A 72,089-nucleotide genomic window follows, 5' to 3' on the forward strand; every position below is an offset into this window, starting at 1 on the left:
AAATAACTAGGGTTGGTTCCTAAACTGATTCTGAAGTTCTAGTAAGTTACTTAGGTTCTTTAAGTGTCATAAAAATACTTCTTTAACATCTAAATTTTGATTTATGGCATGAATCAAGTTTGAACCCTAAAATACTATACTACTAAAATCTTAGCAATTTCTTGAAATTTATGGTTACCTAATACTCCAAAAGATTAAAAATATACTACCTTGTTGATTGAATCCTGAAATTGAGCTCTTTTATCTAGAAATCATCCTCCGCCATTACTTGGATGATAAAACCCACAACTTCCTCTTGCAAACAGAGAACTCGTGGCTTGAATGGTTAAATCCATGTTGCTTGAGGGATTAAAAACAAAAAATAAACTTGAAAGTGGTAAGAAATAGTTCAATGGACTCACCTTGTCTTAAGAAGCTTGAGGAGGAAGAAGAATAAGAAAATGGAAAAATGAGAGGAAGAAGAATAAGAAAATGGAAAAATGAGAGGAAGAAAATTAAATGAGATAATATAAAAGCTCTCATCCTTAAAAATGGAGTAAATACACTGTTGTTCCCTCCTTATCTTCCTACCATGCAAAATCCCCTCTTTATGGCTAATTGGGCCCAAGACCAACCCAATTAAGCCCAACGAATTGAATTACAAATTCTACGGGATCCACTTGTCTATCTGATAAACTCGAAATTGCTAGCCTAGAATTTGGGGTGTTACAACTCTCCTCTTCTAAAAATAAATTTCATACTCGAAATTTACTTCGTTCGAACAACCTATCCTTAAGTCAACACAGAGAAATCTGGAAGCGCTTAAACTTGTAAAAACTGATTCTCAAGGAAGAAGTCCTCGCAATCTAACTTACTGCTCGAAACCCATAAAATTGGTCTAAAATTTTCTGATGGTGTTTCTAACACCAATCTCTAAGCGAAAACCTTCAAGAAGCACAAAGCTAAGGAAATCACATCCTGGCTATCTAGTACTGCACGTTCAGAGAGTTCCACAAGGATGAAGCTACTTCAAAAATCACTGTTATCGTTTAATTCTTAATTGACTAACTTTACTCAATCGAGTTAGTTCACTGCATAACCCGATAACCTCTTTTACCTACTGGACATAGGTAACTCGCCATGCTATACCTTGAGATCTTATGGCACTTGCCAACACTACCTCGATATCGACTACTGAAGACATACTGATAATTCTCGACCAACGTCAATCTGTATGCTTCTACTATACAACTTTGATTTAGTATTCATCCACAGTACTTGTCTATTTCTAATAACATTGTGACTTACATACACTCTACTCTCTTGATCGAGAATTTATGGCACTCATAACTGGAAATTGACCATTGGCTAAGTGAAACTAGCAACATATGACTCTCTCCAAGAGAGCACGCCGCACAAAGCAAAGATCTCTTGTAACCGCAATCTAACTAAGGATTCGGAGACTCTGTGGTTAACACTCACTATCACTTACCACAACTGAGTTATTCGACAATAGCTAACGCTAGTAAAACGTAGCTTAACGCACTTGATCTCCATAAGTATGAAGCACTAAAATTATTGATACTACACAACACTGACTACTGATATGTGTTGTATAACTCGTACTCATACACCAATAGGACTACACATATGGCTCATTCACTTACTGTTCAAGCTAAAAGACATTCTAGTAACTTTTTGAGGTTTTATTGCACGTCAAGACTCACAACCCACTATAAAAATTATAGTATATTTAGAATCTAGGAGCTAAAACTGTTGCATCGGAATATAAACAGGCTAACTTACTCCTCACTAGTACTAGGGGCGTCTGTGCCCAGTTAGCAACCAAAGTGCCTTGGCACTTGTTGAGATGTATTCTAAGTTTTCTGAAAACAGGGTGATCGCTGCACTGGAAAAAGTAACCTGACTACTCTTAACACTTGAATGGAGATCACTACCACCCATAATAAACATAGGATTACTAATTCTCTATGGGTAGATCATACGAACCCTCTACTAGCGATATGAAAATGCTTCTTATAGTCTCAATCTCACAGGACCATAATCAATGATACTTCCCCAACGAATATGCAAGGGTGAGATTCTGTGGGTAAACATTTTCTTAGAGTTGATCTGTAACTCAACAAAGGGAAACCATATATTCTCCTAACTTTGAATCATGAAATTCTAGGGTCAAGCAAAACTTGTGATAAAAATTCCCTATAGGTCAACTATCGGGTCTGATCTAAGCCCTTAACAACTTCCTAGGGTAACCTCTTAGTCCCATAAGGAGCACCTACTAACCACTTAGATCCGCACCTTTGGATTCCTTATCTGACATATCATCAGCAACATTGACGTCTTGACTCTGCCTCTCTATGATCTGTTAAGCTGAACGTACTTAGTCGGATCAAGAACTGGTTGATTCGCTCCTCTGTTCCTCTTTCTGGACATAAAATTGACACCTCCCGAAGAAGGTTCTAAACCATGCTGAGTTACAGGGATTGCTCCCCTCGGTCGATTTGAAACACTTCCACTAGAACTAAGCAAATCCTTTACCACAAGCATTAAGGATTCACATCCATAACACTTCCTTATGGTTTATAGTACTATTTTTAATGTTTTTTACCACAATGCTTGCACTCTAGATAACCCAAAACTCTACTGAAGCTTCTAAATCTAGCCACTGATAGTGGAGCTGACAATCTCCTATGAGACCCTACAACACATCTTTGACTTAGCTTGAATAACTGAATTGACATCACTATTCTTTGTTCACTCGGACCTCATGTCATATTTGCCACTGATTGAGATAGACCTATTAATACACAAGTCATTTTACTCGGGTTCCTAACTCACCCAACAAACTCATCCTCATGCTCTGCACTAAAACACTCTAAGTGGATCTTTCGCTAAATGTACACTGATATCAAAATTAATCTTCAAAGTAACCTCTTGTACCACAAGACTAATTCACAAATAACTCTAAAGCATAATGACTCACTTAAGGAAGGCCTTTTTCTCTTATTCGAACACTAGACGATCTCCCTGAACTAGCTGAGAGAACTGAAATATCAAATCATCCATAGGGTCCTAATTAATATACTTGCTCTGAACTCACCCGGGAACTGATTCCACGCGGGCACATCTGGTTGTAGGCCTATCCTTATAGTCTTAGCATTACCCTTGAGAAAAACGATGACACACTCAAACTTACCCTCTGAGGTAAGGTGACGTAAAATTTCATTGGTCTCTCTCAACCACTGATCGGCTGAAATGGGATCATTATCGTCTGAACCAAAAAAAATCGACTATCTGGTACCTACTTAGCCTCTATACTGGGGATTCTAATGGCACTAACATGTCCTGGTGGTTTACTGAAATGTCTGCGCTTTAGGAATATCGTTCACTGCCTCTGAGAGTGAAAGTTAACCCTCTGAAAAAGGTTGCCCTTGCGATGCATGTTCATGACGGAAACTCCAATAACCTCTGCCCTAGGTAAAAATCCTTTATTGACTTTATCGATGTGAAAGGCTTACCTCTCTATCTAATTCTCTAAATTACACTAGAAATTATGTCATCCCAACTCTACCACATAGGTTAAGAAATGAATCATCATCAAGATTCCAGACTTATATAAGTACTTTCAGTACCTAGGGGCATGTATTCACTGACACTTTTTTAATATTAACCAATGGGTCATAGAACCGACTCAACTTGAAGCTTTGATACCACTAAATATAACATCCTAGATCCGAATGGGCCTAAAGTGCCACATTGGGTCACTGAGGCAGCCCCTAATTTTTAAAACATGTTTATTTTCTTTTCAAACATATTGAATGGTGTCATAAATAAAACATACATACAATTACAAAATCAATTTACAAAATTGGAGCTTTGCGACACATAATTTAAAACCAAATTAATATAACTATGAGTTTAATAAACTGAATACATAAATATTGTACTATGAATACATATGCCCACTAAAATATGGTACAATACTTTGAAGGAGATGTTGGAAGTCCTGCAGTGACGGTGCTCCACAAACTACTTATGCTACTAACATGCCAATGAAAAAACATCCAAAGGTTGAACTTACAAAGCCAAGCAGTATAATCGCTAATCTAGAGCAGCATAAGAATTTCATAAATGCAAGCATGCTAAAGACATGAAATTAAGCAGTAGGTACATGCTTCCCTAAATCCCCTGCTAAGGGTTTAGCCATGAGTACACTGCTAAAACGGTCTCTAATCCTAGTGTCTATATCTGTTACATATTATCTAAATATGATATTAGTTATACTGTGCATTATCTGAATTACATACTACTCTATTGTGCATTATCTGAATGTAATATTGATTATGTTGTTTATTATCTGAATGCAACACTGACTCTGTTGTAACTCATACACTAGCTAAGGTAGGCATCATGGTGCGACTAAAGGGATGCATCAGAGATCACACACCCTCTATTCTACCAGATATTAATATATGATACACAACAACAAACATAAAGTTATGGCAAACATCATGGTACAGTTGAGGGGTTGTATCTCGAAGTTCACACACCCCTCTAGTCTGTGATATACCCTTAGGTACTTGAGGTGAGATCCAAAACTGTATAAACATATACAGCTGGCCCATTGGGTATATGAGACGAGATCTGAGGTGCATCGGAAACGTAAACTCCGTCAACCTACATCGTCGAGTCTCGGGGCATCTTTGCCCAGTTGGAAAAAGAAGTGCCTCAACAGTGACTGGTATATACATGTACATACTGACAAACAAGAAATCACCCTACTACTAAAGTAACTCAGGTGTCCTGGTTGTTTCTCGAGTGTCACATAAAGGCTAGTTTTATGACATCCTAGCTGTTATTATTACTATTTCTATTTTCTAGTTGTTCTGAGATATTATTGATAATCTGTACTGGTCTGGTTGCTCACTACTTAAGGGTATTTTAGACATTCTTCGACTCTAAAGAAATCTCTACGCAGACTTCACGATGATTACTAAGGTTATTGTTTATTGGATGTGGTTCTGGTTGGCTCGATATCTTACTCGGGTGCATTTTCGGGTAGCGATACTCTATTCGCTATTACTACGCTTTCCCCTAAATTTGCCCTTAAATTAGAGAAATAATTGTACGTCCATCATTCTGGATTGTTCTTGCGGTATATCACTCTACTGTTTCATAATTTGATTACTTGATCATACCTCTCATAGATATACCATATACACTAATTCTCCATTTATAATTTTTTTTACGCGTTCACTAAAGATATTTGGACGTGTTACGCCAGCTATGGTTACTCTGGTAGTAACCCACCCCTGGCCACTTTGGTCATTTACGTCCCTTACGAACTAAGCTTTATCCTTACGAACCATCCCAAGCTCTTATGGACCTTAATCGGGTCGAATCTGATCATCTTAGGTGGGTAATATCGATACTCTAGCTGTAGTATCAATATCCTAGGGTCAAGTATCAATACCCCTATGGGTATCGGTACCAAAAATACATTATGCTATGAAATTGGGGCCTTAGTATTGACACTGCTACCCTGAGTATCGATACTGCAGGGACAGTATCGATACTCACCCTGGGAATATCGATATTCCCCTTTGAAATTGTTAATTTTAGCCCTAATTTAACCAGTATCGATACTGTTCACATAATATATATACTTAAACCCTGAAATTGATATTTTAGGTTCAAGAAAACACCAAATCATCATAAATAACTTAGGTTGGTTCCTAAACTGATTATGAAGTTATAGTAAGTTACTTAGGTTCTTTAAGTGCCATAAAAACATTTCCTTAACACCTAAATTATGATTTAAGGTATGAATCAAGTTTAAACCCTAAAATGCTTGACTACTCAAATCTTAGCAATTTTTTAAATTTATGGAAACTTAATACTCCAAAGGATTAGAAACACACTACCTTGTTGATTCAATCCCGAAATTGAACTCCTTTAGCTAGAAATCATCCTCCACCATGACTTGGATGATAAACCCCAAACTTCCTCTTGCAAACCAAAAACCTATGGCTTGAATGGTTAAATCCATGTTGCTTGAGGGATTACGAACAAAGATTAAACTTGATAGAGGTAAGAAATGGTTCAATGGACTCATATTGGCTTAAGGATCTTGTGAATGAGGAAGAAGAAAATGGAAAAAGATGAATAAATAAAACGAGAGAATATAAAAGTTATCATCCTCAAAAATAGGGTAAATACATTATTAGTCCCTCCCTATCTTCCAACTATGTAAAATCTCATCTTAATGGCTAATTGGGCCCAGGACTAACCTAATTAAGCCCAACTACTTGAATTACAAATTATACGGGATCCACTTGTCTCTCGAGTAAACTCGAAACTACTAGCCAAGAATTTGGGGTATTACAATTTTTGTATGCTGGTAAAGTTTCCAGTTACACAATCGTTCCCAGTATGTGTTTCTGCATCAATTTTAGCCATGGTCAAAACTCTTTATAAGATACCTCCCATTGGCCATACAATTGTTTTTAAGGATGGTAACTAGCATACCATGCTTTATGGCAGTTAACTGTGTAGTCATATTGAGATGCAATGGCAATAATACAATCGACAATTGTTATATGTGGATTTGCTTTGACCAGTATAATGAATGCATCACAAAGCACGTGCACATCCAAGTTAGGATGATCCTAACTGAGCATACTGATGATGCATGTAGTCCTATATGTATGTTCTTTCATAGTCGACGTAACTGAGCAACATATATTATAGTTTTTAATGGCAGTCATAGTGAGTTCTTTTTTTCGAATTCCATTTTGAATGGACACCATCTGGGTTTCTCTCCTGTGTTGGTATTGTTTATACAATGCATCCTTTTTTGGTGGCATCGTTTTCTTGTCTATGTTGAGATAGGCATCATAAATACCTTAAAGACTTCGCATATTATTTGGTGGCATCCTCTTTGAGAATGACATCTTCTTTTGGTGGCATCTAGATTTCCTCTTGAACTTCTCAAAAAATTTCTCATTTCATCAATTAGGGTCAAGCAAACACCTTTTAAGAAACTTCAGTGTCTTGGTATTTGATGAGCTTTTTCCTTTGCATTTTGTATCGACCATACCAAGAACACAAAGTTTAAACGAAGTTTTCCATTGGGTTTCTCCAACGTATTGGTATCCGTTTATTTTCAAAGACATCCTCTTCTGGTGGCAACATTTTCTTCTCCCGTGCTAAGATATGCACCTATAAGTGCATCAACAACTTCAAATAATTTTTGGAGTTGTTTACGCCACTACAAGTTATTTACAAAATATGTTTGTTAGTTTTCAATTTCTTTTCGTTTAGAACTATTTGGAATGTGATTTGTACCGCATTTTACAATTGATCATATATGTCTATATCAGTTTCAATTGAAAGATAAGTTGCAATACTACATCTCTAAGCTCATAAATTACAAAATGTTTCAATTAACTTCCTAAAAATACTTAACAAACATGCCTATCATGCCATTTTAGCTCGTTCTTCATGCATAAACCAAGATTTGGGACCATTTTGAATGCAATTTTTACCCCACTTATAATGTCTTGTATGTGTCGTATTATACTCAAGTAAAAGATAATTTTAAATATTATGCCACTAATTTTATAAATTATCAAAAAAATTCCAATTTTGTTCATAATAAACATGGTTTACGAAATAATTTTTTCTTTCCTATACATAAATTATCATAATATCTTAACAGACGCTATATTACATATTAATCCAAAAAAATAAAACAAAACCCTGAATTGGTAATTTGACCAAAAAATACCATATCAAACAAATATTACCTATCAAACACCCTTTTCTAACTATTTCCTGTCTAACACTTGAGAGAATGAGGCACGTTCGGTGAAACGCGCTTTAGGAGTAAGGCGTAGTTAGTAGGAAGCACCTTAGCTGAAAATAACTGACACCCGATAAAACAACCGATACCCCTGGAAGGCGAATCCCCAGGGGCACGCCTTACGAGGGTTTTTTGACAACACTGGAAGGCGTATCCTATGGGGTGAGCCTTCCCACTCTCGCCCTAATTCCCCACCAAATTCTCCCGCCTATTTCCCCAATCGACTACCTATATAAACTCATCCCCAAACTCACATAAATCACCCTAAATATCTCTCTTTCCTATTAATTTTCATTCTAGTAAGGTATAATTGTTTTTATAATTTATTTTTTATTCATAAAAAAATTATTATTTAAGTAATTAACTATTTTATTTTAGCATTTATTTTTTATCTGATTATTTAATTATAAACTTATTTAGTTAATATTTATTAATTACAATTAAAAAATAGAAGGTGCGTTGTTGTGATTGGATGTTGATCATATTTCAAGTCATTTTGCCAATATGATAATAATATGATACTATATCCTTTTTAAATTTATGAATATTATGAAATCGATTATATATATTTAAATTATTAGAATTTTGTTATTTGAATTTATTTTTATAATTTGAAATAGTAGTTTGAATTTTAATGGTTAGAATTTATTTGTTAGGAAAATGATCATATATTAAAAGTTTTTATTCGCAACAAGAAGATGGAAACACCGAGGCGTATATGGCCATATTTGTTTATGGCTGGATTAGGCTACTTAGCAAAAATTGAAGCAAGTTGTAAACTTGAACTCGCCCTGATTTCTGCACTAATTGAGATATGGCAGCAAAATGTAACACCCCCAACCCAGATACAAATATGAGGTGTCACATTGACTTTTCAATGCTTTTACTCTTTGAAAATCCATTTAAAATTTAAACTTTTACTTTTATTTTAGTGGTGAAACCCTCATACAAAAATTAATATCAAAAATTAATATTTCATGATGAAAATAAATACTTAAGATATTTACAAAAAAAACTTTAAATAGTATAGTTACAAACAAGATCAGAGCATTTTCGATTTAAACCTTTATAGTACATGCCAACAAAATGTTAACATAACAAAACCACCTACTATTCAAATCGTTCTGATATGATCTTCTTCAACGGTATGTTGTCCAATCCTAGCTTTACTCTTCGGACTTCTTTGAACCTACGTGTGAAAACACTCACACGCTAAGTCGTTGACTTAGTGAGGCATAAATGAGCATAATAAAACAATAAAACATCTACTTAAACATTTTGAAGAAGCATTTTATATGGAAATCATATACACGTCATAAACACACTTATAATTATACGTTGTTCCATTCATATCAATTTGTTTAAATAGCCCAACATATCACTGAAAAGTCAAGGTATGTGATACTTTGAGGTTGTGCACCGTAATTGTAGTCGAAACTGCCACGTAGAATTTGCACGAAGTGCTACGTAGAATATGCACCGAAGTGCCACATAGATTTGTCCCAAAGGACCGCGTAGAATTGTCCAGAAAGGCCGCGTAGAACCCTCGACTCTTGGTATGCCAACTATACCTCTAATCCTCATAATATATACTTTGGGCTTTAACCATATAATTATTTCACATTACATTCTTCATTATCATTCATTCACATAGAACGCATTCACATAGAAAATTTTCACATAGAACATTTTCCCGTATAAAATATTCACATACTAATAAAATAAAAAAAGTATTCAAAAAATACAAATTTATATAAAAACATCATAAATATATTGCATAAAATAAATAAATTTGTTTAAGATCGAAAACCTTCGAGGTTGGCTTATCGTAAGCTGTCCTCATATCTAATACAAAATAAATAATTTGCACTCACCTTTGTGTCACTTAAGTCCTAAGCAAATTCCTTTTCACTTTCGTTCAACCTCATTACTATGTTGATTCGTTCGGTACGTGCTTTCGATCAAAATTTACACATTAACATGACCAATATAAATACCCGAGCTCAATCATGTGATAACCAATCAAAATTTACATAAACGAAATCAAACACCTAATTCACAATTTCAGGCTGAGTAGTATCGGTACTCTACACCTAGTATCGATACTTACTTTCTATGGTATCGATATCTACCTTAGTTTCGATACCTATTTTGCATTCTAGAATTCCTTTTTAATTGTATTATGGGCACCTTACCATTGGTATCGATACCTCCACATCAGTATCGATACTACTTCATTTAGTATCGATGTTATTCACTTGAATCATATAATTTCCTTCAATTTAACATTGTTCTTCTAGTACATATACCCTTACCCAGAATTCACTTATTTATCGAAATTTACCCAAAATCGACCTAAATCTCATACTTTTAACCCCAATCAAACCCTTAGACGCAATAACACTTATTACAAATAATTTTACAACACTTAAATTACCTTTAACATCCAAACTTTTCACTAGAACACTTAAAACTAAAATCATACCCATTCTTCAAACATGTTTCCAAATCCTTTCTAATACTTCCAATAACTTATTCAAACCTTTGACAAGTCAATTATACCTTTAACATAAAAAAACAACTCAATTTTCATCAACTCCTGAAAAACCCATTTTACCAATTTCACCATTAACACATAAATCCCTTAGCTTATAATCATAATTAAGCTTTCTTAAGTTTATATACTACCCAATAACTAAAAACCAAACAAAAAATGAAAGAAGTAACCAACTTCAATCACTTACCTTAGCAAAGGGGAGGTTCACGGTAGAAAATGAAAGATAGAAGATGAACAAATGTTCTAGGTTTTTCTTTTTCCTATCCTTTCTTTTCCTCACATTCTTAAATAAAAAAATAATTTTAAATTCATTTCATGTCAAAAGACCACTTTGCCCTTAAATCCTTCAAACTTTGATAATAAGTCCTAAATAAAATTTTCCAAATCAATCATTGAACATTTCAATTTATGAAAATTAAACCGCTAAATTTTAAATCCTTACATTTAGTCGCTGGCCCGATGTTTGGGGTATTACAATTCTCCCCTTAAGAAAATTTATCCTCGAATTTTCACTGCACAAAGAGATGAGGAAATTGTTTTCTCATGTCCTCTTCACTCCCATGTCGCCTCTTCCACTTTGTGATTTCTCCAAAGAACTTTAACTAATGAAATCATCTGTTCCTTAATTGTTTGACTTCATGTGCTAAAATCTTCATGGATTCTTCCTCATAGGTCAGATCATATTAGACTTTTATATCTTTCGGTGCTATGATATGAGAATGATCTAATCGATATATTCTGAGCATCGAAACACGAAAAACATTGTGAATCTTCTCCATTTCTGGTGGCAATGCTAACTGATATGCTACTGGTCCAACTCTTTTTAAGATTTCATAGGGCCCAATGAATCGTGGACTTAATTTTCCTTTGTATCCAAAACAGAGAATCTTTTTCCAGGGTGATACTTTGAGAAACAATTTATCACCTACTTGGTATTCAATTTCCTTTCTCTTCAAGTTTGAGTAAGACTTCTGTCGATCAGTGGCTATCTTAATATTGTCTTGAATAATCTTCTTTTCCTTCGACTTCTTTGATTAGATCTGGCCCCACTATTTCTCGATCTTTCAATTCAAACCAATTTAATGGTGTTCTGCATTTCCTTCCATACAATGCTTTATACGGTGCCATTTTAATGCTCGATTGATAACTGTTGTTGTAAGCGAATTTTGCCAAAGGCAAATACTTTTCCCAAGATCCCTTGAATTCTATTACACTTGCCCTTAACATATCTTTAAAACTTAAATAGTCCGCTCGGACTGACCATCTGTCTAAGGGTGCTAAAGTTCAATTGGATACCCAAGGCTCCATCTAAGGACTTCCAAAAACTCGAAGTAAGCCTTGGATCTCTACTATTGAAAGCAAAACTATCTCCTTGGTGTATAAATCAACATACTTATCCATTGAATAATCAGTTCAAACATGAATGAAGTGTGTTGTCTTCGTCAACCTATCGATAATTACCCAAATTGAGTCCTTTTAATTCGGTGTCATGGTAACCCTGTTACAAAATCCATCGTAACTCTTTTCCATTTCCATTGAGGAATGGAGATCGGTTGCAAAAGTTCTGAAGGCACTTGATGTTCAGCTTTCACTTGTTGACAGGTTAGACACTTTGCAATAAACTCTGTAATAGCTCTTTTCATGTCTGGCCACCAATATTACCCTTTTAAATCTTGATACATCTTGTTCCTTCCTAGATGCATAGTCAAGGACTACAATGTGCTTCAAAAAGTATATCTTTCTTCAACTCTTCATCACTTGGAACACAAACTCGGTTTCTATAGTATAAACATCATTCATACTTTATTTTAAATTCCTTAATTTCACCTTTTTCCACATGTTCTATTCTTTCTAAACACTTATCATCTTTCTTTTGCAACTCCTTTATTCGCACTAACAATAAAGGCTTTTAGCTTTAATTCATCCATTAGAGCACCATTGTCCTTTAAAGAAATTGAGTATCTAACATGTGTAAAGCTGCAAAAGTCTTTCTGCTAAGTACATCACTACAACATTAGCATTCCCTGGTAATAGTCTATGATTGCATCATAGTCTTTAAGTAACTCGATCCATCTCATTTGTCTCAAGTTTAGCTCCTTTTGAGTCACAAATACTTTAAACTTTTGTGATTCGTGTAAATATAACATCGCTCACCATATAAATAGTGGAGTCATATATTCAGTGCAAACACCACCACTGCTAACTCAAGATCATGTGTCGAATAATTCCTCTCATATAGCTTAAGATGTCTCGAAGCATATGCTATCACCTTTCCATCTTTCATCAAAACACATCCCATACCATTATGGGAAAGCATCACCATAAATTGTATAACCCTTTCCCGATTCTGGTTGTACTAGCACTAGAGCCTCGTTAGAACCTTCTTTAAAGATTCAAAACTCTCTTGGCATTTATCTATCCAAATGAATGGTACCTCTTTCCTTAACATTTTTTTCAATGGGGAGGCAATCATTGAACAAAATCTTTTACAAACCTTCGATAATATCCAGTCAATCCTAAGAAACTTCATACTTCAGAAACATTTCTTGGAACTTCCCAATCAATAATAACCTTAATCTTCTAAGGATCCACTCGAATCTCGTCTATAGGTACCACATGTCCAAGGAATACCACTTCAGATAACCAAAATTCACGCTTAGATAACTTAGCATAAAGCTTCTCATCACGAAGTGTTTGAAGAATTACTTGAAGATGGGCGTCATGATATTCATTCATCTTTGAATAAACCAAAATATCATCAATGAAAATGACAATGAACTGGTCGAGGTACAGTTGAAATACCATGTTCATAATATCCATAAATGTTGCTGGTGCATTAGTTAATCCAAACAGCATTACTACGAACTCATAATGGGCATATCGGGTCCTAAAAGTTGTTTTTTGAATATCATCTTTGTATCTTTAGTTGGTGATAGCCCGAGCGCAAATAAATTTTGGAAAACATTGAAGCTCCCTTGAGTTGATCAAATAAATCATCGATTCTCTGGAGAGGATACTTATTCTTTATTTTCACCTTGTTGAGTTGTCGATAATCAATACATAGGCGTATTGAACCATCTTTCTTCTTCACAAATAGCACTGGTGCACCCCAAGGTGATACATTGGGTTTGATGAATCCTTTGTCCAATAGCTCTTGCAACTTAGCCTTTAACTCCTTCAATTCCTTCAGGGTCATTCTGTAAGGAGCCATCGAGATTGGTGTCGTTCCAGGCATTACCTCAATTTGAAATTCAACATCTCTATCTGGAGGTAATCCCAATAATTCATCTGGAAACACGTTTGGAAATTCTCAGACTATCAAAATGTGTTCTAATCTCATTTATAGGGCTCGAGTATCAATCACATTAGCGATAAAAGCTGGACATCCTTGTAACATTAGCTTCTTAGCTGACATTACTGATATCACATTAGATAACGAATTAATTATATCGCTGACCACAATTATCTCTGATCCATCAGAACTTCTCAAAACTACCCGCTTCAATCGACAATCGACAATAGCATGATAATGATACAACCAAAATATCCTCAAATTTAATTCCTTGAACCCTTATAGAACACCATCGACAAATTTGATTCGCCCGATCTATGCCCTAGCGGGTTAGTCACAATCACATCACTACTTATAGCTTCTAATTGGATTCTCAAATTTCTCACCAGTATACTTATGATTTAGGAATAAGTTAATCTCGGGTCAATCAAAACCAAAACATGTTTATCAACTAATTGGAAAGTGCCTGCAATGATCTCCGAAGCATCAGATCTTCACTAGTCTTAAAGTTGTATACCCGAGCAGTGGAACACATTTCAGGTTGAGTGGCCGATTCAGATTGATTTATTCCCCTGCCTCGTCCTTACCTCTTCAAGGTACAGTAGCAGATCTCTCTGACTGTGCGGGTTTTCCGATCAGTAATGGGCAATCCCAGATAAAATGTCCAGTGTCTCTATATCTGAAACATGCTCCAGAGACCACTCGACATACGCCACTATGATTTTTCCAGAATGCTGAAATTGACTTAGCCTTCCACCTCTGATTCAGTTGATTGAGTCTGCTTAGCTCTAATCGAGTTTGATCATCTACTTGAGGATGCAACTGACTCTGATCTAGATTGAGGTCAAAAACCCGAAGCTTGGCTTTTCTTCGATTGTGATGCACTCGATGAGGTACTCGCTCTCTTGGTCAACTGGGTCTTTTACTCCCCAAATCTTTCATTCTTAGCTCGCTTCAAGGCTTTAGCTCGATTCAAAACCTCTTGAAATGTAGAAAGATTCAGCGCTATCAAAAGCTTCAATCTGGGGTATAAACCCTCTACAAACCAATCACATCAATCTTTTTCAATCGGACCAATTCAACTACAAATCTAGTCAATTTATTAAACTCGCACTCATACTCATACACAGTGTGACTCCCTTTTACAAATTTATGAACTCTTGCTTCATTTATCTAATAAATTGATCACCAATATACTTGTTCTTGAACAATTCCAAAAAGAACGACCATGCTACTTGATCCTAGGCTCCTCATTGTCACATTAGTCTAATATATACGTGCTTAACCTCATAGTAATGAGAATACTCCATCTAGTTTCTCCATTTCAGAACAATTGAGACCATCAAGCATGATATTTACGTCATTAATCCAAAGATCCACAGAAACGGGACTTCCTCATCTTCTCCATTAAACTCAGGTGCTCCTAAACTTTTTATCTCCATAGTCACATTCATCCTAAGAGCATGGGGATCAGACAATTGGAAGCGCATCAGAATCACGTCCAACGTCCTGAAAAAATTCTTTGATCCTGCACAGGCACTGTCTGAGGCGTCTGTTCTTCACTTTGCCTAACTGGGGTAGGTGAATTGCTACTACCCTCATTTACTCCTTCTCCCACTTCACTTCGGGAGCCCTCGTAGTTCGACATCTATTAAGATATATTAGCAAGGACAATATACTCAATCCCCTATCAGATCATAGATTTTTTAAATTTTTATTGGCATGCACACTTTTCAAAACATAAATTACTTCATTTCGAACTTAAAATCCATTAAACCATATCTCTGATACAAAAAATGTAACACCTCCAACCCGTACCCGATTCGGATATGAATATGAGGTGTCACATTGACTTTTCAACGCTTTTACTCTTTAAAAATCAGTTTAAAATTTAAACTTTTACTTTTATTTTAGTGGTGAAACCCTCACACAAAAATTAATATCGAAAATTAATATTTCACGGTGAAAATAAATACTTAAGATATTTACAAAAACTTTAAATAGTATAGTTACAAAATAGATCAGAGCATCTACGATTTAAACCTTTATAGTACATGCCAACAAAATGTCAAAATAACAAAACCAATTGGTATGATCTGATCTTCTTCAATGGGTATGTTGTCCAATCTTAACTTTACTATTTGTACCTCTTTGAACCTACGTGTGAAAATACTCACACACTAAGTCGTTAACTTAGTGAGGCATAAATGAGCATAATAAAACAATAAAACATCTACTTAAACATTTTGAAGAAACATTGTATATAAAATCAATATACATTTCACAAACATACTTATAATGTTATACACGGTTTCATTCATATCAATTTGTTTAAATAGCCCAACGTAGATCACTGAGAGCTCAAGATATGTGAGTACTTTAGGTTGTGCACTGTAATTGCAGTCAAAATTACCGCGTAGAATTTGCATTGAAGTGCCACATAGAATTTGCACAGAAGTGCCACGAATATTTGTCCCGATGGACCATGTAGAATTATCTAGAAGGACCACATAGAATTGTCCCGAAGGACCGCGTAGAACCCTCGACTCTTGGCATGCCAACTATACCTCTAATTCTCACAACATATACTTTGGGCTTTAACCATATAATTATTTCACATTACTTTCTTCATTATCATTCATTCACATAGAATGCATTCACATAGAACATTTTCCCATATAACATATTCATATACTAATAAAATCAAAATAGTACTTCAGAAAATACAAATTTATATAAAACATTATAAAGATATTGCATAAAATAAATAAAATCATTTTCAATCGAAAACCTTCGAGGTTGGCTTATCGCAAGCCGTCTTCATATCTAATACAAAATAAATAAGTTTCACTCACATTTGTCTCACTTAAGTCCTAAGCAAATTCCGTTTCACTTTCGTTCAACCTCCTTACTATGTCGATTCGTTCGGTACGTGCTTTCGATCAAAATCTACACATTAACATGACCAATATAAATACCGGAGCTCAATCATGTGATAACTAATCGAAATTTACATAAACAAAATCAAACACGTAATTCACAATTTCAGGCTGAGTAGTATCGGTACTCTACACCCAGTACCGATACTTCCCTTCTATGGTATTGATACATGCCTTAGCATCGATATCTATTTTGCATTCTAGAATTCCTTTTTAATTGTAGTATCGGTTCCTTACCATTGGTATCGATACCTCCACATCGGTATTGATACTACTTCATTCATTATCGATATTGTTCATCTGAATCATACAATTTCCTTCAATTTAACTTTATAGTATCAGTACTGTTCTTCCAGTACTGATACCCTTACCCAGAATTCACTTATTTCACTTTGAAATTTACTCAAAATTCACCTAAATCTCATACTTTTAACCCCAATCAAACCCTTAGACTCAATAACAATTATTACAAACAATTTACATCACTTAAATTACCTTTAACATCCAAATTTTCACTAGAACACTTAAAACTAAAATCGTACCCATTCTTCAAACATGTTTTCAAATCCTTTCTAATACTTCAAATACCTTATTCAAACCTTTTACAAGTCAATTATACCTTTAATATCCAAAAACTACTCAAATTTCACCAACTATTTAAAAACCCATTTTACCAATTTCACCATTAACTCATCAATCACATAACTTTTAATCATCTTTAAGATTTCTTAAGTTTATATACTACCCAAGGACTCAAAACCAAACCAAAAATGAAAGAAGTAACCAACTCCAATCACTTACCTTAGCAAAGGAAGGTTCACAGTAGAAAATGAAAGATAGAAGATGAAAAAATGTTCTAGGCTTTTCTTTTTCCTATCCTTTCTTTTTCTCACATGCTTAAATAACATAAAATGAATTTTAAATTCATTTCATGTCAAAAGACCCACTTTGCCCTTCAATCCTTTAAACTTTGATAATAAGTCCCAAGTAAAATTTTTCATATCAATCTTTGAACATTTCAATTTATCAAAATTAAACCGCTAAATTTTTAAATCCTTATACTTTAGTCATTGTCCTGATTTTTGGGATATTACACTAGAGACATACAAGTTTCATCTATGTGGGGAATGTACCATTACACTAGAGGATGTTTCAATGTAATTGGGGCTCCTGGTCAATGAAACTGTTATAGTGTTTTATATTATTCAAAAAATATACCCATGTCACAGTGTTCCATCCTATCCAAATTGAAAGGCACGTTCCAGGGGAAGCATTTTCCATTATTATTCAGAGAATATCTGCTATGTCATAGTGTTTAATCCCATCCAACTGAGAGGCGTGTTCTAGGGGAAACATTTTCTATTATTATTCAGAGAGTGTTCCATCCTATCCAAATTGAAAGGCACGTTCCAGGGGAAGCATTTTCCATTATTATTCAGAGAATATCTGCTATGTCATAGTGTTTAATCCCATCCAAAATGAGAGGCGTGTTCTAGGGGAAACATTTTCTATTATTATTCAGAGAATCGCTGCCATGTCACAGTGTTCCATCGCATCCGAAATGAATGGCGTGTTTTAGGGGAAGCATTTTCTTTTATTATTCAGATAATCTCTGTCATGTAATAGTGTTCCATCTCATCCAAAATGAAAGGCGCGTTGCATGGGAAGCGTTTTCCATTATTATTCAGATAATCTCTACCATGTCATAGTGTTCTATCCCACCCAAAAAGAAAGGCACGTTCCAGGGTAAGTTTTTTCCATTATTATTCAGAGAATCTTTGCCATGTCATAGTGTTCCATCCCATCCGAAATGAAAGGCGCGTTGCAGGGGAAGCATTTTCCATTATTATTCAGAGAATCTCTGCCGTGTCATAATGTTCCATCCCATCTAAAATAAAAGATGCGTTCTAAGGGAAACATTTTCCGTTATTATTTAGAGAATATCTTTCATGTCATAGTGTTTCATCCCATCCGAAATGAAAGGTGCATGTTCTATTATTATTCAGAGAATCTCTGCCATTTCACATAATTGACATGAATTATTCCCTGACCTTCAATCTCTTAAACTCTTCAATCTTAAAACTTTGCATCTTTGAAATCTCAAACTAAGAAAATGGATCCTATTTCAGCTATTGTTTACTATGATGGAGAAATTGAGGAAAATGAATACGAGGTTGTTTTCCGATCAAATCATTATATCATTCTATCCTTCAGAAGAAACATCACTCTTCACGATTTAATCACAAAAATCTCAAGAAATGCTCATGTTAGAAACAATATAGGACTAACTACACTACAGTACAAATTTCCAACTCAATTTTTTCCATTAACATATACATCATTCAATCTCTCAACAATGACAATATTACTATGATGGTTGATCCTTCCAGATAAAATTCAAACTCTATTACAGAAATGTATGCCACTTTTGTTGATATACATCTAGTTCGGGGTATGTTCTTATCCTCCCACTATGGCTTGCATGAACCAGTTGATCAAGTTGAAAGTCTAACTCAAACAATCTGTAATGATTTTACGTTATTAATATTTAACCCACCTCCTGTTAGTATATCATCAAGTTCCAGGGGAAGACATTCATCTGCCACTTTTTTTTACCTCAATATGGAGATGTCTTCCAGTTCCAAGGGGAGACATTCATCTACAAGCACATTCGACCTCGATATGGCAATGTATTTCACACAACAATCAATTCATAACCCATATGGTGACATCCATTCAAGCTCTAGAGGAAGGCATTCATCTGTGAAATTATTCGAACTAAATATCATAGTCATAGAAGAACCCTCATCTCCTCTAGAAGAACCTCTTCGTGAGCAAGGAGCATATGATACTGAAACTGGATTATTCATTGAACTCGAGTCATCATAATTCAACATGGAATCTGATGATGATGTGGATGAAGTTCCTACAAATATGGTATAATACAAACCTCCAACATAAATGTATGAAGCTGACTATGATGCGATGTACGGGCCAGAATTTCCTGATATACCTCATCTTGGACACTATAGGGAGGTATTCATCAGTTAATGATGGTGTTTTATATCATGGAATGGATTTCATATCTAAAGAAGAAGTAATGATGGAAATTAAGAATTATAATATTCGTAATTTAGTTCAGCCTAGAGTCGACCGATCTACCACCGAAAAATATGTTTGTTATTGTGTCAAATGTGATAATGGCTGCAACTGGATGGTTCGTGTTTCAAAGAGGAAAAGACCTGCAGATAAGAACTAACAAAATACAGTGGTCCCCATACATGTTGTGCACGGGGGATCAACCATGACCATTCAAACTTGGACTCCAACGTGTTGCCAAGCCATCATGCCCTTAATCAGAGCAAGCTCTCACATACCTATTGTAGTGTTGATTTCTGCAATACATTCTCAATATGGGCACATCATCTCCTACAAAAAAGCATGGAAGGAAAAAAAAGAATGTCATTATAAAACTATACGGTGAATGGGATTCATCTTATAACGAACTACCTAGTTGGTTTTAACCTGGTTCAACGACTGAATCCTGGGACAATAGTTGAGTTCGAAACTCACCATGCCTACCATAATGATCAAGTTCTTCGAGATCGATGCCAATTCCACCGTGTTTTTTGGACTTACCCACAATGCATTAATGCAGTGAAATACTATAAACCCGTTGTCCAAATTAATGGTACATTCTTGTATAGAAAATACAAACAAGTTTTATTATTGACAATTATCGAATATGGTAATCGTAACATTCTTCCCATTGTCTTTGCCCTTGTTAAAGGAGAAGATACAAAGTCTTGGGCTTTTCCCTGAGAAATCTACGGTTACATGTTATCACGGGGAAAATATTTGTATCATTTCAGACCGAGGAGTTGGAATCAAAGCAACAATGGACTATTTGGGTCCAATGTAGAAACCCCTACACGTATAGCATCGTCTCTGTATCCGACATATTGCTGCAAACTATCATGACAAATATAAGAAGAATGATGAACGAAAATTAATTATACTCATTGATATGTTACATTTCCCCAATTTTATTTCTCACTCATTTTCATTTTTTACTAACTACTTCATTTTGCTTTGGTTACGAACTATAACCTCAAACGTTTGAGGCTATGCTTCAAGAATTACGAGGAAAAAATAAACATGGACACAATTACATCATTGAAATCAACAAATAAAAGTGGACAAATGCATACGATGGTGGATATCGATATGGACATATGACAACCAACTTGGTTGAGGAAATCAATTCAACCTTAAAGGGCCCCACCATTTACTAGTAACTAATTTGGTTAAAACGATGTATTTTTGGTTAGGTCAACTTTTTTCCTAGCTCAGGGGACAAGCTCTTACTTAGATACAAAACAATCATGTTTATCACCCACGATTAGTAGTAGATCTGCAGCAAAAGGTTGCAGCATCAAACAACATGTCTGTAATAAGCTTTTCTCGCACCCAAGAATTATTTCAGGTCATATAAATGTCACGACCTCTGTAAGGGATTGAATCGAACTCTTTTAGAGTTAATCTATAAGATATATGTTGTGATTGTGGGTTTTTTCAAGCTTTGAAGTATCCATGCTCCCATGTCATAACAACTTGCTCATTTTCTCGTTAAGACTATAAGTTATGTGGATCCCGTATACCAACTTTCACAAGTATCCAATGCATATAAATATGAGTTCTCCCTCATAGGTAATGACAAAGGCCCAAATGAATTTTAGACTTGGCTTCCAATTATATCAGATCCAAACTTGTTAAAGGAAACAGATCGTCCAAAATCCACTCGAATTCATTGCAATATGAATATTCAAGAGACATTAAGACAAAACTTAAGATGTGACAATTGCAAAAATCCCGTCCACAATAAGAGAAAATGTCCATCTCTTTTCATCATCACCAAACCGTTGACTGCCACTCATGTAATCATATTTTCTAATGTTTCAACTTATGTTATTTCATTTTCTTTTAGTTTCAATTAATGTGATTTCAACTTGTTTATTTTACAAGATGACCCTTTCGTCTATCTATATCATTTTCTAATTAAATGTTTAACGTTTATTTCTTACAATCTAACATACAATCAACTTTAATCCTACCCTACTTTAAAAACACAAACATTTTAACATACAATCAAGTTTAACCTTAAAATTCTTTAAAAATCCTAAACCATAAAAATATAACATCCTAAACCACTAGAAAAACCCCTAAAACCAATTTCAAAACCCTAAAATTAATTAACATAAAACCTTAAACATAAAATTATCGTGCATGAGAGTCGCATTCCGTACGATGCACCATTCAAGGAGGCACATTTCATGCGACACACCTTCCCTCCCCGACTAAGGCGTGTCCTCTGCCATATGCCTTCTTTTTTCTAATGAAAAAATATGTTAAATCAAGAAATATTTAAGAAATGATGTCTGATAGGTAGAATTTTTTTAATATGGTGATTGTTTTTCTGGTAAAATTGCCCCCTTAGTTGGTTAGAACCAAAGGGCAGTCAACGGAGGGGAAGGTCACGAGAAAATATTTACAAGTAAAGATTGAACAATGAAACTGCAGTTTCCCAGCCAGGCCTAAGTAGCTGCTGGCTAAGATTGGTGCGACGTTGTGACTAGCTTTCTTCATCTACCAAATCCGAGGTGGCTCCTCTTTTGTACTGAATCTGATCCCCTTCCAAACCAAACACTACTCCATTTATATATACATTTATAGAGACTCACCTTAGCTTTTCAAAGATTTTTTTTTAATATAAATAGCAATATCAGAGAAAGAAAGTGAAAGCTGGATAAAAGAGAGATCCTTCTACAAAAGCACCTTAAAAATACTGTGGAAAATCCAAAAATTCATCAGTTTCTCTTGTGCCCTGAAACTAACTCCACGCCGTCTTTGCAGGGCGGGAAAAGTCTATCAAAATATTTTCTTATATGTGTATAAATACTGATTGATGTATAATGTGTGTATAGAAATTATGTATGGGTGTCGTAGCTTAAAAAAATAGAGTAAAAATTCTCGTAATATAAATTACAAGCATCTCAAACAACCTCTTTTGGGTCCCTCGGTGTCTTTTATCTTACCTTTTTGTCCTTGTTCTTTTGTTTTTGCTCATTTCTTCTTCTTACTTTTATAGCTTTCATCACCATTTAATGATGTCTTCTCCTTTTTCTTCATCATCATCACCATCATCAACATCTTCGTCTTCTTCTGATGATGGCAATGGCACAAGACATGGTGGGCATGGTTTCGAAGGTCCTTCTTTGACTCGTAGACGTGGAAATAACGAAATCTGGCCTGGTCCTTTTATCGAAGATCTTGTCGTAAGAGTTGCCATTGATGCTTCTCGTTCCATTGGCCGCCTTGCTGCTGCTGCTGCACTTGCCAATTTGTTTCAGGTATGTTCTTCAGTCACTTCGTTTTCATATTTCATTTCATTTTTTATTGTTGTAGAGTTTTACATACACTATGATGCACTGCATTAACAAGATATGAAGTTGTGGGAAAGGACAAAATCATATTCAGGTCAAAAAATATCGTTTTGAACCCTGAAAATGTACTGCAATTCACCAGATTCTGTTACCCGGATTTTGATTTTTATTCTTGAGAAATTCTAGCCAATGAATGTAGTGCGGAGTAAATGCTTATATATAGTGTGTCCAAGCCTTTGGATGGGTCCAGTTCTTTCAATTTATGTCCCTTTCGAATGCTGTAGTTTCATCTTAGGCAATGGTTGCTAGTTTATTCCCTTTTTATCTCTTTCGAAAAGTCTATTTTTGGATCTTTTCATATATTTTGAGCTAAAGGGCACTTTTGTTTTCGAATTTCCTTCTCTTCCCTTTCTTGGCAACACCCTTTTCTTCTATAGGTCTACAAATCCTTACATTTGTTTTCTGATAAATCCATAGACTATATTTCCGAATGCAATCATGTATAAAAGAGACCTCTCAAATTGCCTCTGTTGTATCTTACATTTATATATTTCATGTGTATGGGAACTGTTTCCCTGTAATGTCTATAAATGTAGTATAGTTTAGGACTTTAGGTCTAAGATACTATTTTCTATCACCACAGCAGGAGGAAGTTTGATAATATCAGATTAGCATGAAAGAGACTTTAAATTACTTCATTAGAATCAATCCATGTTACTTGCAAGCAACACATAGGGGACATTATCTAAATCATAATTATAAGCAAAACCTGGAGTATTATGGTAAAAGATCAATGTGGAAACATTGAAGAGATTTTTTCCCCTTCAAGATATTATCTGTCAAAGGTTTGCATGTGCCAATGTGCAATGCCAAAAAAGCACATGGAACCCATTCTTTTATTTAATTTTAAACAACTGATGTCTCCTTGTCATTTCAGAGACAAGGGTCTTATCATATTTTTGCTTAAAACCCAGAGGGTCAGTTAGAGGGACTTCTATTTTGTTTTTTTCCTTTGTGTTCATATATATTGATTATAATATGATTCTAGAGCCTAGACCCTTTTGTTTTCTCGGTTTTTGATATTTACTGTTGTATTTATCATCTGTCAGACACCACCAAGCTAAAATAAAATATAATTCACAGATTAGCTGAACAAGTATTGGATTCTCGCTCTTTCTTTTGTTTTCCGGTTCAGTGTTCCAAAACATTTAATACGATAAAATAAAAAGGAGAAAAATGGAGCAGCAGGTATGTGGGAAGAAGTATAGGGTGGAGTCCAAGTAAAACAACAGAAAAAATGTAAGCTACTTTTAAACAACACCAGCTTTTGCCCAATCCTTTCTAGGAAATGAAAGACTTCAATCATATTTATGTGTATGGACCAGAGCTAATACTTCATCTTCTACTTGCCACTTTTTCATTAACAATTGGATTTTTTTTGTACATTTTCTCATCGTGTTACACATTTGGCGTCGCAGAAGTTATTTTTTCTAGCATTTGTTGTATTGTATGGCAGATAAATTCAAACGAAAAGAAAGAGGGGGGTTTGAAAATAAATAAAAGAAAACAAAGAGCTGTCACAGTCTGTTTCTGAAAGTGGGCATGAGATTAGGTCTTATTTGTACTTGAATTGAGCTCCAAAGACAAGTCGATTCAAACAATGGCTCTGCATATTTTGTAAAACAAAGGGGGAAAACTGTCATCTTCTTATTTATCATGACGTCTGCTATATTCTGACATTCTGAACTCTAAAGCAACCTTCTGCTCTCTCAACTCTCTTGTCATTAAAATTCTATGACGCGCATGCCACTGCTTTACTCCGCTGCTTCTTCCTTTAGTCTTTTCCAAAAATATATCAATCTTTCCTATCTTATTTTTTTACATGTTTTTCTCTCTTTCCGTTGTCATGAAATCTCAACTATTGCCTTATGTTTCTGCCTAATTATAACTATTTCTGCTGGCTTCTCTCATTTTATATTTGTTGATGTCCTTTGAATTTTTCAACTTATATTTAAATTATTACTTTAAAATTATATTTAATATTTAATTTAAATTTTATATAAATATATTTCAACGTAATAATGAATACGAAACTAAACTAAACTTTAATTATAATTTTTTAAAAATAAAACTTAATTATTAAAACTAAATAAAAATAATAGTTTGTATGCTTTACTCAAATTTATTTTATAAAATATTCTCTCTAACGTGATATCTGTTCTCATGCAGGTTTGTTCCACTTGGCAAGCAGTATCGCGATCGGATCCACTGTGGCACCGTCTTACAAGCAACATATGGGGTCGCACCCACCGCATGCACGCCACCTGGCATGAGGAATACGTGTTCCGTCATCAAACGTCTCAGAATTTTCGTCTTGGGAGATCAGTTCACGAGACCCTCCATTCGATCCGACTGGCGTCGAAATCTCCGATGGGTTGATTTGCCGTTGCCTTACTCTCTCTGACACCCACCTCGCTTGCGGCTTCGCCGATGGTACCATCCGCCTCATCGACCTAGCCACCCGCCTCCACGTAGGCACCTTCGTCCCCCAGCACGGAGACCATTTCGGCCGCTTCTCACGCGCCGTGTCCGGTATAATCATCTCGGACCCCAGAATCATATTCGCCACGTTGGATGGAGACATCCACGTGGCCATCATAGACGGGCAGCAACAGGCGCGTAGGGCTCACGTAGGAAACATCGTCAACGATGGTTCATTGGTAGATTTCACCGGGTGTGGGCGTTGGTGGGTAGGGCTTTACGCCGGTGTACCCGGCCGTGCCATCCACATTTGGGACGGTAACACTGAAGATCTCGTCTACATGAACACAACTTTAACCGACCGAGAATCATTGAGGGGCTGGCACATGTTGACCGAGTTAACCGAAACCATAGGCCGAGTCAGGGTGACGAATCAGGAATCGGCGGTCGCTTGTACGAGTAACAGGTTCATGGTTTTAGACTTGAGAAACCCAGAGTATCCATTGCATGACCGTGAGAGTAGGATAAGGCTTATGGTGAATTCGTTGGATACTAACAACGAGGCATACATCACGGTGGACAACCGTGGCAGGGCAACCGTGCGGCGGGCCGATACATTAGAAGAGTTATGTAGATTCAGCACACGGCTAGGGAGCGTAATGAGTTGCATGAACTTGGGGTACGCGGTGATGTGCGCAGGTGGTGTAATAAGGGTTTGGGAAATAGAGCACGGCCAATATTTGTATAGCTTCGCTGAGAACGTAGGGGCGGTGAATGCGATGGTGGGTGATGATCGTCACGTTGCTGTGGCCGCCAGTGACACTACGATTCACCTTTGGGATTTTGGAGCACAGTAGGATAAACATTAAGGGAGGGGATTTTGGGGAATTATTTTATGTTTCGGAAAACAAAATTAGTTGGGGAGACTGGATTAATTGCCTTTTTTTAAATTAAAATTAACCAAGGAAAAGACACAAAAGTACAAAATTCTTTAGTTCCCGGTAGGTTTCCCCAGAGTTGTGCTTTTACTTGTACGTGTACGTGTACTTCTAATTTGACGGGGAAACTGCCCAATGCTATGATTTCTTTTTAGGATTTATAGTGTTAATTTAAGGTTTAAATGCATCCAAAGTTGGCGATTTTTTATTAAAAAACTAGTTAAAATTCATTTATTAGAAAAATAATAACAGTAATTATTTGAAAAATACTCAAACTATACGCGTAGTATTACAAAAAAAATAACACTCATTATCTCGCATTCCTCATTATTTTTCAAAAAGCAAATTCCGTTTATAGCTCACACGTAAAGTACATGTAAAAGAATAATTTAATAATTGACAAAAATATTACTATAGGAGCCAATAATGTAATTTGATACATTTTAGCTCCATAAGTTAAAAATATCAATAATATATGAGTGTTTAAGTTACGTTTGTTAGTAATATGGAATAAAAGTTAAAATGAGTTCTTTTATCTTTTTTTCATGTAATTTTTTTATTTTTACTCAATCCATTAAATTTTATTATTAAATTATATAAGAACTAAAATTAAATATTTTGATATTAATATTTATAACATTAAAGATACAAGAAAATTTCATAAAAAATTTGCCAACATTTTTATTAAAAGTTAATTTTTTATCATTCGGATCGGGTTCGATCCGTGTCATTTTGGTTCGGGTCATTTCAATTTAGACTTAATTCGGGCCAAATTTGAGTCGGATTGAGTCATTTTCGGGCTTTGATTTTATTCGAGTCTATAGTAAGTTAGGTCGGGTTAAGGTTAGGGTTAGGTCGGGTAAATTTTGGCAAATTCTTTCATGGAATATTCTTGTATCTTTAATATTAATAAAAATTAATTTTTACTAAAAATAAATTTATCAAAATATTTAATTTTAGTTCATATATAATTTAATAATAAAATTTAATGATTAAGTAAAAATAAAAAAACTAAAAATTACATGAGAAAAATGAACTCATTTTAACTTTTATCCCACATTGCTAACAAACACAACCTAAACACTCCACTATGCCTATATAAACTAACATCATTATGTTTTTCAACTCATGGAGCTAAAATGTATTAAATTATATCCTTAGTCCCTACATTATTATTTTTGTCAAATTTGATTAGTGCATTTTTAGATATGCTTTACATGTGGGCTGTTAATGGAACATATTTGTTTTGCAGATAGTGAGTTTGTTTTGCTATAGCCGATAAATTTAATTTCTCGTTGAACTGTATTTTGCATAACGTGAGGTCTTTTTTCCATGTTTAATATTGGATCTTGTGTTTTGCAAAAAACAAGGTCTGTTAATTGAGTTTTACAGAACACGAGGTATTCGCAAAGGGTTTTTTTCCAAACAATTTTTGCTGGGGGTTATTTTCCTAATAAATGAATTTTAGGGTTTTTCTTAATAAAGTCACCTCTAAAGCATGTCATTTGTATTGAGTAGTCTTCTTTTCTGGGATATTTTGTTCTTTGAAATTTAAATTAGGGTAAACTTCATCAATGGTATTTAATGCGATTAAAAGTGACTTGTTTGGTTTCGGGGGGTTTTGGAGATGGATCTTGTGGAGATTTGTGAGTGTATTGGATTTAAATTGGGGATGCTTCCAATTTGATATTAGGGCGTTACTTTAGTCACAAAGAGGCTTGGTAAGAAAGACTGTCAGGCTTTGAGAAAATTCGTGCTAAGCTTCATAGTGGGTTGGTCGTAAGCTTAATTATGTTGATAGACTTCAATTGATTTGTGCATTTATCTTTAGTACATCGAACTATTGGTGTCGACAACTTATCATTCCGAAGAGTGTTGTTAGGAGCATTGGGCAATTATGTTCTAGGTTCTTTTGGAAGGGTCAAGATGCTATAGCTTCAAGAGCAAATGTGGTTTGGGATAGGATTTGTTTCATGCAGGCAGATGGTGGACTAGGGCTGCGGAACTTACCTGTTTAGAATTAGGCTTATGTCTTGCAGTTTATGAGGAAAATTCTTGCTAACGAAGGTTTTCTTTGGGTTGCATTGATTTATGAATATGTTAATCAAGATAAAGACTTTTGGATTATGAAGACTACCACGTCGATGATTTGGAGCTTACAGAAAATCTTTGCCCTTAGATCGGCAGGGGCTCCTATTTTGGGGGGCGACTGGTAGATATCCTTGGGGTGCTTCAACATAGATGATTTGGGAGGAAATCAAGATAAAAAAAAGGAGAGAATAGACTTACAAAGATTGGTTTGGTTCCCAATCCATAAACTGAAGCATGCGATCATAGTTTGGTTAGCCTGTTTAGGGAGGTTATCAACGAAGGATAGGCTGACTTAGTGGGGGTGAATATGGATGATGTGTCATGTGTAATGCGATAGTTGAAACTATGGAACACATTTTTTTGGCTTCCCATTTTTCATTGGCATTTGGAGAAATCTTCTACTCTTGTGCGGTTTGCACATAGCATTTCATGACTAGGCGAGAGATGTGGCATAGGCGTGTTTTTCCCTTAATGTTCGATCTCTTACTATTATTTTGAAGGTGGCGTGATGTGTGTTTATTTACTTTATTTAGGAGGAGAGAAACTTTCGTTCATTCAGGGAGTTTAGGAGAGATGAGGATATTGTTTTTTAATGCATTTAAGCCATTGTTAGTATGAAGTTTACAGGAAAATGTATAGACAAATCTAATAGAGTGAATGCCCAACTATGCATAGACTATAATATTGACTAAGGGCGTGGAGAGTAGTGTTTTATTGTAGCATTTGCTGCTTCTTTTTTGGATCTAAATGAAATTTATCCAAAAAACTACACTAATGGTAACTAATATTTATGTTAGTTTTTGTTTTCCCCATTAAAGTTTCAAAAGTAATAAATTGGTCACCAACGTTATTGATTTGTAACAAAATGGTCATTCAACCATTATCTCCATTAAATTGATGACGTGGAAACATTAATAAAAAGGATAGTGTTAAGTTTTATCCTTAAACTATTGTTAAAACATCAAATAAGTCATTGAACAATGATTTCATATCAAATTTACCCTAAAACTTTTTAATTTGAAAATAGAAGAGACTATATCCACCCTTATCGGACAAAAAAAACATACAACTAACATTAAGAATTATAAGCAAAAGTAATATTGTAATACCCCAAACGTCGGGTCAGTTACCATAATGAAAGGATTTAAAATTTGGAAGATAAATTGAATAAATGGTAAAGTACAAAAAATAAATTGGGAAAATTGTGTTTAAGACTAATTAGTAAGAATGGAAGAATGGAAGGACAATTTAGTCTTTTAGAATGAATGAATTTAATAATCATTTCATAGGGATATTTAATAAAGTTGGAAAGGGGAAAATGGTTAAAAAGGACAAACTTGGTTCTCTTCTCCTTCTTCCTGTTGTCCCGTGCTCCCCCCATAGCCAAAGGTAAGATTTCTTCAAGTTGTGTTTTCCTTTATTTTATGGGCTGGTTTTGAAACCTTAAGTGATATAGAGGCTTAAGGAAAGTTCAAGGATGATTAAAACTAAGTGATTAGTGAATTACTTGAGATTTAAGAAAACGAGTTTTTGAGTGATATGATGAAATCTGAGTTTTTATTGAAGTTTACAAGTAATTTGACTTGTCAAAGAAGTAAATGAGAGATTAGAAGCCTTGGTTGTGATTAAAAACATGTATGAAAAAGTAGTGTGATTATTGGGTTGGAGTGTTCTTTGAAGATTTTAGATGTTATAGGAAGATTAATGAAGGAAAGTTAGTTGAGTTTAGTAAGGATGAGTTTAATGGTATTGTTGGAGGTAAAAGTAAGAGAATGAAACAAAATTTGGGTAAAAATTGAAATGAAAATGGAAAATCTGGGTAAGGTTATCAATACTCGAAGAACAGTACCAATACTGTAGGTTTAAATTTGAGGAAATAGTATGAAGAATATCGATACTGATGCAATTAGTATCGATACTGCTGTGGGTATCGATACTAAGAGGAAAATATATATACTATGGATTCCAGAATGAAGAAATGGTATCGATACTGAAGGGAATATCGGTACCATAGTATTGAAGTATCGATACCATAGTAGGGGTACCGATACTGTTAAGCCTAGAATTTAAGATAGGATGAATTTTAATAGAAATTGAAAATAATAGTACTATTGAGTATTATTAAAAGTATAAATATTAGAAAGTATACTAAAATTTGTATGGTATGTGTTATTAATGGATGCTTGTATAGATCATAACCAAGCTACAGAGTCAAGCAAGAAAAAGGGCAAGGATAAAGTTGCCGAATAATCGGACATTATTACAACATACTAGTCAGGCATATCATGTGAGTGCATTTATTGTACTTCTATGAAATGAGGGAGACTTACGACGAGTCAACCTCGAATTTTTTGATAAAGCATGTTTTACAGTACTTTGATATGTTTTCATAATGTGTATGGAAATGATATTACGAATAAATTTTAGAGTTTGAACTGCTCTAAAAGGAATAGATGAACGTTGAAGTTGTTCAATGGTTATCGATATTGCAAAAATAAATGTTTAAATTTTTGAAATTGACTTAAAACCCATTGTATGTTCATTGAGAGTCATAGGTGCATTTCGACATACTTTGTTATGATGATATCGATCGATTTTGTTTAATGCATAACGATGCATTTTCGTATAAATACTATGTGTACTTTTGGCATTATATGTGCAATCATGGTATTCATAATAAGTTTGTGAATTACCATTTCGATATACAATTATGTATATAAGTTATCGATCGATTTTGTTTAATGCATAACGGTGAATTTTCGACACTAAATGTGCAACCCATGGTAATCATAATGAGTTTATGAATAACCATTTCGACACTATGTATACAATCCATGGAATTCATAATGAGTTTGTGAATTTCCATTTCGGCACTTCGGTGCAATGCATGTACCTTGCATTCTCATTTGACATACATTGGACAAAATAAAGGATAAATTAGAAACTACTGATGGATAGGTATGCTGGGCATACTAAAGATAGTTATCATGCTATTTGAATGAAGATTGGTTTGCCAAGCCAATTTTATGTATTGGTATGAATTATATGATGTTCATTCGTACTTTGATAAATTGTAATATACTTATATTTAAGTATAATTCATTTTGTATTATTATGCCTCACTAAGTAAATACTTAGCATGTGTTGATTTATCATGTAGGAATAGCAAAGACTAACGAAGTAAGGAGTGCAATGAGCATCATCAATCAAAGGTTGCCTCATCAGTCACTGTAGGACATTTATGTGTATTTTGATAATTAGCTAGCATGTATTTTGACTTAAGAAAAATGCTCTTTAGTGTATTAAAGTTATAAATTTTGTAAATGTTACAACGAACGTTTTATTATTATGATATAAAAAATGTTTTGTTTTATTTTCGAAACAAATTTTTATGGGTTTACAAATAAGGAAATGTTTTTAAAAGTTATGTGACACCTGTGACTTGTGTACGAAAATGTATCCAAGAAATGGGTGTTACATATATGATCTCGTTGTAATGTCTTGGATCATATAAGCATTTCCCGATCGTGATTCTAGTAAGTGTTGACTTGAACGATTTAAATTCTGAAAACTTAAACTTATAATATTGAAAGGATAGAAAGTAAAGCAAATAATGCATATAGGATGTATGATAAGATGGTTGATGTCGTTAGATTGAAGTATGGAAGATGGGGGAATTGTAGCTTATATGAATTGTAAGAATGGTGAAGGTAATGGCGATATTGGTGTGGAATATGTAGGGATGAAGGATGTATAGATTGTGACCCACTAGTTATAAAGAACTAGCAACCAACAATATAATAAGATGGATTTTGAAGTGGTAAGGTATGGTTTGTGACCCTCTAGCTGAAGAACTATGAACCAACAATATAAAAGAATAAAATAGATGAATTCCACAAGAACAACATGAAGCCGATAAAGTTCTTAACAGGAACTAAAAAGAAAGAAAACTCTCAAAGGTTTAATACATTTCAAAGTTCTAGATTTATTCCCAAATGATCTAGAATATTCAACAACCTTGAAGATAAGAAAGACAAAGCATTCAAGTACATTTTATTTCAAAATTGGTGAGAATGTTTCATCTTTGTAGAGACCTTTCATATGCTTCCTAGAAACACTATAAATAGGCACCTTAGGATCATTTGTAATCACACAATTTGATTAATATAATTCATCTTTTGAGAGTTGCTTTCTTTTGATAGTTCTTTTAAGAACTTTATCGGCTTTAAGATTGTCTTGTGGTATTCCTCCATTCATTTGTTTATAGAGTTGGTTCCTAGCTCTTATATGACTAGTGGGTCACGTTCTATCCTCTATCACTTTGATTCTATCACTTTATATTGTTGGTTTCTAGCTCCATATAGCTAACGAATCACAATCTGTCATCTTTTGCAAACTTACAAAGCCCATGCCACCACTACTATCTTTCCACCACTTTTCATTTATTTCTTTTAACCACAACATCCATCACCATTCCATAACCTTTAAAAAACAACCACAACCCATTCATTCCTTCGTTATCATTATTATCATATCATTTTCCTTCTTTTGTCTTTATTTATACAATTACAGAGTTCAAGCATTACAAAATAAATTTCTTACTAGAATCAGGATCAAAAAATAACATATATGACTCAGAACACACAATTGGGATCATATCAATTGGTAGCATAGCTACAACAATTCATTAAGATTGTAGTTTCCTCTCTCCCGGGTTAGTAAAAAAAAGAAAAGAAAAGAAAAAAAGAAAATCGAAAAAAAGAAAAAAAATACAAAGTTTTAAAGGGGAAGGGATTAATATTTTCATCTTTAAAAAAAGATAAAATTCAAAAAGGAGACTCATCAATTGCCAATTTAGTTTTTTCTATTATCATATATTTGCCTTATTTCTTGTAGCCACCTTTTCCCTACACATCTTTCCTATTGCTAACAAAGTTCGTTTCAGCTAAATTCTATGAGACACCTTATAGCCTTGCGAAAGTCACAAAATGACTTGAAAAGGGAGCACGAGTGGTAAAAGGCAAGAGTGCACGCTAAGGGTAACGTCCATCCAGAGTGAAACACGAGTTGGAGTGACTTTTGTTAGAGTGTATTGGTGAGGTTTTATATTCTTTAGTTTTACTAACTATGTCTCACCATTGTAGAGATAATTTTCGTATTTTCAGGAAAAGATGACAACAAAAATTATGGTGTTGTACCTAATTTACAAATGAAAACAATGGTTCGTTAGTGGTCAAGATTGTAGAGGAAAGAATTAAGAACCATTTCAAGAGAAAGGAATGCTCCAAAGCACTACTCAGGTTCAATTTCTAACTCGAGTCAAAGACCAAGAGGAGATGATGTAGTTCCTCAGTCAAATACCAATGCAGGATGTTGAAAAGGATTTAAGGAACGTTCCAAAAATCATTACCAATCATAAGGATAGCCAAACAAAACCCATGTTTTGTCTATGATTGAAATGAGGATCCAATAAAGTTTAAGCAGCAACCACCAATTAGGATTGTTAAACATGCTCCATGGATTGATATTTCCATTCACTTCTATATAAGTTTCTCATTTTCTAACATTGGTTTATTTTGCAGCAAGGTGATTTACCTACATGGAGTTGTCTTAATAACTTACGATGACAAGTTCTTTTGCAATTTTGGAATGAGTTTGGATATCAAACTACAACTCTCCAATTTACAAGTGGACTCCATTGAAGGACATAAAGCGAGAACTATCCACCTCCTCCAAAGATACCATTCATAAAGATAAAAGGAAAAATGAGATGATGTTCCACAAGATGTTATGTTTGTGAAAATTTTTAGAAACTGTGAGCACAACATTCGAAAATGTTGCAAGAGAATAAACCTCAAATTAAATAAACAACATGGAGCCAAGTACACAAGCGAGAAGATCTTGATTCGATAGAATGGTTTTGGTGCAAGACGAAAGTGAAGGAGTTCCCCATCCAATGGAAATCAAAATTGTTCTCGTTCGTAGTAAGCGTCGATTTGGGGACAAATCTCTCAAAAAGGGAGGGAATAATGTGATCCTGATTAGCACCAATTTTCTCCATCGTTTGATCACATCATGAAAGATCATTAAGGCTAACTCTAAGGGAGTTTTACCTTAATTCATCTTCTATTTACTTATTTATGCATTATATAGTCATAAGCATGTTTCTGCATAATAAGATATGCTTGAAATATCATGTGTTATCATTCATTTCATGAATTCACTTGTGCATGAATTTTTATGAGTAATTTTTAGTTGCATAACATCCATTTGCATTAATAAGAATGTTGTCCATTAAAGGCATTCACTTAATCTAATTAGGTAGTTCATTGATGCATATAGTTCATCAATAAAGTTGGTTCATATATTAAACTAGTTCATTAAATAAACTAGTTCATCAATTAAACTAGCTCTTTAATGTTTTGCATGGCATGATTATATTTGTTTATTTATAGCATGAACATTTTCTTGTTTTGTGTCTAGATGCATGAGGGAAGTTGAACATTCTCAATAGATATAAGAATATTGGTCAGAATATCTTCCAATTATGGATATTATATAGATGTTTTGGGTCCAAAAAACAATTGGATGTTATTTCTATATCTCTTACCTTTCGAACGCCTTTTGAATCACCTCAATCCGATATCGGGAGCTTGAGATATGATCAATTTACCGAACACAGTGCGGGCTAGAATTTTCATTACGAGAATTTTATGCATGGATGATTTGGATAAATATTGAACCAAGGAGGAGTTTTTCATCTTCAACCAAGAAACAAACAATTCAATACCCTCTTATTCACCTATTCAGGGCAATTCAAAGATGATTTTATTCATACAATCAAGGCCATCTTTATTCATGCATTCAAGGCTGAACTTATCATCCAATTTCAAGGGCTGTTTATATTCTTCAAGGGAGCATACGATGAAGGATGAATTATTTCACTTATTCTTATAATTAAGTGATATAAATCTACATGTAATGGGAAGATACACTCCAAAATGGACAGCAAGAGTGTAACTACCATTCAACTATTCAATTCCTTTTATCTCATAATCAAGCAAGACCAGGCAGTCCGAGAGTTGTTTTCTTATGATATTTCTTCAGAAAACTTTATTGGCTTTAAGATTGTCTTGTGGCATTCCTCCATTCATTTGTTTATAGCTAGTGGGTCACATTCCACCCTCTATCACTTCGATTCCATCACTTTATATTGTTGGTTCCTAGCTCCATATAGCTAGAGGGTCACAATCCATTATCCTTTGCAAACCTACAAAGCTCACGCCACCACTACTATCTTTCCACCATTTTTCCTTTATTTCATTTAACCACAATATCTATCACCCTTATATAACCTTCAAACAACAACCATAAACCATTCATTCCTTCTTCACATCCCAACCTTGAGAATGATGGTGGAGGTTCTTCTTTTTGATTGAAATAGGCTTTCAAAAATTTGAACTTGACTTGATATTCCCAAATTAAGCTCAAATAAGCTTCTTGAATATTCTCGAATGTAAATAGATTGCCTCGATCAAATGATCTCAAGGATATTAAAAAAATGGTGTAAGGCGCATAGCTGGGATCATATCATTCCCTCCCTATTTAAAACGGTTCATCCTCGAATCGAAAGTATTGATAAAATAAAAAAAGTTATTTCTTTTCCGTAGGTAGAATAATCCAATCGAGTTCCTCACCCTTGAGAAAGATTCATCTCCGAATCACAAACATCACTGTATAAATTATCTTCATCATTAAGCAAAAAGAAGTCTTTTCCACATATGGAGAAGTCCTTTTGAACTCCTTGTAGTGGCTTGCCAATTATTTCTTTTATGACCTCTTTTCTCTAATCATCCATGGTGACAACTCTTTGTATTCGAATCATCTTGCTGAAAAGTGAAGCAATTTTATGACTATTTCTTCACCATAAATTGAGCTTACCATAGTTATGGTTGTTATACCTAGAATCAAAGTGGATATTACATATAAAACTATTCCAAATGAGACTGCAAACAAATAATAATACAAAAATAAAGAACTATCAAAGTAATGTCAAGAATTTAAATGTTCAATAGTATTTGGTTCCCTTGTGTCTAACTATCTATAACAAAATCTCTTAGTTTTGCTGAAGTTAAAGAAACCCAGAAAGAAAATCCACTGTAAATCAACATATTAGAATCAATTGTAATATTTAAGCATGGTAAAATTACGGTCCCAAGAACTAAAGAAAATAAAAAATAATAGTTGTAAATAAAGTGTGTGTGTTTTAAATATGGGTAAAAGCATATGCAAAGTAGTAATCTATGAGTCAGTTAGATCCAAAGAATACTTTTCTACATTACAGTGGTAGTTGTATTATTTTTTTCCGGGTGGAGAAATGGTAGAGGGATAAATTGTTGTTTCTATGTTAGTCAAAGCATTTGAGGAAGATATCTAAAAATGAAATGAAGTTAGGTAACACGAAATTAGTAAGACGATGGAAACCAAGGATAAATGGGTTGATTTAATGTCAGCTGGATCTTTTGTTACAAGGTTTCGATAACTTTCTCCCTAGTTCAATGGTCAAGTCTTCCCAAGATATCAACTTCAACAAGGAATTCAGGTTATCCTTCAGTTTCTTTAGATGGTGGCATCTCTATTTTATTGATTGTAATAACCTTCATAATACAGAAAGACAACATTTGTATGTTTTCTGTTACTCTTTTCCTTGTCACCTATTGAAGTATAACTCATGCATGGAGAAAACAAAGCTATTGATACACAAACATTAGTAAAAATTATAAATACTTCCCTTGATCATTGTTATTAGTGGACCCTAATCTACTTAACCTACTCACTACTAGTTCCTTTATTTTTATAGAGTCTTATGTTAGAGTCGTAAGGAGTTTTAATAGGGATAATATCAAATTTGTCAAATTTATTTAACACCTTCTCAATATAGTGTGTTTGGTTTAAAGAAAATCTCTTTCCCGTTTTGATAACTTTAACTTCTAAGATCGCATCGATTTCTCTCAAATCAGTCATCTCAATTTTAATGGACAAGCTTTTTTGTTGCTAATAGATTTAATGTTAGTACTGAATATTAACATGTCATCTACATACAAGCTTATGATGACATAATCAGTTCCAGACATATTTGAATACACACATACATCCGCTTTATCAATAATAAAACCAAAACTAAGAATAGTTTTGTGAACTTTTTCATGTACAAATCTAATTTTGAATGACTAAATTGAAAACAAATATTAAATTACAAAGTAAAATTTAAATACAATAAACAACATAAAATGATCAAATTTAAAAATTATAAAATGTGAGAAAAAATTGTAAAATGGACTGAATTGCAGTAATTTCAAAAGTTGTGGAAAATGAAAACAATTACAATATATATATATATATATGTGTGGTATGAGATTGATGAATGATAAGAATGATACATGTATATAAAGTAAAGTACAAATATAAATATAATAATAAAAATTAAAACATACTATAAAACTAAATAAATATATAGATATAAAACTAATTATAAAATGTGAGAAAAAATTGTAAAATGGACTGAATTGCAGTAATTTCAAAAGTTGTGGGAAAATGAAAACAATTACAATATATATATATATATATGTGTGTGTGTGTATGATGATTGATGAATGTTATGATAATAATAATATGATACATGTATATATAAGTATTAAAGTAAATAATATAAAACTATATAATATAAAGTATTAAACTACATACTATAAAACTAATATAAGTATATAATATAAAACTATAAAACTATATTTTAAACTACATAATATAAAACTATAAAACTATATAATATAAAGTATATAGTTATATATATATATGTATTGAACTAATATAAAACTATAAAACTATATAATATAAGTATATTATTATATATGTATTTATATAAAATATAAAACTATATAATATAAGTATTAACTACATAATATAAAACTAATATAAGTATATAATATAAAACTATATTATATAAAGTATATATATATTGAACTACATAATATAAAACTAATATAACTATATTATAAACTACATAATATAAAACTAATATAAGTATATAATATAAAACTATATAATATAAAGTATATATATATATATATATATATTGAACTGCATAATATAAAACTAATATAACTATATTTTTAACTATATGTATTGAACTATAATAATATAAAACTATATGTATTAAACTACATGTATTGAACTAATATAATATAAAACTAATATAAATATATTTTAAACTACATACTATAAAACTATATAATATGAAACTAGAAAACTAGAAAACTATATAAAATATATAAATAATTAAATATAAGTATTAAACTATATTAAACTACATAATATAAAACTATAATACTATATAATATAAAGTATTAAAATAATATTAAACTATATAAATAATTAAATAAGTATTAAGTAATAAATTAAAAAATTCGTAGGATTAAAATGAAAGAATTAAAAATGTAACCAAAATTAATACATTTTAAGACTAAATTAAATAATTTTAAAACTATGGGAAAGGGATAAAATCCCCATGAAAGTACTTTTCGGGCACACGCAGGCCAAGAGGCCCGAATCTAAGGAGTATAAATACCCCAATTTCTCTGTTTTTCAAAATTTTATGATTTTTTTTTCATTTTATTATTTTCCTCTCTCTCTCTCTAAAAGCCGGATTCTCTGCCTTCTCTCTAGAATTCTTAGGGAAAACATGAAATTCCCAGAAATTTTGAGTTTTTTCGATCAAACCCCATTATTCATCGCTTGATCATCCCTTGTTCATCCATAACACTTGATCATCCCTTGTTCATCCATAACACCCTGTTTGATCCTTATAAACACCAAAAATCTTGGTCAACCCTATTTTTTCATATCAAAACCCAACTTTTTCATTTTTTTTCTTCACGTGTTCTTCCACTTTTCCATTTTTCGATTCTCGAAAACAAAACAACAACCCACCTCATCTGTTTCACTCGATCAAACCCAGCCAAAATTCAAAGTTTTTCATCACCTGTTCCTCGTTTAATCCTTACAAACACCCAAATACTTTTCCCCGATATGTTTTTCAAGATCAAAACCCCCAAATCAAAGTACTATTCATCTTCTTCCCTAACCCTAAATCCCAAATCCCATTGTTCATCCCCCTTCCACTTCTTCAACTGATACTCTTCCTCTTCCCCTTCTGTTTGATCCTTAAAAACACTAAATACTCTTCCCCAATCTATTTTTCAAGATATAAACCCCCAAATCAAAGCACTATTCATCTTATTCCCTAACCTTAAATCCCAAATCCCACTGTTCATCCCCTTCCCCTTCTTCAACTAAGACTCTTCCTCTTCCCTTTTTGTTTGATCCTTACAAACACTAAGCACTTTTCCCCAATCTATTTTTCAAGATCTAAACCCCCAAACCAAAGCACTATTCATCTTATTCTCATAACCCTAAATCCCAAATCCCATTATTCATCCCTCTTCCCATTCTTCAACGAAGACTCTTCCTCTTTCTCCCATAATCATAAATCCCAAACACCGTTCATCCCCCTTTCTCCTTCTCAAATCGAGATTCGAGACTCTTTCCCATCCCCATCCCCTTTTGTTCTGCAAAACCCCAAAACCTGTCATTGTTAATTTTCTTCTCTAGCCGAGACTCTTCAGTCTTCCCATTCTTCATCCTTCATCACTGTTCGATGGATTTTCATTCGTATGAGATGAATTTCTTAGGTAAAAAATATGGTTTTTTTCTTTTTTTGTTTTTAGGGTTCTAACAAATAAATAACTATTTTTTCTTACAAGAGACCTACAAAGAAATCAAAATGATCATCTAGGAGGTAAAAAAACCAATGGTTTATATTTTTTTGTTTTTGTTTTTGTTTTCTGTTTTGTATATGTGTTAAAATTTTCTTTTTTTATATATATTTTGTATTTGTTTTTTATTTCTTTTCATTTTATGTTTTTAGTGCATTAGAATGTGTATTTTAATGCATGCAATAATTAATGCAATTATATGTTTAGTATGATCTAAGAAATGACTGTTTTTTTCTCATGCAATAATTAATGCAATCAAAATGTGTATCTTAGTATTTTTTTTTTTAGGGTTGTAACTAAGAAATGACTGTTTTTTTCTCATGCTGGAGACATACAAGGAGATCACTTTGATTTGCAACCCCAAAAAGGTAAAAAACCCCATAATCACAAATCCCAAACACCGTTCTCCTTCTCTAATCGGGATTCGAGACTCTTTCCCATCTCCATCCCCTTTTGTTCTGCAAAACCCCAAAACCTGTCATTGTTAATTTTCTTCTCTAGCCGAGACTCTTCAGTCTTCCCATTCTTCATCCTTCATCATTTTTCGAATGGATTTTCATTCGTATGAGATGAATTTCTTAGGTAAAAAACATGGTTTTTTTTTTTTTTTTTTAGGGTTATAACAAATAAATAACTATTTTTTTCTTACAAGAGACCTACAAAGAAATCAAAATGATCATCTAGGAGGTAAAAAAACCAATGGTTTATATTTTTTGGTTTTTGTTTTCTGTTTTGTATGTGTTAAAATTTTCTTTTTTTATATATATTTTGTTTTGTATTTTTTTTTATTATTTGTTTTTTTATTTCTTTTCATTTTATGTTTTTTAGTGCATTAGAATGTGTATTTTAATGCATGCAATAATTAATGCAATTATATGTTTAGTATGATCTAAGAAATGTCTGTTTTTTTCTCATGCAATAATTAATGCAATCAAAATGTGTATTTTCAGTATTTTTTTATTTTTGAGGGTTGTAACTAAGAAATGACTGTTTTTTTCTCATGCTGGAGACATACAAGGAGATCACTTTGATTTGCAACCCCAAAGAGGTAAAAAACCCACTGTTTATTATTTTTTTTGCTAATTGTTTTCTTTTTATATGTTTTTGTTTTTATTTTATTTTATGTTTTATTTTATTTTATATGTTATTTTCTGTTTTCTTTTTTTTTCTGTATGACTGTATACATTATATGTTTTTATATGACTGTATGCATTATGTTTTTTTTATTATATAGTTTCTATTTTTTTATTTGTTTTCTGTTATTTATTTATTTCCTGTTTTCTGTATGCATTATGATTGTATGCATTATGACTGGATGCATTATGTTATTTTTTATTTTTTATATGTATTGTTCTAACAAAAGACTATTTGTTTTTTTGTTTCAAGAGGATTTCAATGATCAACAATCTATAGCAGTTGATGACATTATTTCCTCTAAGAGGAAGGCTTCATCAGAATTAGGGAGAAGAACTTCTCATGTTTGAGACCATTACACCTTTATAAAGTCTCCCAAAGGTTGTCTTTATGCCGAATGTAAGTATTGCAAAATCAAAAGGTATAAAGCTGACTCTTATATTGGTACATCTAACCCTAAAAGGCATACTGAAAAATGCCAAGCTTATAAGGATTTCCTGGCCAAAAATCCTAATATGGTAAGTTCTTTTGATCAAAATAGATATTGTGAATTGTTTGTTGAGGCTATTTTGTGTCATTGTTATGCTTTATGTATGGTTGAGCATGATAAACTTAGGGCTTTGCATCATTACCTGAATGTTAATGTGAAGGATATTTCGAGTTACAATTACTAAGTTTTGCATGTTACAACATGAAAAGAAAAAGAAGTACCTACTTGATTCAATGAATTCTGTTTCAAGTCGAATCTATTTTATATGTGATGGATGGTATGCTTGCACTTCACGTTCATATTTTACTCTCATTGCACACTATGTTCATTATAATTGGGCACTTCAGTCTAAAATACTAAATTTTCATCGTTTTCCTCCACCACATGATGTTGAGTTAATTTTTAGGTTTGTGAAAAAATGATATGCGAGTGGGGTCTTGAAAAAAAAGCTTTTACCATAACTCTTGACAATGCTTCTACAAATGATAAAATGGTTAAAAGACTTAGAGATGATTTGCATGCTATTTCTCCTCTTTCATACATTGGTAAATATTTTCATGTAAGGTGTGCTACCCACATTTTGAACTTGATAGTTCAAAAAGGTTTGAAGGTAATTGATTATTCTGTTATTAAGTTACGAGAAATTGTTAAGTTTATTGATTCTTCTGATTCTCGACCTTGTGTTTTTGAATTAGTTGTTAAAGATTGTGAATCTTATTTTCGTGGTAAATTATTACTAGATGTTCTCACTCGATGGAATTCTACTTACTTAATGATTCATAGGACACTTGATGCTAAATTAACCATTAATTTGTTTGTGAATAGGGAAAATGAGTTGGATGCTATTACTGAATATGAGTGGGAAACTGTTCAAACAATTTGTGATTCCTTGAGTCATTTTATGAAATTACTACTTGTTCTCTGGATCTAAGTACCCACCTCTAACTTGTATTTGGCTAATGTTGTTGCAATTGAAAAGTTGTTTGTGTGATGCTCATAATGATCCTTGAGAAGGCATTTCTGCAATTGCAAGACCGATACTTGAATTATATGAGAAATATTGGTCTGATCACTCATTGATTCTGTCTATTGTTGTTTTACTTGATCCTCGATATAAATTACAACTCTTGAAGGAGCTATACAATGTTCTTTATGTAGAGGACGAGGTTCAACGAAGGGTAAATATTGTATACAATGAGTTTGTTAATATATATTATTCAAAATCTGCACTTTGTAGTTCTTTTTCTTCTGTCTAAAGTAGCACATCTCGAGAGACAAGTGGGTCAAGTTCTTCCAATCAACCTCGAACATTTAAAAAATCTAATCTATTTCAGGTTAGTTTTTTTTATAATTTTAGTTATTTTAATTTGATTATTTATTTTCATAATTCTAAATATTTTATTTTATCTGTCTTTTCAGAATTTTTATGCTAATTTAGTTGCTTCAAGGACTGGAAAATCAGATGTTGATTCCTACATTAATTTGCCTCTTGTTCCCTGTAATGAAGATGTTGAGTTTGACATTTTGGGGTATTAGAAATCAAAAAATTCTTTTTATCCGGTATTCTCTCGCATGGCGAGATATATATTGGCCATTCCAATTACTTCAGTTGTTTCTGAATCTTCCTTTAGCATGGGGCTCGTATTTTGAACAAGTTCAGGGCCAAACTTTTGCCTAAAAATGTTGAGATTTTTGTAACAACTCGAAATTGGTTGTATGATTTTGAACCAGAAGAAAGGGATGAAGAGTATCTCACTGTAGCTACTGATTCTTCCCTTTAAAGGTAAAATTTTGATTTTCTTTATTTTTCTTATGTTTAGTATCTTTTAAATTTTTTATTAATTATCTTTTTTTGGCTTTTGTAGGGTGGTACTGCTGTTACATTTACAACAAGCATATTTGAATGAATTTGCCTATTTTATTCTTTATTGATTATTCCCTTTTATGGTAATTCTTCATTGTGTTTATTTCCTAATTTTCATGAATACTTGAAATGATTTGGCATTGTTTTAACTTTTCTAGACCATTATTGTAACATTTGTAGGTTTGGTAAAGTCAGAAATGTTTGGCATTGTTGGCCATCATATTCCCTTTGACTTTACCATTGATTGGATTCGTATGAATGCTGCCTGGAATTGGTGTAAATGTTTCTTGGTATTCATCTGAATGTTGATTATGTATCTGTTGAATGTTGATTAGTTTTGGTTTAAATGATTACTTGCTGCTTGTTGGCTGCCTATGATTGTTTCCTTGTAAATTGTCGTTGTTGGTCTGATAGAACTAAATTGTTGTAAATTATCTTATAAGTTACCCGTGGTTAAATTATGTTGGGCATTTAGATAAAGCTCGATGGAGAAATTTCTGGTAGCAATTATGCCTTGTAAAAGTTTTGCTATAAGATCTGAGAGCTTAAATTTCAACTTAAATTTATGCACTTCATTTACTTGTAATTGTGGTGTATTGAGTTATAATAAATTTCATTTTTACATTTATACATTTTGTTAGATTCATTATTTATAAAGTTATTAAATTTTTAATCTCATATTCTATTTTTATCATGACTAGAATCATGTTTAATATATAAATTAGAAATTTAAGAGAAATTATATTTGAGTTATTAATCATTACCTAAAAATGATTCATGAATCATTTAATAAAATTAAATCAATAGCCAATATTAATTTTTTTAACATTATGATCATATTAAATATATAAAGGCAATTTAACAATTTAAAGTAAATTTAGTAATATAATGGTCTTAATCTATTTTACATTTATTGTTAATACCAACTCATTAATTTAATAATTTTTTAATATATTTATAGGCTACAATTTATAACCATAAAAAGTAAATACATTAATTCTATTATCATGCATTATACATTGTGAAGAAATATTATTCACATTGATATATTAAAAAATTATAATTTTCTAACTTATCAATTATAACTTACAAGTCAGATAAATATCAAGTCAGGTAAATATCAGTTCAGTTTAATAACATGTCGGATCATTTACAGGTTGAGTCAGTAACATATCAGGTTTATAACAGGTCAGGTTAATAACAGATCGGGTAATATCAATTATTTGTCAAGTTATTCACAAGTTCGGGTACATATCAGGTCGGATGCAGGTCGGGTTCGGTTGTCATTATCAGGTCGAATTCAGGTTCAGGTCGGGTGCAGGTCATAAATTTTCAGATTCATCTCGGGTTCAGGTCAACACCAGTTCGTGCTCGAATCTGTTTCGGATCAACACCATCTCGGGTCACAACAAGTTCTGACTCAAGTCGGTTTCAGTAGTTTTACAGGCCGGGTCAGTTTTTTACATCCGTAATTTTGAGATGCCAATCGCTTCGCCTTTTGAGGAATCAATTTCAACTCGATCTTCTTTTTGTCAAACAAAGATTGAAGTTCAAATTTCAATTTATGTTAATTTATTTCATATCTTTATTAATATTTAAAATATAAAAGAAATTAAAAAAAGAATGGAATAAATAAATTTATAAATGAGTTTATTTTGTGAATATAAACGAATTAAACACATTTTTATTCGTGTTCGTTTATCTATTAAACAAATAAAAAAATTGTCTATACTCATTTATTTAACTTAAAAAAGAACATAAATAAATATTATAGGAATAATTTACGAACAATTCGTCAAACTCTGTTGAATTACATACTACTACTATTCTTTTTTAACAAAGTTTAGCATTTTTATTTGGGTTTTCATTCGTTAAAATTACTAATTAATAAAAATTATAATATTATTAAATAATACTTTTAAAAAATTTAAAAATCTAAAATATATATAAAGTTAAAATATTAAAATGAGTAAAACTCAATTAATATTTTTATCTTTTGAAAATTAAACAAATTTTATAAATGAAAAATAAGAAATGAAAGTACATCACAAATATTCAGAATATTAAAAATTAAGCCAACATAATTATTTAATTAGTATTAGAGTAAAAGCACACTATAACAACAATTATTAAAAAATTATCAATGTTATAAATTTAAAAGTTTTTATGGAAAATGAATTTATCAAGTGATATAAAGTGACTAAAATGGTAAAAATATAATTATTCTTTTTAACGACTCTGAATTCATGTAATTGAATTTATAAAGTATATATGTTGTTAATTGATTAAATTTTTTTTAAACATATATTATTCTATAAGTTGATTCTTTTGAAATGAACTCCATATTATGAGTCTAGCAGATAATATTTTAAATAAAATCAAAATTAAACTAATAAAATTTATAAACGTTGAGTTTTGAACTTATCAAATTTAAAATTAAAAGCATATTAATTGAATATATGAACTAAATAATTATTACATCTAAAGGTGTTTATTGAGTAAGTCATTCATGAGTTCGGACAGTGTTTGACTTGTACCTGTTAAAAAAGTATTTTTTTACAGATTAATAATCGGAACATAAACATACTAATTGAACGGCTTACATTGTATTTAACCGAATGGTGAAATAGTGGCCATTTAATTGTTTTATGAACAATAAAATGTTAATGGTCAAATAATTTAAAAAGACGTCCAAATATCAATCTGAAATATTGAATTTAAACATATAGATGGCACCTTATTCCTAGTTTAATGGTAAACATTGTATCTTAGTCCATTTACTGAACCCTCTTATATATATATATATATATATATATATATATATAATATATATATATATATATAGAGAGAGAGAGAGAGAGGAGAGAGAGAGAGAGAGAGAGATTGTGGTTAGCATGCGGTATAACTGGTATGTGTATCAAGCCAAGAAACTATGTCACTAAACACTCTAAGAATCATATCATCTGGTTCACCTTCAAGAAGAGAATGGCCAGCATCCTTGTATATGATAATGTTCTTATCCGAGCTGCTTGCTTTCTCATACAACGCTTTGCTAACGAAGGGTCTGTAACGATGTCATTCTCTCCATGCAAGATCATCATTGGAAGTGAAACCTGAAATCATAAATTCAAACCCACAATCAAAACTGGGTTTATAACACACTCCAAGCTAATGATACTATTGTTTAGAGCAAAATAAGATCTGAAGGTTCTTAGTCGAATTCGGTGGGGCTCCGAAATAATAATATCATTCTACATGTTAAAAAAAGGGAAATGCATTTTCAGCATCATTTTGGAACAAGATTTCTGTGATATAGGATCTCATAACTCCAAAGAAAGACTATATGATATGATGAACTCTTGGAATATGGCTAGTGGTATCATAACAGTATGGTAATTGAGATACCCCCTGGAATATGGCTAGTGGTATCAAAACAGTATGGTAATTGAGATATCCCCTATCATGTATCCTATGCAGCATGCTTAACTCATCGTCCAGAGGTGTAGATGACAAAAATAAAGAGTCATGGCGTTAGAACATTTCACATTATTTAGCACAACGTCAAACAGACGAACATATTTCTCCAAGTACAAAGTAGAAGAATCACAAACTGAAATAACAAAAGGGAAAAGAAAACTGGGATAAGATAAACAATGTCGTTCTCTCCATGCAAGATTAATTTCGTTTTGAAACGTAGATAACAAAATTTACTAGAGAGCGAAAGGGAAAAGGAAACTCGACCTTATCCAAATTTTGTTCTATCTCAGCCGTGATTCTCAACAACTCCAGAGCAGTCCGCAAGCGAGGTTTGTCCTTGTAAGCAATAACATTATATGGTACCTACATTGGCACAAAAATGAGAAGTAAAAATCCATAATAGAAGTTTTGGTTATTTATTCGAGCAAACACTATAATGCGGAGAGATGAAATGATGCATAGGAATAACTAACTGCACAAAAATGCCATAGCTATGCTCTTAAGCATCCTAGAGAATGTTAATATTGGTAATATTTTCCATAAACATCAACTATACTTCAAATCATTCAAATGATCCATAGGAACGAACCAGTTTTCTCTTCTTAATGTCTCTAAATGCCACCTCCGCCAAATCCTTCTGTGGGACAAACTTCTGTTTTGGAAGAATATTAGCCACGCCGATCAGAATTTGCTTCAGTATCCAGGGCGGAACCATGTCGTCATCTATCTAAATGAAGAACTCCTATCAATAGAGGTAATTAAAAAGAATGCGTAAACAAAATCTTTAAAATGTTCATTCTCAGAACTGTACTTTGCACATAGGAGCAACAAGAATGGCACCACTCCAGGCATTAGGTTGCTTTAGGTGCATCTTCAGAGCTACGGCTCCACCCATGGACTCGCCAAAGAGGAAGCATGGAATAGTCCGAAAATCAGGATCTTCTGCAATTGAATTAAACAAACAAGCAGGCCCGTAATAAAGTATAACAAAGGAAGCAAGTCCTCCAAATAAAATTATGAACAGAAACATCATTGTCTACAATTTAAAGGAAATAGAAAATCTTAACCTTCTTATGTATTAAGAGTAACACAACAAGAGAACTGAAAGAAAATGAATCATCCTAGTTAATTTTTACTGATGTTATGGAAAATGTTGATAACAATAATGATGTTTGCAAAGATAAAATAACAATCTTCCAATTCAGCAGTTGAAGGCTGAAAGGTTAATTATCTTCTACTTGATAGAGTAGAAAGTACAACATAGTGCTTGAAATTGATTACTTGATAGAGTAGAAAGTACAACATAGTGCTTGAAATTGATCTCTCGACCACCTAAATCACAAGCTCCCTCTGGTCTCTTCTTTTGAGAAAGATTCAATTGGATTCTAGCTTTTACAATGAAGCAAAGTGAGACAACGACTGTGTGAGCGCGATCTTCACCAGAACGACTTAATTTTGATCACGCAACTTATACAGATTACAATTAGGAAAAATGTGAAGAACATGAAAGTTTAAGAACATTTTAGGAATAAATCCACTTACAAAGCACGAACAAAAGATCAAATATATATCATCCATTTTTCATTTCTCATTTTCTTCTTCAAGTTGAGAATTTTGTTTTCTGTTGACAGCAAAGCATTGCGGTGCTCTGCCATGGTATATGACTGTCATATCAGTGCCTTCTGCATCATCATTTTATATCATAATCAAACTCTACCCCATGGAGCGCTGAACCCAAGAGTTTCAGGGGAAAAATATTGTGATAGTTTTTCCAGGCGATTTGATTACTAGCATTCAGTGAAATCACTGATGTTTTCGACCAAGTTTACGCAACTAATGAGACTGGAAGAACAACTTTTGTCATATAAAAAGGTCAATGCATATCTTTTAGACAAAACCTTTAATTGAGAAACCATGTATAAATCATCTAGGAGTGATAAACTGATAATTACTATTAGGTGATTCGTGACGTTTGAATATTAACAGCAATATAGAACAAAAATCATTAAGGATCATATATTGCCAAGAACTCGAACAAACAAAAAAAAAGTGTACTAAACTATATCCCCATATCAAGCTACTTGACTTCATTGAACAAGGATATCAATGAATTTTCCTATCTAGGTAAATCTGAGGCTAAAAAATTGTAGCAAACCAACAAGTTCTACAAAAAGATGCAAAAATAATAACATTAGGGCTGAGGGCAGAAAACCACACCTTTAGTTTTGTTGTATTGCTCAATCACATCATCGACAAGCCTATCAAAGCTGTGAATATAACAATGAAGACCTTCAGACAGGCCAAATCCAGGGTAATCCATTGCAAAAACTCCGTATCCACATGAAGCCAATTTCCTGGCAATTCCTGCTAACAATGTCAAACAATAATTAGGTCCCACTGGCCATTACAACATACCCGAAACTACAAAAAGGATCATTAGTTACTAGTTCAGAAATACATGCCTTCGGTGAAAAATGTGCAAGTGTCTCCATAACCATGACAAAAGAAGACCATTGCCTTGGGGTGGGACAAATCTGGAAGCCAACGTTTTGTGAAAATTTCCAATCCCCTAGAATTCACCTCATATGACTATACCACAAAATTTCAAAATATTAAGTGATTATGAAGTAGACTATAGCCACTGCAATGGATCGAAAATGAGGCAATTAGACGTTAAGTTGCAAAATAGACAACTTAGGTAAGAACTCCATTGATTGTGTCCAAGAAGGAAACGAAAAGAGTCTGAATAAGAAAAATCATAGACATATTAATAAAGGAGAAATTTTCTTTTAGAAAGGAAAAAAAAAGCTTTCCAAGGATAATCTGGTGGCTTTTCGCTTGATATTAACACAACCGAACAGCTAAAATCCTGTCAAACTCTATACTCGAAAAAAAAAAGTATTCATTCGATGTTGGAAGTTCTTAAGCATTCAAAATGAGATAAAAGACTAGGTTTCTACTCCAGCAAACAAGAGCTTAACAAATACCAAAGAGAAAAGTGCAAGTCCAAAACTTTTTACCTCCTCCATCTTCAGTCCATTAGGAGGTGTCTGTCAAAACCAAGAAGACCAATCAACATTTACTTAACAACAATTCAAATGTAAAAAAAATCTACTAGGGTTATCAAACCAAAAAGAAATTGAATATGAAAATTCTGTTAAAAAAGTTGACAATTTGTTAATCATTCTAAAAATTACCAATTTCCTTCAATTTAAATTATTATTTTTTCACTCAAATCAATCAACTAAACTGAATCCCCTCACCTATCAGTAAAAAGCATCAGATAATAAAATGAAATAATGCCCACAAACAATTCTACTTATAACTTAATTCATTTTTAATTATATACCAACTCAACCAAATCCTCTAGACAACATTAAGAAAACTCAAACGAAAGAACAAAAGAAACGAAAACCCAAATGATAAATATTAGGAGTATGAAGTTGAAAAACAATGACCTTGAACAAAATATGATCAATTCCAAGTTGAATATGCTTAAAGGCTTCCCTAGCTCTCCTTCGCGCAGGTGCTTCATCCATATTAGCATCCAAAATCTTTTGCAACTCGTCATCCACCCCTTGGAGCTTCAGGGGCTTAGCCATTACTCTGCTTTTTTCTCTCCACTTCAACCAAACCCCAGCCACCAACCAAAATTTTATCTCTTTTTAAATACCATTTCTTTGTTTTAATGGAAAAAAGTCAAAAAAAGGAAAAGAAGATTTTTCCTTTTATGGCTTCGGTTTCTAGAATTACAGTCAAAAGGATGGCTCCGGAACAAGTTTGAAGATTTCAAAGCCATGTGGATTGTTATCTTGGAAAGAAAGTAGAGAGAAATGGGCAAATGAAATGATTACGTAACGTCAGCAAACAAAACTACAAAAGGGCAGTGTAGAGATTCTATGTGATTTCTTTATGATAAAAGAAACATTTATAAAATAGAACACTAGAATTAAAGTAAAAAATACTTCAAAATGTTATTACAGGTTTAGTATAAAAATAAATGTTTAAATTATAATTAAAATTATTTTTTAGTGTTAAAGAATTTTTATTAAAATAGATGTATATTTTTTGTCTTATACTTTTAGTGCTTATCGTTAAAAAAGAAGTTAAATGACCTATGTCCCGTTCACATTTTTTTAAAATATTTTATTTAAAAAATAAAAAAATATAAACGTGGCATGTGTCACTTAACGATTTTTTAACGATGGACACCTAAAAGTGTAACATAGTAAACATTATACACCTATTTTTAACAAAAAAAAATTAGGCACCAAAAGTCAATTTTTGATATAGTCTAAGCACTTATTTTTGTATTAAGCATGTTATATTTTAAAGGCTTAATATAAAAATAAGGACTCAAATTATATTCAAAGTTAATTTTAGATGTCTAATAATTTTTTTATTAAAAATAGATGTATAACTTTTTTATGTTATATTTTAGGTACTTAAAATTTCAAACATTATACATTAAGTGTTTACATCGTAACAATCGTCAAATGACACGTGCCACATTTAAAAAAATTCTCCCTCTTCATGTTTTCCTCCCTTCCCGCCCTAGGCCCAACTTTCATTTCACTCATCAATTCCCAATTAAATCCTTACCTAATAAATTTAGGGTCAAAGATTTAACATCATCATTCATTAAATTAAGGATTAAGGTCTTAGGAATGATGTATTTAGAGATTTGAAATAATGACAAAAATAATGGTCGGTCAGTGGATGAGTGGTGATAGAAATGGTAATCGAAGATGACTGATGATAGATGAAAATATGGTTTAAAATTAGGATTATAGATTTAATATTTTTTATAATGTTAAAGAAATTTAGATTTATTTTAAAATAATAATAATTTAATTTTTTTAAAATAAAAATTTCAAAAAGATATAGTATTGACACATATCAAATAAAGATATTTTTTAAAAATTGTTACAATCCTGATATGATCCCGGTTGTAATACTCGAATCATATAAGTGTGCCCAAACGTGATTCTAGTAAGAAATAATCGTCGCAATGCTTTGAACTATGAAATATCATAAAACATATATGTGAGATGAATATCAATATAATAAAATTGATATAAAAATAGATTGGTTAGATAAAATGGATAGTTTGAAGGCTAAGGATGGAGGATGGTAGCTATGGTAAAATGAAAATGAAAAGAGAAATAATGAAAAAGATGTTGAAAGTGGAGTGGACTTGTATGGTTGCAAGAATGCCAGATTGTGACTTGCTAGCTATAACGACCTAGGAACCAGTAATATAACTTGATGAAGTCGAAATGGAGGAGTGTGGAACGAGACCCACTAGCTATAGAAGAGCTAGGAACCAATGCTATAATAAGATGGAATGGATATAATACTACAAGCATAACCTGAAGCCGATAGAGTTCTCGCAAGAAGTAAAATGAAAGCATTCTTTCAATGAGTTTATAATTATAAAAAAATGTCTTACAAATGATCCTAAGGTGCCTATTTATAGTGTGGACAGGAACCAAAAGATGGAATGCTCATCTAAATACTCTTAAATACAAATAAATGAGTTGTCTTCTTCCTTATCCTTTGATGGCCAGACATGTTGATTAAATTGGATGAATTTGTGCTGAATTTTGAATGTATTTAGCCCTATATTTTTTCTAAAAAGGAGAAAAAGAATCTTGGGTTTCATTGCTTGCTTGCAAATGAATAAAAAGGGGAATGAATGTAGTCTTAGGATGAATATAGACATCCTACACATTCAAATGAGCTTGTCGCTTCATATTTCTTGTTAAATTCTTCACTTAAATGGGTGAATGATTGAAATAACTCCAGCCTTTATTGTTTGTTCATTTGCTGATTTTATGAAATTAAAAAAAGCCTTGAATCACTTGTCCTCTAGCTTAGCACGTGAATGGCCTTCAATGGCTGATTATTTCAACCTTGATTAGGTGAATAACGAGGCTTGAATGCATTGCCTTTTTAAGAATATGAATAACCCTTGTTTGTAGATAAAATTTCAGCCTTGAATTGCCTTGATTGCATGAGTAAAGATGGTCATCAATGGCTTGTTTCCACGCTGAAGTTAAAGGGTCTCTCCATCATTCTACACGTCACATGAACTATAAATGAAATGCATGCTTTAATGATTAGTACACTTTATTAAATGCAATGAAGTTTATGAAATACTCAAATTCTCATGTAAATGTATGCATAAACAAGGTAAAGAATTCCTCCCTTATTATTTATTCTTTCCCACGTCCATGGCTTGTTGTAAACAAGCTTTCTATTGTTGTTTGAAACTCATTGGCCCTTGCACATGTGATGAGGCCACTTGGGTAGTTTTTTGGGTCATTGTCTTTGACAGTCATATCAGTCCCTCCATCTTTAAGGTGATTTGTCCCCAAATCGTCACCTATGTCAAAAGGAGGTAAATCATCAACATTAAAGGTTGCACTGACATTAAACTCACCTGGGAGATCTAGTTGGTAAGCTTTATCATTAGTCCTCTTGACTACTTAAAATGGTCAATCTCCTTGAGGCATCAATTTAGACTTTCGTTGGGATGAATATCGTTATTTTTCTCATGTGCAACCATAACCAATCTCCAGTTCAAAGACAACTCTCTTTCGTCCCTTGTTGGCTTGCTTCTTGTATTGCTTGGTTCGCTTTTCAATATTCTCTCGCACTTATTGATGCATCTTATTAACAAATTCAGGTTTGTTAAGTCTATCTTTGTTCACAGTTTGGTCGACAGGTAATGGTAACAAGTCCATCAGAGTTAAGAGGTTGAAACCATACACGACTTCAAAAGGAATACGTCCAGTGGTAGTATGGACTGCTCAATTATATGCGAACTCCACATGTGGTAAGCACTCTTCCCATGTCTTTCAAGTTCTGCTTAATAATGCTCCAAAGCAACATTGATAGTTCTCAGTTCACCACTTCAGTTTGGCCATCTGTTTGAGGGTGACAAGTGGTGAAAAATAACATCTTAGTTACTTCAAGTCTAAAGCCATGCCACAAGTCCCGATCGGAAACGATAGTTCTAGGCACGCCATGTAACCTTAAGACTTCTCTAAAAAAATTTAGTAATATATGATGCATCATGAGTCTTATTGCAAGGAATGAAATGAGCCATTTTGGAAAATCTATCCAATACTAAAAAGATAGAATCTTTGTTGTTCTTTGTGTGTGGAAGCCCTAGTAAAAAATCCATTGAAATGTCCATCCATGGTACTTCAGGAACAAGTAGTGGCGAGTAGAGTACATGTGGCATGGCTTTAGACTTGGTCTTTTTTACAAGTGATGCAATGTTCACATAATCTCTCTACGCCTCGTTTAATATTTGGCCAAAATAAGTGTTCTCGAAGTATGGTCAAAGTCTTTGCTATTCCAAATGTCCCATTAAACCTCCTCTATGGGCTTCTTTGATAAGTAACTCACGTGTGGAACCTTGTGGAATGCAAAGTCTTCCTTCCTTGAATAGGAACCCATCGTCCCTATAATAATTTTCAAATGTTCCTTTCTCACAAGCTTTGTAAATTTCTCCAAAATCAAAATCACAAATGTATAAGTCCTTAATGAAAACAAAACCCAACAACTTAGATTCTAAAGTGTTTAAAAGAGCATACCTCCGAGACAATGCATCGACTACTATATGATTCTTACCTTTCTTATATTCGATACATATGAAAAAATTTCAAGAAACTCCACCATTTAACTTGTTGTTTGTTGAGTTCATGTTGCCCCGAATGTGCTTCAATGCCTCATGATCGGTGTGAATGATGAACTCCTTAGGCCTTAATCAATGTTGCCACGTTTCCATTGCGTGAACAAGGGTATACATCTCATTTCATATGTTGGATAATTCAATGTAGCTCCATTCAATTTCTCACTGAAATATGCTATAGTGCGTTCACCTTGAGACAATACCGCTCCAATTCCCATATATGATGCATCACATTCAATTTTATTTTTTTTAAAATCAAGTAAGGTAAGCAAAGGAACATGTATTAAACACTCTGTAATTTCATTTAAAGACTTCTCTTGGTCTTACCCTAAAAAAAGTTACCACTCTTCTTGATGACACTAGTTAAAGGGGCGGACAATGGTCAATTCGGCACAAATATCCGATAAAAATTTGAGAGTCCATGGAAGCTCTAAACTTGCGAAATGATTGCTGGTCGTGGCCACTCTTCAATGGCTTTAGCCTTCTCTTTATCAAATTACAAGCCCTCAAAACTCACAATGAAACCTAGAAAAATAACTTTGTCAGTACAAAACATACACTTTTGTAAATTAGCATACAATTTATCCTTTATTAAAACCAATAAAACTGACCTCAAGTGATGAGCATGATTTTCCATTGATTTACTATAAATTAAGATGTCATCAAAGTAAACCACACAAAACTTACCCAAAAAAGGTCTAAAAACATGGTTCATTAACCTCAAAAAGTGCTTGGCGTATTGGTAAGGCCAAATGGAATAACCAACCATTTGTAAAGTCCTTGCTTTGTTTTAAACATTATTTTCCATTGTTTTCTATTCATCACCTTCCCATGTCCTTATTTGGTGGTAACCACTCTTAAGATCAATTTTAGAAAATAGGTTAGAACCACTAAGCTCGTCTAACATGTCATCTAAATGGGGAATAGGGTGATGATACTTTACCGTAATTTTGTTTATCGCTTGGTGGTTCACACACATGTGCCAAGTTCCATCATTATTTGGAACAAGTAACACCAATACAAACACATTGACTAAGGCTCTCCCTCACGTAGCCCTTTGCCATCAATTCGACCACTTGCCTTTGCAACTCCTTGGTTTCCTCGGTATTGCTTTGATAAGTTGGTTGGTTAGGAATGACAACACTAGGACTGAAATATATTTGGTGTTCAATGCCACGAATTGGTGGTAGCCTACTTGGTATCTCATTCAGAAATAATTCATCAAATTCCTGCAACAAAGATACAATATAGGAAGGCAAAGTGTGATCAAGTTGGTAGTGTTCAATAAACTTTCTTTGTACATGAGTACAAGTTCATTTCCCGACATCAAACACTTCCTCAACTCTCTTTCTTTGGTAAGAACACTTAATTTCGGTTCCTCACTTTGCCCACTCCACTTGCTTTTACCTCTATTTTTGACTCTCTCTCTTTTGCTCTTTCAATACTTTCTCTCAAATGGATTTGATCTTTGTGAATTTGTTTTAGTGAAAGAGGGGTTAAGGTAATCTTTCTTGCTCCATGGATGAAATGTATATTGATTGGTATACCTATCATGCATGAATCGTCTATCGAAATGCCATGCTATTCTGAATAAAAGATGGCCAGCATGTATAGGAACAATGTCACATAGGATCTCACTTGCACTTTTCGATGGAGAAAGCTACAAGAACTTGCTTGGTATCCTTCAGTTCACCCTGTCATTAAGCCACTGCAATTTGTAGGGATGTGGGTGCTTTGTAGTTGCTAAACCGAGCTTCTATACCATAAGAATACTAGAAACATCAAAACAACTCCCCCATCAATAATGACAAAGCATACATTTTCTCTGATGTGGCAGTGAGTGTGAAAGATATTCTCGCTTGTTCGTCTTCATCATTGGTTTGCATGTTTAGGCTTCTTTTGACAATAAGGGCCTCTCATTTGCTGCATACTCTTTATCACACCTTTATCTTCCTCCTTTTTTTCTGATTCAACTTCTCCAACACCATGGAGAAGCACAGTGTTGCGGTTTGGACATTGATTTGCAATATGCCCTCTCCACAAGTACTTAAAGCATTGGATGTCTCGAGAACAGTTTGGAATGGACAGGCTTTACTTTTGTGGTTTCAACAATGGCGTCTTTTCCTTTGGGTGGAATTCCTCTTTTATTGGATGGTATTAGAGGACTCTATTTGAAAGAACTTTTCCCCCATCTTGATAATGCTCCCCCATAGGATCGTGTGGAACCCTTTCATTTAAGTTACTTCTCCACTTTCATGGCCATGTGCACCATGTATTCCATCTTCACATAGAGTTGCAACTCCACCACGTTCCCAATGTATGGGTCAAGAAAACAAGGAACCTTGCCATGGTAGCTTCTCGTTCTTCGTCTACGTTGGTACGAATCATTGCCACTTCTATTTATTTGTAATAATCTTCAACACTTCAATTTCCTTGGGTAAAGTTTTGAAGTCGATTTAACAGCTCCCGATGGTAATGGGTTGGTATGAAACGACTCTACATCACTGTCTTCATTTCGTTCCATGTCAAGATAGGACACTCTTCATTACGCCTCCTATTTGATGTCAACTGATCCGACCATATTAGTGAATAATCCGTAAATTCAATGGCCGCAAGTTTTACCTTCTTGAGATCGGAATAGTTATGGCACCCAAAGATGTGTTCAACCATCCTTTCCCACGCAAGGTAAGCTTCGGGATCTATTTTGACTTGGAACTATGGAATAGTGATATTGATGTTTTCTAGGTTTTTATCCACTCGTGGATGCACCCTCGATGTACTTATGTTCCCACCCCCTTACTGCGATACTCGTTCATCCTTTGGGCCTTCCACTTCATCAAAATCTCCTTGGTAGGCATCTTTTCAAGTATTTGTACTCAGTTTCCTTGAGTGAGTTGTTTTTCAAGGTGGTTTATGCATTCATGAAAGGGCTCAATTTCTTCCCTCAAAATTCTGGTCAACTCACACACCATAGCCTGCATTTGTAAGTTTAGTGTACCAATATCGTCATCTTGATCTGAAATATGAGAGTTTGCTCGAGATTGTTGAGACATCGTTAGTAGTAAAATAGATAAATTAAATCTCACTAGCAAATACCTCACCAATACACCCCAAGAAATGTCACTTCACTCGAGTTTCTCTCGGGATGACTTTTACCTTTAGTGTACTCTTGTGCATTTTTCCACTCTTACTCTCAATCAAGTCCTTTTAAGAACTTCATCAAATCTTGCAAATGGCTTGTATAATTTGGCTAAAAAGAACTTGGTAAATAAGATTTGTAAAGGTAGAATAAAGAAAATTGGCAACAAAAGAAAATGAAACTTTGAGAATTGGTTAATATGACAAATATTAGAAAAATAAAGATGATGTAAGATATAATATTTTATTATAAAGAAAAATAGAGAATAAGATGCTCCATCCCTCTTTAAGAATTTTGTACTGATTGTTTTCAATTTGTTTCTATTCTGGAAGAGAGAAAGTGAATATCTTACTAAATCAACCTAAGCTCTGATACCAATTGATATGATCCAGGTTGTAATACCTGAATCATATAGATGTGTCCTATATTGATTCTAGTAAGAAACAATCGTCGCAACACTTTGAACTCTGAAATATCATAAAACATATATATGAGATGAATATCAATATAATAAAACTTATAAAGAAATGATTGGTTAGATAAATTAGATAGTTTGAAGGCTAAGGATGGAGGGTGATAGTTATGGTAAAATGAAAATGAAAGGAGAAATGATGGAAAATGATGAAATGACATGCACTTGAATGGTTGCAAGGATGTCGGATTGTGACTCGCTATCTATAACGAGCTAGGAACCAACAATACAACTTGATGGAGTCAAAATGGAGGAATCTGGAACGAGACCCACTAGCTATAAGAGAGCTAGGAACCAATGTTATAATAAGATGGATAAAAGACTACAAGCACAACTTGAAGCCGATAGAGTTTTCACAAGAACTAAAATGAAAGCATTCTTTCAATGAGTTTATAACTCTAAAAGAGGTGCCTTACAAATTATCCTAGGTGCCTATTTATAGTGTGGATAGGCACCATATGAAAAGTTACACAAAAGAAAGATGAATGTTCATCTAAATGCTCTTGAATACAAATAAACGAGTTATCTTATTCTTTATCCTTTGATGGTCGGGCATGTTGATTAAATTGGATGAATTTGGGCTGAATTTTGAATGTATTTAGCCCTATTTTTGTCCAAAAGGAAAAATAGACTCTTGGGTTGCCTTGCTTGCTTGTAAATGAATAAAAAGGGGAATGGATGTAGTCTTAGGATTAATGTAGACATCCTGCATGTATAAATGAGCTTGTCCATTCATATTCCTTGTTGAATTCTTCATTTAAATGCTTGAATGATTGAAATAACTCTAGCCTTTATTTTTTTGTCTCCTTTTGCTAATTTTATGAAATAAAAATAGCCTTAAATCACTTGTCCTCTAGCTTAGCACGTGAATGGCCTTCAATGGCTGATTATTTCAGAGGCTTGAATGCATTGTGTTTTCAAGAATATGAACAATCCTTGTGTATAGATAAAATTTCAACCTTGAATTGCATTGAATTACCTTGATTGCATGAGTAAAGATGATCGTCAATGGCTTGTTTTCAAGCTGAAGTTGAAGGTCTCTCCATCATTCTACATGTCACATGAACTATAAATGAAATGCATGCTTTAATGATTAGCACACTTTTATTAAATGCAATGGAGGTTATGAAATACTTAAATTCTCACTCAAATGTATGCATGAGCAAGGTAAAACATTTCTCCCTTATTTTTATTCTTTCCCACGTCCATGGCTTGTTGTAAACAAGCTTTCCATTGCTGCATGAAAATCCTTGGCCCTTGCATGTGTGATAGGGCCACTTAAGTACTTTTTCGGGTCCTTGTCTTTTACAATCATATCAAGTACAGTAACCTAAAAATATAATGTCAAAAAAGTTGGACACTTGAAAATGTAATGGAGAAAATGTTAAATGCCTAATTTTAACAAAAAAATTCTTTAGGTGCCTAAAGTTAACTTAAGGAATAGTTTAAGTACTTATTTTTACGTTAACCCTATCTTAAATTATATATTTTGTATTATGTTGTTTTTTAAAATATTTTTTGAGATATTTATTTTTAAAAATTTAAATGATTATCTCATTTTTCTCTAAAAGTTTAACTCTGTTAAAAATAAGGATAACTTCCATAGTTAATCACTCAATTATTCTTTTGATTCTATTTTGATAACCCGACTATTTTCTTTTTCAAACTCATCACTAAAACGAAGGTAAATTGTACTTCAATGTTCTTCTTCTACTCTCCATCTCAAGAAGATAATTGAGTGACTAAATATATAGTCATTAGAGATTCATCTGAATTAAATCTTTAAAATTAGAAATAAACTATTAATTTGAGAAAAATTGAAACTTGAAAATTTCTAAAAGTAATTATTCCAATTAATTTCGAAAGGTAGTTATTCGATTGATTTGTAAAACATTTTACGTACATTTTTTGTACTATATTTCTAAACTAATTTTCATCCAAATAATCATCTTTTAAATGTATTTTGTAACGCAACAATCTCACTTTTTTTTTATTACAAAAGGGAATCAAAGAAGATTAAAACCAGATACCATAGACAAGTCGTTACTCAGCAGAGAGTTGACGAGCGAAGGGTGTTGGATGCATCCAGTCATTCCAAATGGTTGCGACCAAGCAATTTTTGCATTGCGTCTTCTAATCTATTCAGTGATGAATCCATAAATTTAAGAATGGGTTAGAAATTTTAATATTTTTTTCTTAAAAAAATAGGTATTCAATTTTTTATTTTTTTTCATTTTCCATAACATATAAAACTAAATTTCACTTTTTCCCCTCTAAATAATGGGATGCACTTGGCCTCCTAGGGGGCTTAGTGCATCCGCCCTTGAATCTATTATCTTTGCACAAAACGTGTGCTACCCGATGATAAATGCACCACATGCCACAACTTTAAAGAATATGTACTAACTCTTCCACTTTGCTCGATTACACAAGGATGAGTCAAACTACTTAAAGACAAACTTCAAACGATTGTACAAGCCTTCATCAACAAGAACTTACTCGCCCACATGGAGACTGAAGACTTCAAGGAGGGAAATCCACATCTTTGACCATCCAAATCAACTTGGATAACCACAACACAAGTTGAATTTTTTTTCGGATCAAATTGCGAGAATCACAAAGATAATATGGACATTTTATTCAAACCACCTTAAATGAGATCCATCTTGTAAAGTTACCTATTGCTTAACTTATAAAGCATGTGATAACTTCCCCTTTAATGATTTGAGTTATTTAGACAATTACAAGGGTTTTTATTTTATTTTATTAGGATAAGAGTAAAAGGGTAATTGTTTGTAATGATAAAACCCTGATAGCTTATCACAAGCCCATGGCCGACCATCACCTTAATTATAACAAGTTTGACCTCCTATCACTTTGCTTATCAAGCCTAGTTGCCTATCACCTTCTAGAAGACTCCGCCTAGCTATTCTTCTCATCGTACAAGCTAAAGAACTCAATCATGCTTTCAAACTCCTTGTTTTCATGATCATCGTTGGATCAAGCACTACATCAAGGGCTTACATTGTTTCCTCCCATCCCATTAATATTATGATAGCTTTTATTTGTTATTTTATTCTTATTTTAATACTTAGTCATGTTACAAAAATGACTCGTTCAAATCTATATAAAGGATGTTCCTCCCACCATTGTAAAGACATATTTTCTTGAATACAACACATTGAGAGTTCGTTTTTTATAGTGTTGATTACTTGTGCCTTCAAAGCTTCTTTCCATCGAGAGATCTTCACACTCCAGTTTACATCTTCATTACGATTAGGAGGTCTGGTAAGAGTCAATTATCGAGTTTACCTAGATAATTGTGACTAGAAAGGTTCCTAGGACAATTATCCATCAACTATCGTCATAAACATCATCACCTTTATCTTCCACAAGCCTTCACTCTATCTCTTCTTCCATAATTCAAGTTTGTATTAACCCTATACATACCGGGGAAAAAATTCAATATAAGTTTTTCTTTGATTCATTTATCTTTTTTCAATTCTGTTTACATATTCATAATCATTATTTTATTACCTTTCTAATGCATATTTACTTATCTTATTCCATGTTAGGAATGATTTTTCCAAAAACCCTAATTTGGTTAAGTTATTTATATTCTATTACATTCATTGTCTTTATTTATCCTTCTCTTTATATTACCCTTGTTTTTCTTTGTTTTAATCTTTTGTTTGTCTCAATTTCCTACCATCGAAATTCATAAAAATATCCCCTTTGCCACCACCCACATCTCCCTCTTTTCATCTCCTTCTTTGATCGAGTCTAGAGCTTTATAGTTTTGATTCATCAGCAACGAGAAACATCATTCTTCCCGTTAAATCTCTCTATCAATTTGTAGACACCAAATTTCATCCCATTATAATATTTAATATAAAACATATTATGTATATATATTATGTGTTATATTATTCATTTATTTATTTGTTATTTTTGTTACATTTGCAGACCCTACAAAAACACGTGGCCCAGCAACAAATAGACCCACGAACCAGGTCCAAACCTGATCACCAAAACCGATTAGGGTTTTTGAAACCCTAACCTCATCCCTCTTCAGCAACGCACGCCTCCATCGTCGTAACATTCCACAGTCGCACGTCTCGCTCTAACAACCCGTATTTGATGCCGATTTCCTCGACCACCACAACAAGCAAAGCAAGTGTTTCAGTCCTAACAGGAGTATAAAATTGGATTATCACTATAAATACACAGAGAATGTAAGGAAAAAGGGGGAGGAAGAAGAATAGCAAACACAATCGCAACATCATCGAGAGCCAAACCACCACAAAACCATTCAGAAAACTTGAAGCCAAGTAAAAAGAAACACAAAAATCAAAAACTCTACCGTAGATCCACGGACTTTGAGGCGTTTCCAGACAAAACGAAGCCCGGGTTCATGTCCGGAGTTGAAAAGCACATCGAAATGTGACTCTTTTCCTAATCGCCGGCCAGCAACGGTCGAAATGGCGGGCCCTGCATTAGAGTTGGACTCCGACTGGAGCATTGGAGAGATTTCTCTCCATCTCTCTCTCATCCCCTCTCTCTTCCATGGTGAAACTGAAGCAAATGAGTGAAATAAGGCCCATTTTTGGGCTTATATACAACGCACAAAACGCGTAGTTTTGAGGTGGGCAACGTTTGTAATTTCGCGTAAGGGTAAATGGACCTCAGGGTCCCTCATTCTTTGTAACTTTATTTTCTAGCCACCTACCGAACCTTTACTTTATTTTATATTGAGCATTAATTTTCCAGTACTTATATTTTAGTCCTTTAATTTTCCCTTTCTTTTCTTTTAGTTTGGACTTACATTTTCTTTATAATTTTATTTTAGTCCTAATCACGTCTATGGTATTTAATTGGAAAATTTTTCAATAGAATTATTTTCTCCAAATTTTGATCTTATTCCTCACTTTGTTTACGTTTTTAGTGAGTATTTATTTAAATTCATGTTCATTTAAGTCAAGTTTATTTATTTTTATTACTGCATCACGAGGACATGTTCAAAATGCTTTTTAGATCCTTGCGTCTAGTTTAGGATTTGCTCTGCATTAGAGATGTGTGGTCACTGTCTTTTCATTGTGCTTTGTGTCAAGTCAATTTTATTTATTTTTAGACATTTATATACCCTATATTAGGCTATTGTTATATACCTTGCGTGTAGTATATAGCATGTTATGAATAAGCAAGATTTTTTTTATATTTTATACATGTGCATCTCATACCAATATATATATATATATATGTTTGTTGTTTTCTAGTGTGTATACATACGTACATTATAGATAAAAGTCTTTTAGGTACTTGCATTTGTAATTTATTTTGATTTCTTTCTCCTTTTCACTTTTATTTTATTTCATTTCCTTTTTTTATTTTTTTACTAGATCTTATTTATATTTATTTATTTTATTATTATTATGTTAATATTTTTTCCTTTTTTTCATATTCTTTTTTTATTTCACAATCTAACAATACTTTTGACTTTTAGGGGTATGTTTTAATCAATCGAAGGTAAATAATCCGAATCGAATACTTTTAAATTTTAATTTTAAATTTTCGCAACTAAGGCAACCGACAAATTAATTGGTACCGAAAGGGTGGTTCAAGGATGCTAATCCTTCCTTGACCGTAACCGACTCCGAACCCGACACATTTCTGGTAAGACACAGATCAGGTAAGACGGTGTCGATCTACCTAAATATCGTTTTAAAATGATCGGTGACGACTCCAATCCACATTTTTCAAGTCCAAGCCCAATTCCGGGGCCCAACCGAAAGACGGTTGCGATAGCTTGGCGACTCCGCTGGGGAGACAGGTAAGTGAGTCAGGCTAAGGTAATTTCCAGTTGTCTTTTTAATGAAAATGGTAAGTTTAAATTTTAAGGTAATATTTCGATCCTTATTACTTACTTTTGATTATATTTTTGAGTAAATAGTTGTACTGACCGTTTTTTAATGATTTCAGCCCTTAAAGATTTTTCATCTAAGGCTCTAAACCTGAGCTCCAAACCCTGCTTTAAGTGGGGGTGAAAGCGATGCCTTCGTGTGAATTTATTCACCGTGCGGGCCTAGCAAGTAGCCTTTGGGATTCATATACCTTATGTCTTCGTGTGAATTTATTCACCGTGCGGGCATAAGGGAATGTGTCCCCTCAAGTTTAACTTAGTCCACACAAGCCTGCGATGGGTTTAGGACTAAGGGTCTGGCAAGCCCAAGGGGGTACCGGCAAGGAGAACTCGAGTACCATTTTTAGAACTTAAACTGGGAGACCATGGAGAATTAGAGCCTACCCCGAAACCACATTTCCTTAACCTAGGATATTTTTACCTTAACCATGTCTTTTTTTTCCTTTCGTCATTTATTTATTTATTTATTTATTTTACTAACATTTCTACCTTTGTGTTTGTTTTTTTAGCATTTGCATCATAACAAGAGGCTATTGATCCTTAAAAAGCGCTTGTTACACACAAAATAATCTGAATTAATGGATAAAGGTGTTGTAATACAAGAGATTAAGAACGTCGAGGCACGACTATGGTCTGAGATGACTCAGAAAGAGAAGGGAGACAGTCTTCAGGGGAACTACGTGTCAGAGCTGGTTAGCTATGCCTCTGTCAGCCTGAAACAGAATGATGTCCAAGAGTTGCGAAACATTTGGGACAGTTGGAAGAATGACAGAAAGCAGAAGTTCAGCCAACGATATGGTGATATTGCCCTCTTACTTCATGTCAAGACTGATGAGCCCCTGCTCCGAGCACTGATTCAATTCTGAAACCCGGGATATATTGCTTCACCTTTAACCGGGAGGACATGGTGGCCACTATTGAAGAGTATACCACACTACTGCACTGCGAAAGCATCATACTAGAGAAGGCATATATCAAACATATCAAGGGTCAGCCTTTTAAGAACGGACTGGCTAAGATTACAGGGGTTGATGAAAAGTGGGTGACTGATCGACTCCGACACAAAGGTAGCGGGGAATGAATTGAGTGGATCCATATAAAGCAACTAATGAAGAACCACCCTAATAAATGGAAGATTATAGATCTTTTTGCACTGGGTCTGTACGGTTTGATTATCTTTTCGAAGACCTTGGGGTGCATCGACGCAGCCATAGTAGAACTATTTGAAAAACTTCCAAGTCGAGTCAACCCAGCCCCGACCATCTTAGCCGAGACCTTTCGGTCTCTTAATCATTGCAGAAGAACTGGTGGAGGAAGGTTCATTGGATGTGTTCAGCTCCTTCAAGTCTGGATTCACAGCCACTTCTGGAAGACTAACGGGGTTGCCTACTGCCGATTCAGCACTACCTATTCACCATTGGGAGAGTTCATCACTATGAAATGGCATGAAGGCGCTTCGAAGGAATAATGGATGAAGGTCTTCACTCATCTTCAGGACCGGGATATTACTTGGAGAGCCCCCTGGTTGTTCATCAGTGACGTTCTTTTTTGATTTGGGGATTCTGACACTATGACCTTACTTGGACTTTGGGGTGCAGTTGGGTATGCTCTGTTGTTGGCACTTAGACAATATGGGGCACGTCAGTTTATCCCAGCAACATACGGATTATCTACATCAGAGTTTGTGTATCACGGTGACAGTTATAAGAAGAGGATCAAAGAGGCAGCCGAGTCATGGTAGAAAGTATCCCGGATGGATGTCGTGGCTGCCAGAGATATGCTTACTCCGGATTATATGGAGTGGCGAAGATTGAGAAAGAATGATAGCATCCCGATGCCAGACTGTGAAGACACCCAGACCATGGAGGAACATCTCAGGCCTGTCCCTTCTGAACTTGAGATAGTCAAGGCAGAGTTTGAAGCTGTGAATAATGAGCTGAAACAGAGAGTTAAGGAACTTGAAGCTGAACGTTATCAATGGAAACTAGATGCCGATTCTCAGAAAGATAGAGCAGAAAAATTGGAAAGGGAGCATAAAAGAGTCTATTTTGAGATTGAAGACTTGAGAAAGGGGTACCGAGATAAAGTCAAGGATAACTCCTGAGAATCCAAATGGATGATATGGAGAAACAACATGAGAAAGATGGTAAAACAATAGCTTCAAAAAGCAAGCGAGTGAGCTTCAGATAGTGCCATTCGACGGGGGTTTGCAGTGGCGTTTCCGTTGGGAGCAAGCACAACAAAGGGTGAAGTCCATATACGCATTCATCCGAGATTTCCTGGATCAAGTACAGAAGGAAGCTCGCCATCTACACGGCCTGGCAAGGGAAGCTGGAGTGGTCCAACAAGGCATACAACCAGTGACAGATGAAAACAGAAGACTTGTCAACCTGCTGGAAGTTGTTCGGGGTCTAGAGGATTTAGTCCGAATATACCTTTGATTGTTTTTATGTCTCTTACAAGATAAAACATTTTTGTCGAAATAAGGATTATTTATAATAATGGGCACTTTTCTGGATCAATGCCTCGAACATTTCATGCAATTTTTTCATTTTGCGTTGTGCATCTACATTTCATTTTTAAGCATTTTCATAAACATGAAATTTCTTCATGGAGGATTCGATGAAGTGGTTTTAACCACATGACACCACATGGAAGCAAGATTGTAACATCAAAAGAAAACAACTGAAAACAATACAGTGGGAGCCTGATCAGCTGATTGTAGGACAAAGCCTGCCAGGATGATCTAAGAAAAGAATCCGCATATCCTAAGGGATACGATGTTGAAGCTGTTAGCTGTTACCACATAAGAAGCCCCAAATATTCCTCTAAAAACTGTAAGGCGCTTGCCGAAGAAGGGGGCATGGCATATACCATTTGCACTTAGAGGATTGTTTTGTTTGAACACGTCTTTGATCTTTCATGTTTACTTAATCTTTTAAATGATTGAATTTATGCTGCTTTCTAAGGTGGAGCAATTGAACAAATTTTAATTTTAGTTCTTCGAATATTAAATGAATTAATGATTCTTTTAATTCTTCAAGAATTATAGATTTTTGACATATGGAAAGATTAGACCTTTCTTACCCTGTCTCAAACCCCAGAATAAAATACATTGATTCTTTGCCCAAAACAACTCGTGGTCATTACCAAAAGACGAAATTTTTACATTACCTCCTTTTGAAATTCTTGAACATTGCCTTTATCTTTTGATACACTCATACCTTTCTTTGAGTCAATAAGATCACACCACTGTCTTTTTTAGACTAAAAAATAACCTTTCTTACCATTAAAACCCAAGGCATTGAGTTGTTCATTTTAACATGAGCATTCTTCTAAAGAACCAACTTGGGGCATCTCGCGGGGAGCCTGAACATTGAGACATCTGGGAAAAAAGAAGAAGAATTCATTCGAAATAATTTTATCATACATTAATTACACTGTTTTCATGTGAATAGAATTAATATTGAAAATCTATCCCCCTAGGGATACCTCTTCTGTGAAGATTTACATGTATGAAATGATGAATGGCTTTCTTTCTTTATCCCTTCACAATAGGAGAAAAAATATATCCCTTGTGTCCCCTTTTGAGTCTGTAGTATTTTTCTCCTGATTCAACCCTAACCAAGGATCACCCTCCACACTGGGGGGCAAGGTGGAAGAAATATGCTCACATAAGCGAACACATTGATTCAGATGAGATACCAAAAGGTGAACCAAATGCCAAGTGCGAAGATTCAATCAGAACAAAAAGATAAAAAAACAAAAAAGAAAAGAAACAAAAAAGAAGAAAAAAAAAGAACAAAAATCAAAAAGAAAAAGGGACAAAAAAACACATGCAAAGATTCCCTAAAGACAAATGGTACATCAAGCTTCAAACTATGAGATTGATCAAGCACAATCATTCCCGAATCACTGAATCACTTCACTCGAAGATCATAGAGCATCAAGAGAGAGAAACATTTTGAGCAAGATTGAAGGCATCAGAATGAATTGATCCTTGGTTCAACACCCTGAAACACTTGTTTGGGCCTATTTATACTTTTCTTTCATAACCATGAACCCTAGCCTACATTACATGCCTTAAAAGTCCCTTCTAATCATACATGGATTTCTAAACAAAAGAGAATATCTTCAGATTTCATCCCGCCCATCAGGATTAATCTTTGTTTGCAAAAAACAATGTAATTAATGCATGGTAGAGAAAAATAACAAAGGGGGGTTCAAGACGTAAATCTTGAATAACGTCTTGAAACCAAAGGAGGATTCGAGTTGAAAACCTGAAAAGGCGGCTCAAATATAAAAATTGTGCAACTGAGGCGATCACACAAATTCCTTGATAAGGCATCGCACAATCCAAATATAACTATGAAAGCTGGGAGTCGGAGAACACTTCCAGTAGAGGAGCATGCAAGCTACCCCATCAAACCTTTGAGCATCAAATGCCAAACCTTTGACCAAACACAATAACCTGAGACCTTTTTATCCTTTCCTTACTTAACCATTTCCCAAAGATAGCTTTGATCTTGGCACGTGTCAAATAACTATAATTTATTGAAGGATTAACATTGTAATTAAATATTTGATATCCAATGAACTTTTTTGAAACTTTTGATTAAACATTTTTTGAAACTCTTTATTGATATTTTCAGAACTTTGAAAATAAAAGAGAAATAAAAACATTTTTTTTCAAACAATACAGTCTCTCTAGAGTGGATCTTGGTAAATGACATGTGACTCTTAGACACAAAACTCATGCTCAGAATCAATGCTGAAGTAAGAAATGAGGAATATTTGGGGCATCTTTGGAGATTCAACATCAAATATTAGGGTATTTTTGGATATTGGGGCATCATTTGGGGATTCAACATCCTAATGCAAATTATCAGGCCTTTTTCAGGAGATAAAATATAACCAATTCATGTTACATGCATCTTATGCATACATTTTAGAGCATCATATTTATCATTTTCTACATACATAATTTTTTGCAGCTTTTAGAGTCAAGTTTCAACTTCAAGACGAAGGATACTCGATTCAAAAGCACCTTTAAAGATTCATGTTGGTTGCTTAACTCAGCAGCAAGAAGCTGCACTTTGACCAACTCGAAAAATTGAAAGTTTCTCTCGAAACAACACAATTTGCTCGAGAGTGGATTTCAACTTCACGACGAAGGATATCTAGCTCGAAGCCAAACTTTACAATAAAGGGGTCTCCACGGTTTCAACTTCACGGCGAAGGGAATTGTGTCCACCCGCGACATACAATACTTGGATTTCAATTTCACGACGAAGGATATTCAAGTCAAGGCTCAACTTCACAACGAAGTGGCTATTCGCGATTTCAACTTTACGACGGAGGATATCGTGCCACTCGAGACAACACAAGTTCAACTCCACAACGAAGGGACGGCTGGTTGTCAATAAACAACTTCCCAATTTCAGAGCCAATTTCAACTTCACAGCGATTGATATTGGACTCCAGACAACGCAAGTTCAACTTCACGACAAAGGGACCACTGGTTGTCAGCAAACAACTTCTCAATTTCAGAGCCAATTTCAACTTCACAACGAAGGATATTGGACTCCAGACAACGCAAGTTCAACTTCACGACGAAGGGACCGCTGGTTATCAATAAACAATTTCCCAATTTCAGAGTCAATTTCAACTTCACAGCGAAGGATATTGGACTCAAGACAACGCAAGTTCAACTTCATGACGAAGGGACCGCTGGTTGTCAATAAACAACTTCCCAATTTCAGAGCCAATTTCAACTTCACAGCGAAGGATATTGGACTCGAGACAAAGCAAGTTCAACTTCACGACGAAGGGATCGCTGGTTGTCAACAAACAATTTCCCAATTTCGGAGCCAATTTCAACTTCACAGCGAAAGATATTGGACTCCAGACAATGCAAGTTCAACTTCACGACGATGGGACCGCTGGTTGTCAACAAACAATTTACCAATTTCGGAGCCAATTTCAACTTCACAACGAAGGATATTGGACTCCAGACAATGCAAGTTCAACTTCACGACGAAGGGACCGCTGGTTGTCAACAAAAAACTTCTCAATTTCAGAGCCAATTTCAACTTCACAACGAAGGATATTGGACTCCAGACAACGCAAGTTCAACTTCACGACGAAGGGACCGCTGGTTGTCAACAAACAACTTCCTAATTTCAGAGCCAATTTCAACTTCACAGCGAAGGATATTGGACTCGAGACAACGCAAGTTCAACTTCATGACGAAGGGACCGCTGGTTGTCAACAAACAATTTCCCAATTTCGGAGCCAATTTCAACTTCACAACAAAGGATATTGGACTCGAGACAACACAAGTTCAACTTCACAACGAAGGGACGGCTGGTTGTCAACAAATAATTTCCCGATTCTAGAGCAAATTTCAACTTCACGACGTAGGATATTGGCCTCAAAACAACGCAACTTACATTGGATTTCAACTTCACGATGAAGAATATCCAAATCCAAGGCTCAAATTCACGACGAAGGGGCAAGGGGCCATATACGATTCCAACTTTACAAACTGATTAACCCAACTTCACGACGAATGAGTCATCTGTAACACAGCAACACCGAAGTCTTCAAGTTGAGTTTCAGCCTCACAACGAAGTATCTTTGGCTAGAAGACAATCCATGAGCTACTTCTAGTACTTTGAGTTTGATTTTAAGTTCACGACGAAGGATTCAGGCTTAGAGTTTTCCAGTTTTGACTCAACCTCACGAGGAGGGAGTCATCTCGTGATTCATATTGACAAACCAATTTCCATATCGGATTTCAACTCTACGGCAGAGGATATTCGATATGACCAAAATTTGTGTCTTTTAATCTTTGCTCTATTTTCGCTACACGATAATGAGCAAAGAGGGGCAGATGTAGACACTAAATTTCATCCCATTATAATATTTAATATAAAACATATTATGTATATATATTATGTGTTATATTATTCATTTATTTATTTGTTATTTTCGTTACATTTGCAGACCCTACAAAAACACGTGACCCAGCAACAAACAGACCCACGAACAAGGTCCAAACCTGATCACCTAAACCGGTTAGGGTTTTTGAAACCCTAACCTCATCCCTCATCAGCGCCGCACGCCTCCATCGTCGTAACAGTCCACAGTCGCATGTCTCGCTCTAACAACCCGCATTTGATGCCGATTTCCTCGACCACCACAACAAGCAAAGAAAGAGTTTTAGTCTTAACAGGAGTCTAAAATCGGATTATCACTATAAATACACAGAGAATGTAAGGAAAAAGGGGGAGGAAGAAGAATAGCAAACACAATCGTAACATCATCGAGAGCCAAACCACCACAAAACCATTCAGAAAACCCGAAGCCAGGGCAAAAAGAAACAAAAAAATACGAAAACTCTACCGTAGATCCACGGACTTTGAGACGTTTCCAGACAAAACAAAGCCC

At 33.9% G+C, this 72,089-nt stretch overlaps 2 pseudogenes; one reads left to right on the top strand and one right to left on the bottom strand.

The window, feature by feature from the left end:
* The first annotated feature begins 19,613 nt into the window (after positions 1 to 19,613).
* LOC120158982 lies at positions 19,614 to 26,433 on the top strand (annotated as a pseudogene).
* A 12,281-nt stretch (positions 26,434 to 38,714) lies between these two features.
* Positions 38,715 to 51,113, bottom strand: LOC120159005 (annotated as a pseudogene).
* Positions 51,114 to 72,089: the final 20,976 nt, after the last annotated feature.

Source organism: Hibiscus syriacus, unplaced genomic scaffold, assembly GCF_006381635.1.
Source record: "Hibiscus syriacus cultivar Baekdansim isolate YM2019G1 unplaced genomic scaffold, ASM638163v2 tig00111338_pilon, whole genome shotgun sequence".
NCBI classification, from domain to species: Eukaryota; Viridiplantae; Streptophyta; class Magnoliopsida; order Malvales; family Malvaceae; genus Hibiscus; species Hibiscus syriacus.